Raw genomic sequence first — 72,089 nt, 5'->3', positions numbered from 1 at the left:
CTTCTGAGGGTCAAGGTACACCTGTTTTCAGTATTTCAGCATTTTAGCCTTAATCATTAAAGGGCGACAAGGGACACATGATACTTGGAGGAAAAGGCTTTGCTCTCTGTGTGTTTGTATGCATATATTAGCAGGCATGCACCTCTGCATGCCTGGGGGGTAGTATGTTTAATAATGTAGTTTGCTATTTAAAACTGAGTTTAATCCAAAACAAAATGATTTTTTTTTAATTTCCAGATAGCATACGCATTTGAAAGTGTTAATGAAAAACAATGCATGAAAAATGTTCTTGAAAGATGCATAGAGAAAGAGGCAACTTGGCAGAACAGGTATCATATACAAGAAGTGCATTAGCACTTAACAGCACACAAACATGCTTTTCTGTATGGGAAACAGCATGATCAAGTGCACGTCTACTATGTTAAAGGATTAGGAGAAATGGGAAGAAAATAATAATTCTGAATGTAAAAATATTCTGGGTTTTTAAAAGGTGTCTCCTGAAGCAACTATATTATGAGATACAATACCACAAAATCATCTAGATTTTGCACTATAGAGACTATTAATGATTATGACTTCTTAATTTCTCCAAAGCATGCAAGAAAGCCATATCCTGGCATGTAGGAGGTTTGTAGAATGTCCATTTAGTCAAGAATAATATGCAGCCAGAGGCACTGAAAGTGACTATTTTGTTGATAAAAACATACCAAGCATTTTATTCCCAGCTATGAAGTATGGAATGAACTTTTGATGATCAGTGCTGACTTCTACTGGAAAGTTGTGCTTGATATACACCAAGCTAATGTGTATGCATTGTAAGTTATAGAGTTATTATTATCATACAGATCATTGCTTGCAAACAGGAAGCTTAGAAGGCTGTGAATATAATTTCTCATGACAATTATTATGTACAGTAGGTGTAGAAATTGTTTGCCTGTGACCCTCAGTAATTGTTAGTGAGACATGCCTGCACATCTATCAGAGAGAAAACAAGGACTCTTCATTTACAGAAATAGGATGGTTTTACTGAAACATATACACTAGAGCATTCCTGAAGTTCTCTCTCACAGCGCTGCTGCAGTATGACCCTAAACAGCAGAGCAGAAGATTTTGGTTCTATGTTACAGAAAATGGTGATTGACCCACTATAGGCAAGCATCAAGGAATAGTGGTTTTAATCTGTTTGATATAAAATGGAGACAGCAGTACAACCCATAGCTGTGGGTTTCAATTAACCCTACCTGAATTTCATGGGTGATTTTCAATAACAAAGAAAATGGTACTAAAAATTTCCTTTGGTGGCACTAGATCAACTTCCACTATCAGTAACTTCCACCTGGGGCCCTTTTTAAAAATTCTACCATATAGCTGTACTGTTTTCACTAAACTTATGGGACACTTCTGCTTGCAAAAGGACTTCCTGTTAAAGCCAACAACCAGTTGGAATTAAACATCTGATATTGCTCTAACAAAGCAGAAAGAAGTTCACTGTAGAGATGACTGAAATGGGAATAATTTCTTGTGCTTTTTTCTTGGTTTGTCTGCAGCTTTCTTTCTGGTGCTCTCTGTCACTTTTTCTTTATTTTTCCCACTTATGAAATGGAAGGAAATGATCAAGCTCATCAAGCATACATGTACTGAGGGGGCTGCTGAACTTGACCCAGTACTGCCTATCTGACTGAACTATTAAGGAGGCAAATGTGTCCATATTTGTAAAGTGCTATAATGTATGAATTTTCATTTAAGTTAAAAATGATATTTTTATAAGCCAAAGCAGAATAGGCTGTATTCCCTGAAGGGTCTGGATAGTTTTCTGTCTACCTTCCTTTCCACACAGGTGAAATACAGCATCTAAAAAAGTCTAGGCTAGCGGGGTTATTTGGGTTTGTAGATAGGATAAAACACAGCAGCCCAATTTATTGTGGAAGTCACTTTCTTCACAGCCTGCATAGAATCTTAGAATAGTAAAGGTTGGAAAGGACCTTAAGATCATCTAGTTGCAACCCCACAGCCATGGGCAGGGACACCTCCCACTAAACCATGTCACCCAAAGCTTTGTCCAACCTGGCTTTGAACACCGCCAGGGATGGAGCATTCACATCTTCCCTGGGCAACCCTTTCCAGTGCCTCACCACCCTCACAGTAAAGAACTTACTCCTTATATATAATCTAAACTTTCCCTGTTTAAGTTTTAACCTGTTACTCCCTGTCTTATCACTACAGTCGCTAATGAAGAGTCCCTCCCCAGCATCCCTATAGGCCACCTTCAGATACTGGAAGGCTGCTATGAGGTCTTCACGCAGCCTTCTCTTCTCCAGGCTGAACACCCCCAACTTTCTTATCTTATCTTCATACGGGAGGTGCTCCAGTCCCCTGATCATCCTTGTGGCCCTCCTCTGGACTTGTTCCAACAGTTCCATGTCCTTTTCATGTGGAGGACACCAGAACTGCACACAATACTCCAAGTGAGGTCTCACAAGAGCAGAGTAGAGGGGTAGGATCACCTCCTTCGACCTGCTGGTCACGCTCCTCTTGATGCAGCCCAGGATACCATTGGCTTTCTGGGCTGTAAGCCCACATTGAAGCTGGCTCATGTTCATTTTCCCATCGAGCAACACCCCCAAGTCCTTCTCCACAGGGCTGCTCTGAATCTCTTCTCTGCCCAGCCTGTAGCTGTGCCTGGGATTGCTCCAACCCAGGTGTAGGACCTTGCACTTGTCATGGTTAAACTTCATGAGGCTGACATCAGCCCACCTCACAAGTGTGTTGAGGTCCCTCTGGATGGCATTCCTTCCCTCCAGCACATCTGTTCTTTTTACATTTATTGTAGACAATTAAATAGACAATTAAATGGGGGTGCTTTGGTATAAAATGAGTCTACAACATTTTCTTTGCCTTCAAATCTACCAAATTTCTGTGTCACAAATGACAGTGTGAGTCAGGTGAACTAAAAACCTCTTTAAGCTGTAGAGTTCTTTTTCTTTTTCCTTACCCATTTTAACTACAGAACATAAAGCAACATTTTTTTTTACTTTTTTTTTCCTGCTAGAGGCTGGATTCCTTCCTTTTCCTGTCTATCTCCAAACACCAGCTCTGTGTTTTCTACCGCTTTTATTTGGCCTCAGGCACTTTTCCCCCTTTTTTTGCAGCTCTAGACACTTCCACCTTTTTCTGAGACTGGCAATATTATTTCTTAAGAGACAGGGCAAATAAGACACCAGATTCCTGTGGTCACTTCTCTCATCCTTTTCTCTCCCTTTCCTTTCCCACTGGTCTTGGACATGCTGTGACATTTCTGTGGCTGGCATAGAAAGTGCCGTTAAACAAAGCAACTCTCCTTTCTTTAATGCACTGTGTATACCCCCAGACCTGAACAGATTCTTGCCGTGAAAGACAGACCTATACGATTATACACAGCCAATTGCCAGGTGTTCAGGAGCGTTGTTTAACATTAAATGAATTTGATGAGACTGAAAAGCTACTTTCCTTTTATTTTACAATATATTGCATATTTTGAGAATATTCAGTTGCTACACTGATGATTTTTTTTGTTTTAATTAGTGATTTAATGTATTGTATCATTCAAAGAACAGATGCAGTTGGACACACTCTCTGCGTAGGTGAAATAGAAAGAATGATGGTCTGGTTCTTGGAATTTTAGGTATGCATTAGTTGCAAAGTAAAAGTAAAACTTGTAAACAAACGTTCTTAGTTTTAGCTTTGAAAGGGCCATTTCCTTGATGGGACTGACATGATTAAATTTGTGTACAAGACCGGGTACTTGTGCTTTGAACATATTTCTCTGTTAAGGGAAAGGATTGTAAACTGTAGTCCTGCTAGTAATAAGGATTAGACACTTGGATTTCATTGTTGTAAGCAGCAAAGAGACTATAATATTGTAAACTCAAAGATGTGAGTGACTGTCTACCAGCTGGAGCCCTGGCGTATATGGGTTTTTCTAGTCTAAGACCATTTCTGTCTTCCTGTGTTGCTTCCAGCTCTGAATTTTTTGACTTGACTACAGCTTCTCCATGGTAAATTATCAATATAAATAACCTAATCAATACATAGACTAGCTACTCTGCAATCTCAGTACAACCTTTTCAGTGTGCTAAGTGTCCTGGGTTCAGTTGTAAGAGTTATTTTTTTCCTTAGCAGCTGGTACAGTGTTGTGTTTTGGCTTTAGTCTGACAACAATGCTGGTAACACACCAATGTTTTAGTTGTTGGGACTGTTCTTATGTCAACCCATGGGATTTACATTCTTTTGATTCTCCTCCCCATCCTACCGGGAGTGAGGGGAAAGAAGGGGAGGACTGAGCTAGCGGCTGTGTGGTTCTGAGTTACAGGCTGGGCTTAAGCCACAAGACTAAGTTAGCCTCAGCTGGAGCCTATGCTGTTGTTGTGTTTCTGGCACTCCTCAACATATTCTGGAGGAGAGATCTGATGCTTTTACAGCTGATGTAGTGGTTTCAGTGCAAGTACAGAAACTCCTGCCTTTGAGTGTTTTTTCATACAGCCTATGGTTTATCTAAACCATTCAGGATCTTAAGAATGGTTTCTCCCATAGCCAGCTTCATCTCAGGTCAGGAAGTACTAAATTGGTTTCATTATCCTTGGGACATACATAGGATTTGTGTGTAACAGATGGGGAACAGGTCATCTTCAAACCCCTGCAAGAATGAATGAACTGTACAGCTTGGAGAAAACCTTGTGACTCTTATAAAACAAACAGCTGAGTCAAAACAGAAAGGAAACACACCTGTATTCATCTTACTCTTTTTTCGCCTATAGAAATGCCACCCAGATATTGGCACCCTATTCCGTGGACTACTTGACAGATAGGTTCATATGTTATTGCTAAAGGGTGCTTAGTGGCTCACAGGGGTGAGTGTTGTCTCCATCCACTCTTGTGCAGCAGCACGTGACTGCCAGATACTATTCCCAGATCTATATATAATCTTGCATATATCATAGATGATGCAAAAACTCATCAAAACTGAGTCTGTCCTTATATATGTGAGACTTCACTTTAGCGGGAACTTTCAGCTGAGATCAATAGGAGAATCAGGCCATAAGAAAAAAGCTGAAAAGCCCTATTGATTATTTTCAACACTAGGAATGCAAAAAATGCAGATTTTGAATGATGCCTGCTATTCTTAAAAATACATCCTGATAAAACAGTTGTCTGATGCCTTCAAATTAAGTGTTTTCTCTGGTAGTCTGAGCATTTACCTAAGGCTTCTAAATTTATTTCCTAGTCTGACTAGCCAAGTGACCTTTCTGAGGTTATTTATATTGTCTTTTTATTTCTATTAAATTACTCAGCATAAATCAGAATGAGAATTCAAGGCCTCTATCTTCTTCATCTTTATTAGTATGCAATGAGCCTGATCCAAAGTCTGCTGAAGGCAGCAAATGGGGCCTCACTGATATTAGCTGACTTTGACTGGGACCATCATATACACCTCACCAAACACTAGGACCCTGCATAATACATCCCAGTTCAACCAAGTGGCAAGTCATATGGGTTTCATATCACCCTATACAAGGGAAAAAAAAATTTGGAGGTCTCTCCACATCCTTACTTTGAAAAATAAAAGGCTGCTTTTGGTATTTAAAAAAAGAAACAAATGTTCTGCTAACAGTTTAATTAAAGGATACTGGTTTCTTACAGATGTATATGTTACCTGGTTTATCCACTGCAAAAAATTCAGATACCCTTTGGGCTTCCTATAACACCTCCTGCAGCGGTAGCTTTAGCTCTCATGCGATCCCTATCACTTCTTTGGTTCATTTCTGATCTTTTTTTGACCTGTGAGATGACCAGAGCTACAGGAGAAATTTTCTTCATGAAGAATTTATGTTCAGGTGCTGAATTAAAAAAAACTTATGAAATCTAATTAGTTCTGGGACTTGTAACCTGAACTGGGATGCAACAGATATGTCAGAGTGGTAAGAACATCATCACTGAAGGCTCAAAGCTCAGTGGGTGATGTAGGCAAAGAAACTGGTCACCAGACTCAAAGCTGTTATGAGGAAAAGCATGGTAAATAAACAGTATGATTGCTTAAGTCTGATTTCTGCTAAATATTTTAATTCTCTGTGCCAACTGTGGGCCAGGTGATTATTGGCCCTGTCATGATGGATGAATACTGAACATCTTAACATTTTTTACTTTTTTTTTTTATTTTTTGTCTTGTTCTTTGTTAATCCTCATGAAGGTGTGGAAAGCAATTTGTAATGCTGCTATGCTGTTCTGCTTTAGGAAGGGTGGCGCAAATTCAATGTCTTCATGTTTTCTTTATCCTTTTGTGAAAAGCCTTCAGAGAGTTAGATATGGTGCGCTGACTCTTTGTGCTCTTTTGGCAAATACCACCCCAGAATGGACAGGAAGATTTCTTTTTAATACGTGGGTAACTTTTCCCATTGGAGTCTGTAACTTAACATCATAGGCTGTTCCCTGTCTGCGGTGCTTATGTCATCAGTTCTCTGTATAAAACCTTCATGTTTTAACTGGGGTAGAATGCACTAAGGATTTTTACATGATTAATAACAGCTATTGGGATTAATGAAGACTGGCTTCAGCCATGGGATCACAGATGAATTTTCTGACTCTGATTCTTAAGTTCAACAGACCTAGCAGGGAAAACCTATATTCAGCACTTGCCTATGTCTCTCAAAGCCTTAACTCATTGTGTATTTTTGTACTGCAGTGTATGAAGCCTGATGAATACAGTGTAAAATGCTCAGTTTGTTAGCTCAAGTTTGTTAAACCACGCTTTTGTGCAATTTAATATATTCTTATCTTTTTTCTGAGTACACAACCTAAGGAAGAAATATGTCATCAGCCATGCTAAAACCATTGAAATATCTGGGAAAGGAAGCATTCTCAAGTCTCAACAAATCATCTTTTTACAACATTGCGTGTTAAGAATTCATTTAAGAAATGATCCCCAAGAGGCCACATATGAGCACTGTGCTATCCTAATCTATCTTTTCCTGACTATTAGGTTGATAATGGGGGTTCCTTTGCACAGTCATTATGTATTGTTGTCAGTCTTGAGCCAGTTTTATGACCTATGTCCAAGATGTACCCTCATTCTCATTAAAGGCTTTAAATGACCCATTAATCTCCTGCTTTGTTTCTCCATTTTTTCTGGCTTCTTATACAACTTCAGAATGTTGGGAGTTTTTCAGATAGCAGGAAAGCAGCACAGCTAGCACCACGATCCATTCTTGATTCAACAACCAGAGATTTTCCTCTATTGTGAGTACCAACTTTCAACAAACAAATCCACACAGTTTAGTTGCCAAATGACTGTGTTGAATACCAGCAATAGCACTGATGGACCACAGTAACAAAATCTTTCCTGTGGCATAATTAATGTATGTATGTAGAGTACACCCATGCAGCTTTGTTATTGTTACCTGTTATAATATGCAGCCAGTGTCTATGTAAATATTTCAAATAATTTCTAGAATGTAGAGAAAGTATGGTCCCCTTTAAAGTTTGCAAGAGAGATTTCTTGGTTTGAGCTTATAGTATGGGCTGGACATTGAAGGTTTTAAAATAACAGCTTCCTCCTGCCTGACTTAAAGATCTCTTTATCAGAAAATGAAAGTCAGTCAGTCTTCATTTAAAAAATTACTTTTGATGCATAACACACTGAAAAAAGTATGCAGTAATCATTTATTCATAGGTAAAATGTATTAATGATCCAACATCATTACACTGTGTTTTATAAGTGCTTGTTTTAATGAACTTTGTAAGAGACAGACTATTCAAGAAAGCACAGTCTGTATAAGAACACAGAGAAGGGAGAAATGTCCAGGCAAATGACCTCTGTTACTAGTTCATATTCCCCTATCCTAGAAATCTGGGTAAATGCAGGTAGATTCTCAACCTTCATCTTTTCTTGACTGACTGCTAGGAATAACCTGCTGGTGTTGGAATTAGAAACTGTCTGTGCACTCTTTTCTCTATTTAGCTGACAAAGTACTAACAGAGCAAATTGTAGGTTATTTCACTTTTCAATGTGGGCTGTCACCCCGTAAGTTTGCTGATAGGGTGGCACTGGTCTGTATTGTCTCTATTAGAGTTTTTAAAATAAATAGGGTGAATGTGCATGGGTAGGCTCTTTGCAGGTCTTGAGTCAGCTGTGTACTGATAGTTCTCCACTTACGTATGTTGCCTGATCATTAGTTTATCACTACCTAATGCCTGGTCATTCTTCCTGTGGAGCTTGTTGGTTTATTAAACTGCTTCACTAGTATTGTGAGTCTCTAAAGCTAGGTTGTTTTCTCTTAAGAAAAGAAAAAAAGAGCAGAGATACCCCTACCCTAGCAGAAATTGTACTCTCCTTGGTAAACTTCTGCCCTCGTGTACATACTAATTAATAAAGTTGTGATACCTGATGAAATGACTTACACACAGCTATGTTTGTTTATACATATTGCCATCAGTTTACATGTTAATAGGCAAGGTGAGTGTTTATGGCAATCGTATTTAATCCTACTCTCAATGGATCAGATGTGAACTGTCAGAGGTTGGCCCACTGTCACTGTTTCTGCTTTCCACCAATGTTTGGAAATACACCAACTTTGCTGAAAAAAAAAAAAAAATCCCCTTACAATATACTGCATACTTCCAGGCACCAGCTGTCTCCTAAAACACATCACCTGTGGATTGATGCCATATGACCTTGTTGCTCATCTATTAACCTATTTTTGTCTCTCTGTCTCAAGTATTTTTAATCACCGCAGTTTCTCATGTTCCTTAATTCTCAGCTCTTAACTGTTTAGCAAGCCTAGTTTTTAATTCATGTGTTTGATTCAATCTTCCTTGTTTTCAGACCCCCAATGAAGGCAGTGGAAGCATTTCTGTGCATTTTATATGATATTGGATCACTTTGTTAGACCATGCAGTGAATTACTGTCAGTTTTAACTATTTTGGGTTGTATTTAAGAGGCATCAAGAACAAAATTGCCTGATATGATCTCAGTAAATGATATTCCAAATTTTTTGAAAGTGGTTTTGCTATGACTTTTCTGTGGACAAAACACTGCGTATTTATTGTGACTTTTCTTCACTTGATTTGCCATCGATGGACACGATGATTTGCAATCCTGATTCATCTCTTCATTCTGTATTTGATAGCATTGCTGTCCATCTTAGATTCTTTAACAGAAGTTTGATATTTACTGAACATTTTAAATGTGTGGGATTATTGATGGCATAGTTTCTGTACACAGATTGGATGTACTATATTTGTCCAGATCCTAGTCTGTTTCAGAACCTAGCATGGCTGGGACTTTAGGTGCTATTGAATTAATAAATAACACCCACTCCCATTTTTGTTGGTAGTGAAAGACGGATACCTGTGTTATGAAATGCACCTGTATTATGACACTATTTTGACTATGGTGGTCCCAATGGTTTTAAAGCTAAAAAGAATCTAACTTAAAACTGTAACTTAATAAAATGAAATCAATTAATATCCAGTTTAGTTTAAATATACAGAAGGTCCACTTTTGGCTCAACACCTTTGAGAAATTGGATCTGTTTAGATTTGAGGAGCAGATGGGAAGAGCTGGCATTTATCAAACTTACAATTTTTTATTACAAACAATGCTAGATACGTGTACGGTGACATTCTCAAGAACACTGACGTGCCACTCACTGTCATAGGCCTATTCTTACAGCTTCTTGAGAGTGAAATGTTGTGAAATTTTGCACTTCAAAGGGCTATTCTCATTTCTGTGGCAATTTTAGTGGCATTACTATCATCTAAAGTTCTCAACTCATATGACTGTCTTATAGTCAACAAGATGTTCTGGAAAAATATTTATTTTGTGTTTCAATGTGGTTTTCTCTGCAAAAATGAAGACTAGAATTGCCATTAAAGAAACAAAAAAGCCCATTTGAACAAAGGTTAGTTAGGTTTATATGTTACACTCCTCTTGAATTTGTCATCTAGAACTGAAATGAAAGCACTGATAAGAAAAGTCTTGAATAAAATGAAGAGTAGTTAGGAGTTCAGTATTAGTAATGGACTGTGAAAAATCACTTCAGTAGCACTGTATTCACTTCTCGCATGATCGTGAAAAAGTTCTTATAAAATTCTGACCCCATCCTCTCCTGAAGTCAGAAAAAATTTTGAAGGTGGGTTTGCTGGAGCCAAGTTTTCCAGCTTTATATTTAGGATCTATGAAGCCTATGAAGACCAGCTGAAAGAGTTGGGGTTATTTAGTCTGGAGAAGAGAAGGCTTCTGGGACACCTTAGAGCAGCCTTCCAGTACCTAAGGGGGGCCTACAAGAAATCTGGAGAAGAACATGTTATAAGGCCACAGGAGTAGGGGGAATGGCTTTAAACTGAAAGAGGTTAGATTTAGATTACATATAAAGAAGGAATTCTTTACTGTGAAGGTGATGAGGTACTGAAAGAGTTTTCCCAAAGAAATTGTGGGTGCATCACCCCTGGCAGTGTTGGCCAGGTTGGATGGGGCTTTGGGCAACCCGGTCTAGTAAAAGATGTCCCTGCCCATGGCAGGGGGGCTGGAACTAGATGATTCTGTGATTCTAGAATCTGGTTTTTTGGGAGTTAGTTTGGTTGATCTGGAGCACATTTACCAGACAAGTTACTTGTGTTGATTAAGGAGTAGGCAGAAGTGTAACACGTGTTACACAGGTAGGTTCCTCAGTTCCTTCTGCTGCAGCTCTTGTACCACCATAATACTTTCCTTGAACCTGCGATACCAGGACTGAGCCCTGGGTCCTGGGGTATACCGTCAATGAAGCTCTTATGGTTACAGTGCAATGCCAAAAGTAGTGGTGCCTCAAGGTAGTGATGCTTCGCCTATACTGTGGATCTATCTTCCTAACTGATTAGATGACACATATCAGATACAAAGTAGCCTCTTAATTTTTTAACAGAAGACTCACACTGGATTTTCTTCCTTTTCTTCTCTCCTTGTATAGACTGATAAATGTCCTCTTTCTATGTCTGGAAAGCTCATGAGATACACGAAATAAGAAAAATGTATAAATATATTTTTTTTAAATATATTTATGTTGTTGCTGAATACTTGTTAGCCTGCACCACCACCAATTCAGATGCTAGGGTAAGTAAATTGGATTACCATTTCGTCCATCAATATCTGGCAAGTTTCTGAATACTTATCTACAAAGATATTCCTCAATATGGCAACTCCATATGTTCCCTTAGGTGCTGACTTACGAGTTTAGATATTTACTACACTATTATGAAAGCTGTATGCAATGATCAGTCATTGACATTTTTGATTAGAATACTTTCAATACCTACTAATCTTTATCAGCATGTAAGTTAACAGAAAAATAACAGGTGACTCCTCTTTGGATAGAGGTACTGTTCCCTCAAGCATGTAATATTTTTCAATTCCTTTTTAGTTACATACTACAAGGGAAAGAAAATACAATATGAATTTGAATCAATGTAATGGTACGTGTAAAAAGAACCCAACACAACAGTGATCACTATCTTTTGTTGCTGGTCTGGAATCTCCTAATTTTTTGATAGCATATAATGTAGGTGCATTAAGAAAGAATTAAGAAATTAAAGTTTGTTATATAATAACAGGAATTAAACTGATTTTCTTATATAAATAGGTAAAAATAACAGATTTTCTGAATCTTTTGAGTAGGACTTTGCTTGACATTTACAGAAAGAGATTTTTTTCTTCATACATTTTGTAGCAAAAAATACAGTTACAGATTGAGCTATTTCCTTAAGAGTAGATTCATGACCCAAACCCCTTAATTTCAGATGTAAAGTACCTTAGCCGCATTCATAAACAGAGCTGTGAATTCTTTTCCATCTGAACTTATGTTCTTTGATTTTCACTGAATGACTGACCATTTCAGCACGCTCTCCTGATCGTATATAATTCAGTCCTTGACCATGACAAACCAATCATTCACAACTGACCCTTGAAATTAATTAATGCCAATCATTGCTATCAGTCAAGAGGCATTCTGAGGGATTTAAAAAAGAAGAGATTGATGTTACATGGTGCTAAAGGTAGACGTAGAAAATGCATTCAGTCAGTGAACTTAAATTACATTTATAGATTACTAAAATCCTTTCTAGTACATGTAGTTACAAGATGGTAGTCTTCAATGTATACTAAAGCTGGAACAAGTGCTCAGTGTGAAAATGCTAATTTTCAGATACTTATATCTTGAAAACCATAGGTGGTCTTGGCATGGAAAATAACATGCTACCTCCAAATTTGAATCTCTAAAGCATAGCAGGAGGCAGATCTAGCCAGCACTGTGACCATATGTGTTTGGGATTTCATACACAATAATTAATTTCCATTCTGTAAAAATGAATAATTTAATACAACATCCCACATCAAGATGCAAACACAAACTGATACATAAAAAAATGCCATTGAATAAACTATTTTCCTAATCAAAAGCAACTTAAAATGTTATGAATATGAACAAAATGAAAACTATTTAACTGCTTTTATTTCTCAACATAAGAATCTGATGAAGACTGTCTCTTGCAGTTGAAGGATATTTAAAAAATAAGTAATCTGCAAATGGATGCTGTCTGTATATGTACCTTACATCCATGTTCTTTTTTAACTGTCCTAATTATGGCTATGTTTCCTCTTTCGTGTTTGATTTGCATGTGAAGATGAACCATCGTTAAAGTACTCAATATTTTTGCCTAAACTCAATAAACCTGAGACACCTGCAGGCCATGTCTCCTCCTTGAAACAGTGATAACCAATAGGCTTTAATGTCATTCTCTGACACAGGTCAGCTCAATAAAAGTCTCTGGAAATTATCATTCTAGTGTCAGATGATCAACAATATCAGTGCTGTTATATCATCTGGGGGGTTACTTTCCCAATGAAATGAGAGCTAAAGCATGCACTCTTCATCTGCTGAGAGCATATTCACACCAAACTATCCAACACGTGGTACTTTTATAAAACATGTTGTGCCAAATCTCTCAAGTGATACTTGAAATTTCTAAAAAAAAAAAAAAAAGTCTGTGTAAGCTAATGCATTTGTCTCCAGCTACCAAGGAGAAAAATGACTGCTACTGCTGAACCCAGGACATTATCACGTTCAGCTGCCACTCCTGCCCAAAACCCAAACTAGCCTTTTTATTTTCCAAATTTAAAAAAATAAAAAAATAATTGAGAGACAAGAAACAAGAACTGAATCTTTAGATTTGAATAGTTCCACTAGTGGGAGATTGACTACAAATCAAAACATGTGCCAGCCTGGAAGTTTTTAGTCACCAAAAACTGTCCATCGGCGCTGAACAGTTTCAGAAATTGTGTTAGGCTCCTAGGTACATTTCAAAACCCATTAGATGCCAATCTGACTACATTATCTCAGACAAAAATGTGGTCCTTGTGAATGGCCTCTAATGTCTAATACCTGTTGGATCTTGATCCAAGCAGCAGAATTAAGCCTTGACCCAGGTCCTACTGTGCAGCCAAAGCTCCCCATATCTGTGAATGACTGAGTAATCTTTATTGTGGAATGGTGGAGGCTTCTGAGAGATATGCCTGCATTTTTCGGTTCCTTGCATACGGTGTATCACAGAACTAATGGATGCCAGTCAAGATAGTCCTCCACCCTTCTCTGATTTCTGTGTCAGGATTACACTATATTACAAAAGAACACCTATCAGCAGCAAAGAAGAGCACTCACTACTTCATGAGTAGAAAAAGTGTTTGTTTGAGTGGATTTTTATGAGTGAGAGAATAGCTGATTTTTATCTTTTCAGAGCAGCATAGTTAGAAAGGCAATCACAGACCAGACTTCCAAAGTCCAAAGAGAGATAGGGTCTAGCTGTGCTATGCCACTCCTGATGTCCTGGTAGATCAGATCCGTTTGCAGTGGGTTCAAGACTGTCAAGTGGAACAATGTTATTACATTACTCCCATTACAAAGCATTTGCTTTTCTTAAACAATGCTTAAAAACTTGTTTCCTCTGCTATTTGTGGTATCATCACTAACATCTGTTCTTTTTAGGTTGCAGCACAGTCTTGCCAGATCTTCAGTCCACCAGAAATACTAGTTAGAATTTATTTACATACATCTATATATATGTAATTACATATATAATTATATATATATAAAATTTTTCTTCTAAAAAAGCTGATTCTGCAAAGAATTAGCAGTGTAGTGATCTTTGGCAAAATTTTCAGTGAGGTGGTTTCTTAGGTTGAAAGTTGACTATTTTAAAAAATAAAGTAGCTTGAAATGTTACCGTGCCAAATCTCTGGCTTGATGAGCCTCTTAGAGATGATTATGTGAGAATGATAGAGATTTCCCCCCAGGTATTTCTGTTCATCTCTCAGAGTATATCTACATACTAGAAAGCAGTGTAAAGTACCGTTCCTGCTACTTTTCAGCTAACTTAGGTATGAGACGTTCTAGTTTACCAGACTGCTGCCTAGCCACAGTTGTATATTCCTCAGTGGCCAGATCTGTTTTTTGAACACTGAGCTCACTAACATCCGGATTACACTGCCAGGAGGACCTGAAGAGGTTTGCATGTCCTTTCACTACAGTAAACTTGTCACTGTGTGTGACTTCAGTGAAAATGTAATCTTATCTCACTGGTGCCTAGTGCTAGCTGCCTGAGTTGAAGTGGCTCTGAGACAGCAAAGTGGGAAGGATAACTAATGGGTTTAAGTAATGCCTTTCAAGACAGTATATATTAGCTGAAGGTCTGTTGTCCTTCTGTAACTACTGCTTTTTGCTGCTCTGACTGTTGTTAATGAAGCTGCAGCTCTCTTCTGTCTACCCCTGGTTTCCGGTGTCTGGATTGGTTTGAGGTTGAGAGTGGTTTCCTGTTTCTGTGCAGCTTTTGGGTAGTTTAATTGAAACGACATGTCAGCAAATATGTGTCCAGTGGGGCTAGAGAAAGAGCCAAGGTCCGGTTTTCTGCAGTAAAATGACTGAATATAGAAATCTTTATAGAAATAGAAGAAAAGTCAATAATCTGATGTTTGATGCGAACAGCAAAATTTGTCTCCTGGAAAGGCTGGGCAAGTGCATGAAGGGAAGGCTGGGACGTCTACAAGGACAAGAACCATAAGTGACAGGAGAAAGTCTGTTCAGTAATTCTCCTCTTGATTTCTTCCAACTTGCCTCTGCACATATGAATAAATAGACCTCAATGAGGAAAACCACTAAATCTGTATAGCAAGTCCTCAAGAATGACTCCATTGGAAAAAGCTTCAAGTTTGTACAATAAGCAAAGAAAATATTACCAAAAAAAAAAAAAAAAAAAGGGTGATTCCAAGTATTTCTCTGTGTTATGAAGTAGATTTTTTGGATAGTTAAGGAAACTATGGCCATTGTGTAAAGAATGTATCCATTCATATTATTTGGTTGAATTTCCACCACTATTACTTTGCAGCTACTAGTCTCTTGGATGCAGTATCTTCTTTTTGACATATTTTAGGAATCCCAACAAATAGTAGGAATTCTTTGTTTCCTGCAAAATGCATACATAAAAGCAAATGTTGGACTTGATCCAAAAGGACTAACAGTCTAAAATGTAGATTTTGCATCCAATTAGTTGGAAACATAAGACTACTCATGCTTTCTCATACACAGAGTATGCTCTTTCAAGCAACTTTGTATCAGCATGTGAAACCAGAGCTGTGCCTAAGTCTTGGCAGAGCATACATCTAAACATGCAAAACTGTGGCAATGTTACTGAAAATTTACTCTTCCATTTTTACTGACAGAGAAGTGAAGCACACAGTTGCACTGCTGCATCTCTCCAGTTCAAATCCCAGTTGCCCACAGTCTGGTGTGGTCCTGGGTACTAAATAGTACCTTCTTCCCTGGAGAGAGAAGTGTGGGGAGCGTATTGGTGCACTGAAGAGGGGCTGAGATATGTCTTGGGCTGCCATAATATGGTCTGTCCTTGGCCCTGAGGTATGTGCTATTGCTGTTCAGCTGGATTTAGAAGTTCACCTCAACAAGCTTGATCTGAGTGAACAGTGTGCTGATCTGGCAAGGAAAGTCAACAGGATGCTGTGTTCCCCGTTTCTTTTCCTGTACGGTAAAAGTTGAGAGGGTTCAAGAGAGACAGGACAAGTTTATGTAAGAGAAATCCTTTGAAGATCACTGAATATGTATAAACCACATCCAACTCTGGAAGTACCCATACTGAAAACAGTTGGTGTCTGGGAAATTATTAGCTGGAAGTATCATGTATGCTCGTTTGCTCTACATCTTCCTTACATCTGGTAATGACCAGACCTTTTAATTTGGTTTGGAGCTTGTTTGGTTTTTTTGAAGTTGAGATTGTGGAGTGCTTCAGATGCCCTTTCCCTTTCGTTACAGATAAAGTCACATTCCTTTTCTTGCCATAAAAGAGATGTTTTTTTATTTCATTCTGGATTCTCCCTTTTCACACCAGAAGGCTGCACAGGAATTTATTCTTCATAAAATCCCATCTTGAAGGTGGTGAATATTGTCTCAGATTTCCTTTGATTCTGCCACAGATTTGAGATTCACCAGCCCTGAAGGAGGAGGTCCAACCCCTACAATAGTTTTTTAATCTTGTGCTCTACTAGGAAAAGCCCTTGTTCCTAGTTCAGTGCCATCAGGTTTCTTAAGCTTCTTGCTTACAACACACAAGCCAATGTCTTTGCTGACTTGATCCCTGGTAAGCAGGGGGACAGTTTGGGGGGGGGGGGGGAATAACTAAGAGATGGGGATCAAATAAATGAATATAATACAACTTTTTGTTGTAGCAGGAATAAAATAGGAAGAAAGAGGAAATATTTAAAAGCCTTTATTGATAAAGTTGTGGAAATGAGCTTTATTTGCAAATCCACTCTTAACTAAAACACAGGTTTTTCTTTTTGTTTTAGCAAATGGAATTTTGATCACTTTCTCAGCCTATCCTCACTTGTTTTCTAATGGGCTTGGGATTTTTTTTTTTTTTTCAAATGTCTGGAAGATCCATCACCCCAAATAAGCAGACTTTAAAGGTCAAGAGAGCTCTTATCCTTTTAGTTCCTTTCATGAGAGCTCTGAGCAGCAGGCACAGCAATCTCAGCATGGACTCAATGATATTTCCTCACAATGTAGCCAGAAACTGCATGCCTGCAGGGTAAAACAAAATTACCAGTGTTCCCCCATGAATGTCCTACACCTTGAGAGGCCACAGCCAGCTACAGAGCAGTTAGCTGCATGGCTGAGCACTAGCTGTAAATGCTTACTTCAATTGTGGCAACTGCCACTCAGAAGGGATGCATTTAATCTTGAAGGATAGATGTCTCAAGACATCTCCCCTAGGTGACACAAAGTCTCTGGATGTAAGAAGGAGTGCTGAGGGGTTCTGTATGTGGACAGTTTCTCTCCAAAAGTATGATAAGTGCAGAGAATTTGGACAGCTGCTAATAAATTAGCTTTAATATTAATCTAGTCCTTACTAGATTCTAGTTTGATGAAAATGGCTAATGAAAGTCCATGGAAAAAGTGAAGCCCAGCAACATAGAAGAATGTCAATAATAATGATAAAGGAAACTCGTTTTTCTTGTTTTGCTTGTTATTATTGATGGCAATGTACAAATTTTTGCAGATTTACTTAGAAACTATTTTGATTAAGCCATGCAATACAACTGATGAGAACCCAGACTTCAGAACCTACAGAAATTTCCTTTGGGACTAACACTCCTAAAAGAGGTGGTCTAGAGGGCAGGAGAGTGAGTGAATTGCTGCTGCCTATGGACCCCAGTGAAGACTTCTGGACACCATCATTCTCCCTGCCCAATACAGTCAGAACTTTTTGCTCATCATTACTAAGCAATCTGTAAGAAAATGGCAATAGCATTGAGATTTCTTGGAAGATAAGCAGCAATTAAGGTGAAGTATGAGTAAAATGGGGCCAGTTTTTCAACAGCACCAAAGAGTTTAGGGGTCACTATAACGATTTAGACTGCAAACTCATCTAGAGAATTTTGAACACTGTGGGAGAATTCTTACAAGGTTTTTAAAACCTTTGCTGCTGTTGGTTACTTTGTGAATTTTAAAATATAACCTGGAGGTGTAATAAATACTGTGCAACATGATCTGAAGGGAACTTTAGGTAACTTACTGTAAGTGCACATATACATACATGATTCTTTCTAAATATATTGGCCTATTTACTGAGCTAGTTACCTGTTTAAGACTTGCAGTTATATTAGTGTGGCTGGGCTAATACATTTTCAGAGAGCCTATTTGTTTTACTGAAGAATTTATTGCAGCAGTAATAACTGTCAGAGTGAAAGTGTGGTTAAAGTGCTAGAGACAGGACCAACTGCAAAGGGTATCTATCAAAGTATCGACTTCCTGCCAGCAGTGTTGTGAACTCTTTTGTCATAAACTCAAGCACCCAGAGCTGAAACCTCAATCAATGAAAGGGGAATCTGGTATCCAGCTCCTTTAGAGAGGGCATCTCTTCTGTTTGACCTATTAGGACACAAATAACAGTTTTTATATAGTGCATGTTTGATTTACAGCAAGCCTTCAGGTTAGCTACTGACATTTATATTTTAAACTCTGTGGACAACACTTACCATCTGAAAGAGTTAAATGCAGAGCTCCCAGTTGCACTCCAATGAAAAGTTTTAGCTTTTTAATCCACAAATAGAAATTTCATTACACCGTGTGGTTATTTGCCATGCAGAATTTTATTTCTTCCCTCCCTTCCACCTTTCCCCCTCCGCTTTGATTTCATTTAACTTTTAAGATCCTGGTACCATAGAGAGTATGGCTGCATTTGAAAATGCTGCTGACTGCTGTTCCCTCAGCATTTCCAAAGGTAACATGCTTGGCAGTATGCCTCTGTCCTTTATGGATATAATTCATCTATTCACTATCCAAAGACCCTCTGTCTCTCAGAGATTCTATTTCACTTGTGTCCATAAGCCTGTTTAAAAATTATACAATATTACGATCAGATCTGTATTTCTAACCTATTCCTAATGTATTATAAAGTAGCACAATGTGGATACAAGCTGTGACACACATGACATTTCATTCTTGGCATATATGTATAGCAGACAGTCACAGAATCATAATATTATTTGGGTTGGAAGGGACCTTTAAAAGTCATCTAGTCCAACCTTCATGTCATGGGCAGGGACACCTTCCACTAGACCAGGTTGCTCAAAGCCCAGTCCAGCCTGGCCTAGAACACTACCAGGGATGGGGCATTCACAACTTCTCTATGCAACCTGTTCCAGTGTCTCACTGCTCTCATCATTAAAGTTATTTATATTTTATTATATAACGCATGCTTATAAGTTACAAAAGTTATAGCATTAATTATGGCTATTTGTGACTAAACGTCATATGTTATAACCTGGTGTGAGAGAGATTAAATAAGAACCATGTTAAATGTGTGGACTGAGTCTCTTGATATCTAGGGCTTTTTTCAAATATGGACAGCAGAAGGACTCAGACTCAGCTCTGATTCTTTTCAAAGATATGCTTGCCAACCGGAGGCAGCTGGGTTTCACTTTGCTTGCTTCTGGGGGATTCCAGTGGGGATCTGACTTTCAGATCAGTGCATCTGGTTGCTGGGCATGCAAATCTCCTTAGATGTCTTCTCCTCACTTTTGTTGAGCTCAGACTCGCTTGATGGGGTTGGTCAAGTTGTGGACATGTCCTTTTTTCATGTTCTGATGGATGTCCTCTGTATGTCTATTCCATGAATGGGATGACAACAGGAAATGCTATCCAGGGTAATTCATTGTTAAACTGTGTGCTTCTCAGTGTAGCAGTGTGAACTCTGCATCCAGTGCTGGCCTGCTGCTTCATGTACATTACTAACTTTTAACATGATTCTGATTCATATGAAGAAATTTGTGTATAATTGTTTTTCTTATTAGAGCTCCTGTAGGAATGAGGGATAGACGTCTGCTTGGTTTGTCATTGCTTGCTGTAGTCAATTTATGTTTTGGGGTTTGGGGGAGGTGCTCATTTGTATTATGCCTTTCATATGTGTTTCCTCTTTTTACAAGAGGAAACTTTCATTGAAATTTGAGTTCTGCAGTGCCATTTGCTTTATCATTACAGTATCATTTCAGTATGTTTAGCTTCAGTGCTAGTTTTCACAAATATGTTTCATTCTCACACCAGCTAAAAAAGTGTCCTAGTTAGATTATTGCTGGGTGTGTACAACAACAGACTTCTACCTCAAAGGAGGAACTTTTCTCCTTTGTCAGAAACAGAGGTTTTCCCTTGGTAGATGTGATTTGTCTGAAGACAGGTAATATATTGCAACACAGGGATGAAACAAAATGTTAGTGCACGCTGGATGCTACACAAACTACATTGCCACTTTCTATCTTTGCATAAGCCCTTTTTCCTGAAAGCCATAGTTGTTCCTTTTTTTAATTAAAAAGAGTGCCTTCAGATATTGATACTATTTTTGAAATTTAGATGTATGTTCCACTTATGTGCTATGTAACATCCTCACATGAAGTGGTTGATAACACAATTAGGTGTCTGCTTTAAAGGTGTGTACTGGAGAAAGTGATTCCTGCTTTAATTTTAGTAGTTTTACACAGAGTAATGTATGAAATTTTATCAGCAGATCTTGAATTGTCCTGCTGTGCATTAGGCCAGTTTATCTGCTGCAGTCAGAATCTAATTTGCTCAGCCTCAGTCATATGATTTTCATCTCTGAGTGAGTACTCCATACGCTCAAATACAGTGCTGCTTGGTTTACACACTGAAAATGTTGTGCTCCTGCAAAATTATGTTCTACAATAACTATTGTTGTAATGAAGATAAGAAGATCTGTCTCTTTTTTGTGTTATTCTGTCATAAGCATAAACAAAAAAATGTATTTTGCATAAATAGCAACATTTAAGTGAATTGTTACATTGAAACATATAGGACAATTTGAGTAAATCATAGGATTTTTTATTTCGAAGCAGTGTTTAGTGCAACACTGACTCCCTCACTGAGAAGAAACATGTTGTGGGGAGGCTTTCCTTCATGTTTCTGTTACCACAGTTCAGATCCATATGAACCACAACTGGATTCTTCTTCCAGCAAATCCAGATTTTTAACATTTGAGGATAGTGTGGTTCAGATGTATTATTCACTCAAATACATCATCTCTGAACAACACCTTTTCAGGCCCCCATGCCACTAGCACAGTATTTTTGTTTTAATTAGAATGAGTGATACGCTGCTAGTAGCCATACATATCATTTTTCTTTCTGTAGTCTTGAGGCTTTTATGGTTTGGCTTTTAAATTTACTCTGTTTACAATCAATAAAGTGTGCTACAGGCTCAGTAAGACTAAAATTAACTTAACACAATTAACTATAATTCAAACTTTCTGCAAAGGTGGTGCTTTGTTCACCCTTTGCATTAAATTGCTAGAAAATTACTACAAGGTAGGCCAGAATCAGGTCAGACTCTTTAAATCCAACTGGTACTTTTTTGCCTTCCTCTGAATGGTTTCTGATAGTTCTGTGTACTGAGAAATAGGACAAGAAATAAATAAAAAGAGAGACATCACTTCTTGGTCTGTGCCCTGTAAGGATCTTAACCTTGGGGGCCTAATCTGAGACTCCTGGTTACAGTCCTGCTATGGCTACAGTTCATACCTGTGCTTCCTGACTTGGGAACCTCGGGGACCGGCTCTGAAGTGCGGAGAGGTATTTTAGGGTAAGGCAGGGCAGAACATACAGCAAATTTTCAGACAGATCAGCTTCAGTGGGCACTGAGGATACACGCCCAGCTGGAGGGTTGGGATGCCAAGTGCAGTGCTACTGAGGAATATGCCTCTGCCCCAGGATGCACCTCAACAGCTCAAGAGTGGGTGCAGAGCAAGAGCCATGGTCTGGGCAGCTTATTCAGAAGCTGAACAAGCATCTGTGCTTGCATTAACAAGTCTTTAAAAATTGACTTTCTTCTTTCTTTAACTAAATGATTTCATTGCCTTGGCCAGCACTGACAAACTGTATTGAGAACTGAGTGAGAGTAAGCAGTATGAGTGATGTTTATTGGTATTCTCAAATAATGATAGCAATTTTTAAAATGATTCTTCACCTAAATGGTGCTTATCTAAAATCATGTAGGAGTTCAGGCTGATATTAAGACCTAAATTGATACCAAGGGAGTTGTGATTTGGAACAGATATCATATATTTTATTTCTAAACCCACATTATTTCTAGAACTCAGTGAGTATGTAGAAGATTGTCATTGTTAACATTTACTCACATTCAATTTTGTAGATGCTTAACAAGTCTTTTTTAACTAATGACTTTCAAATTGAAGGGAAATATGTAAATAAGGAAGAGTCACAATAAACATTACAGATTAAGGATAATTAAACTACATTTGTCCATGTATCTTTAAAAAAAAACAACAACTCTTTAGTTTTATAAACAGAAACCAAAGTTAATGAAGCAGTTAAAGAATCACACTTCCTTCTGATAATTATGGTCACAGTATCCAGAAATTTTAAAGCCCTTGTATCAGAGTTTCATCTGACAGAAATTAAGAAAATATGCATGGATGAAGTGTTTCAAATGCTAAATTAAATGGTGACATGTTAGAAAGCAGTGTATATATTTCCAGCCTGGAGGTCCCAGAGCTATTGTGCAAAATTCCACATTAATATCTTACTCAGTTTCCGTGATTATATCCTTTATATCAGTGAATGTCATGGCTGCCAGGTAAAATAAAACCATTCTATGTGTCCTCTTAGAATTACGCCAAACCTAATATGTGTGAGAGTTGGTCTGGATTTCTCCGGAGCCAGTAGTGCCAGCCCATCCTCGCAGACTAATGTGTAATCTTCCACCGGCCACCAGAGCCCTAGTCAAGCATGAAGAGACACCAGTCAATAAATCACGGCCGGAGGTCACTGCCACGGCAGCTCGGCGCCCCCGGGTTGTGCAGCTTTGCTCAGACCTGGCTGTGACTCTCTGGGCTGCCTGGCAGCCACGGGTCAGCGCGAGGTCAGGTTTATGCCCAGCAGGGTATTGGCCTCTCAGATGCTGTTTTCCTGTTTCTGACACTGACCATTAATTCTCCCCTGTCATCATGTTTAACCCTTCCCCACCTGCACCTACACAGCCTCATCTGGGGCCCAGGCTTGCTCTGGAAGGATGCCTTCTCCTGAATCGAGTCCTGTAGAAGTCCTGTTTTGACGTTACTGTTTCTCTGCCAGATTTTAGCTTTTTCTTAGTCAAGAGAAAATGGGAGGCATTGGTAAATATTCCTAAAGTCAGTAGGGGCTGCAAATGCTCATGAAAGTCAAGTTTGGGATGTCTAGTCTGACATCCAAAATGATCCAAATAAGTGAGTTCACTTCACAGGTGTCAGGAATGATGTTTGCCTACAGGTATAATGCCTTTGCAGCTACAGGCTTGGAAAATGAAGAGCTATATCAAAGGTCCTTGAGGATAACTTAATTTTTTGGTCTTGTTCTTCAACAATTTAAATAAATATATGACCTCAGAATCTCAAGGACTCATCTTAAAGTCACAGTGAAATAAATATAGCATCTTGAAGAATCCTTGCACCACTCTTATCATCCTCAAGTGAGCAGGAAGTACTTATCAAATCACTGGGAAGCTTTGCTCTCATAAGATCTGTAAAATTTTAAACCTCATTCGTGGGCCATAAAATTCTGTACAAGCTCAGATATGCAATATATATTTGACCTGCTGAGTACATTGCTACAGGAGGTAGACAAGTAGAATAATTTGACTTGAGTAAGAAGGAGCAGGTACTTTCATGATCACTAATAACATTTTTATTGCTATGAAAGCCAAGATAATAAGGTAATCATCTAATAGGTTTCAGGACATAAGCAGATTATAGTACCAGCAATGGCCAGGAAAGAATTTTACCTTTCATCACAAAAAAAAAAAAAAAAAAAAAAAATCACAGTGACTAAAATTATATTTTATTTTAAAAGAGCATAATCATCTTAAAGTTGGCCACTAAAAAGTGTGTCACAATGGTCCAGGCAGGGCTGAAGGCTACTCTGGTATGAAAAAAACCTTTACTTTCTACATTCTGGTATCTAAAAATACCCCTACAGCTTAGATTTGTTTATCAGCCTATCTCTCTGCCTTCCCTCTCACCTCATAATACCATGCCTCACACCTCATTCGCTCATATTTCTCTGTTTCTGTGCATTATAACTCTCATTCCTACAGCATTACTGTTTTTTTTCTCATTAACCAAGATTTTACTCTTTCATCATTTAAAGCTAAGCTGTTTCTTTTCTAAAACCTAAGAAGGACCACATTGCATACTTTCTAGTGTGAGGTCTTCTCCAATTTGCGTACCCTGTAGTAGATGGGAATACCTTCAGAGGCTCACCCACAGGATCCATAGGATCCAGGCAGGAGATGGACCATCACAGCAACAGGTCTTGCAGGTCATGCGTCCTGCTTCGACCTTGGAAACTCAGTGACCTCTCCAAGGAGTAGCACAGTTTTGCAGCCCCCTTATTCATCCCATTACTGGGCGCAACAATGTAGCACCATATAAATGAAAACTAACATTTATGGTTATGGAAAGTACTAACCTGCAGCACCATCTTTCAACAGGAATAATAATGTCTTTTTTCTTAGTGTGCAAGTCTGGAAAGAAATATTTGCACTGTTAATTTGTATATGCAAATAGCTTTTGAGAGAGATGCTGTTTCTTGCAGTCACTGTTTGTTCTTTTCCCTATTATTTCAAACTATTTGCAGAAAAACTTCTAGGGAACTGTGTGTGGATAGACAGAATGAGGTTTCAGGACAACTGTGTGTTTTCTGCAATATCTAGAGGAGATGCGTGAGTTATATTTGAAGTACTACTTTATCAGTGAAAAGTTAGCTATCATCTTCTGGACTCTCTCAGTCAGTGGAGAGCCTGTCAGTTGCAAAACAAAGTTCACTTAACCAATCTCTGCACATAGCACCTTACAGGACGACAAATTTTCCCCTTCTCTCTCATCAGCTACATTAGAGAGTGGACAGCCAGACCACAGTAAACTGTAGCATCGCAGAATTGAAGTTAGGTGAGAGGAATCAGAGTATTAGGGTATACACACCTTTTCTGGAGTCCTTCTTATCTATACTTTGAAGCACGTGGAAGTAGTTTATGATTAAGATGTAGTTATGGAGACTGCAAGAAGAAAGAGTTCTTGAGAAGCCACCCTAACACTGAGAGTAGGCTGGCATAAAAAAGCCCACAAGCTAAAAACAACCAATGAGAATCTGCATTCAAAACTTAATCAGACTAGATATTCAAAGATTGACAGAAAGGCTGTTGATGAGATAAAAGTTTCAGCAGCAGGAATAGAGGTGGCTGGCCTGACACCTTAAGATGAATGAGAGTGGCATGTCATATGCATCTTTCCAGTGCCTTTAAATTTATTTGTGGAAGCAAATATTATTACATGCAACAGATTATTTTTTTCTGTGTCTCCTATTATACGGTAAGAACAATTTTCCCCTACTCTGCTGCTTCCCTCCTCAAGAAAGTCATTAGAAAAGCAGAGGTAAATTCCAATCTTGAAAAGTTTTGGTGGATGTTATCTCCAGCTGAACAACACCCACTGTTATACTGAATTAGTTTGTTAGGCTCAGATGGTGTGGGTGAAGCAGTCTTTATAAAAAGCATAAGTATGAATTGTACATTTGGTATTCAGGCAAGATTATTTACAAATGCTGGTGCCAGCGATGGCTTTTGTTAGGCAATGGAAAAGAACTGTACGTAAGCATGTATAGGAAAGAAGGGATGTCTTTTGATCCTTGAGGAAAAAAAGAAGTCTAATGAAGGCTTTTTCTACATCAATTCCAGAATTACAATGGGAGTAACTGAATATACAAAGGAATTGAAATAGCAGGTCCCATTGGTCTTCAGTGCTCTGATATCCGACCTAACACCCATTGCTTGAAATAAACTAAGCTGCTCAGTGGCAAGTGGACCCATCTGGTAGTACAATTCACTCATCATCTTTAGGTACTTGAAATGTTGCTATATTTTGCCTGGATTTCCTGTTTCCATGTATATTTCTGGACACTTAACAAAATTTGGCTCTACCAAACCAGAGCACTTTATAATGATATGCAGTCATTGCTTCATTATTTTTTTTTCTGTTAATATAAATATCCTGAATAATATGATAGATGTTGTATTAGAACTCAGAAATGACTAAGAGTTCTGTAATAAAGGAAGTTCTGATGTTTCAAAATGAGTTTATGTTAGTAAGCTTGCACAAATGCTAATGAATTAATCTGAAGTGATGTATGAGATTTGTTGGTGGGTTTGAGGCTGTGGATTAAAATTAGAAGGAAAATTGGTACACGAAAAAAAGAGGCATGAAAGAAAAAAATGCGGTGGGGAAAATCAGGGCAGGAACAAGGAAGGCATGCTTATCTTAGACATGGGTTCACTGCTGAGGAAGCAGGAGAAGTCCTAGAGAGAAGATGCATATGAGAAGTTCCTAAAACTATGCTAGAAGTCTGCTTGCCTGTAGGGCTAAGATAAAACAGGGTACAAAGACTTGCATAGAAATTGCTTTTTTTTTTTTTTTTTTTTTTTCCCTCCCCAGAGGAAGACGAGGACACAGAAACATGAATGTTTAGAAGGTCTGGAACTAATGTGGAGAGGATACCTGGCATAGCAGGGACTAGGATAAAGAAGGGCCACAGGAACTGGAAAAGAGAGAGAGAGAAATAGTACAGTAAAGCACAGCTAGAAGTGAAGTTGGAATACATGGTAGAGACTGCTGTTTGAAAGAGTGATCTGATAAAAAACTGTAATGAGGGATGCTAAAATTGATATGAAATTTGTGATGACACTGGTGGTTTAGGAATAAATATGGTGCAGCAAACACTGAAGCTTCTACTGTAATTTGGAGGAAATTAATTACTGGCAGATACGTTGAATGAAGAATATTTTTGGTTAACACAGAGAGGTTAGAAGTGGCAGAACACTGCAATGCTAAGGGTCCTTCACACTCAGCTTCAGCAAAACCATCACACAGCAAAATCAGCAGATAACCCAGAAACAGGAGGTAAAACACAAGTCAGACTAGTCAAATTCCAGTGGAAGGGAGCTGTATTAATAGCAGAGGTAGTAGTAGTAATGCAAGTAAATAACATCAGTAACATACACAATACAACAATTGATTTTAGATTTCTCATAGAGAAAAAGAAGAGTTTAATCTGGATTTTGAAATGTGGAAATGACTTATGGAAAAAATGTTTTAAGGTTAAAAAGCTACGCTGGAGGCAGTCTATTAATATATGATTAAACAACCAACATAGAACTCTCATATGAATAAAAACTGTAAGAAGAAAATTTTGTGACAGTGATATAATAAAGACATACCTCACAATATTTTTTAGTTCAAAGCACAACAGATTCTAGCTGATCAGATAGAGGCATATAGGCTGCAAAGCATTTTGTGTGCTGCAGATTGAGAAGTCTGTTCAGATATTGAAGAAAGCTTGTATCCCAAAAAATGAACAGTAAAAAAATTAGATACCCAGACATAGTTAGAAGTAACTCCATGATGGAAGAACAGAGGAGAAGCAATACTACAGCAGTGTTACTTACCATCAGCCCTAATTAGGTAAGGTTACTGCTTTTCCATAATCCTTTCGAATATGTTTCTGCAAGGTAGAAAAGGTTGGCAGAGAATTGTCTCCATACCTAATCCTTTTCAGTCCCAATTCTTACTCATTCTCAATCCTGGATGAGTAATGTGTTGGTAAACTCTCTATCACAACTTTGCAAAAAAACAAACCCTACATCCCTAAATTTCTGACTGCTCCCCCCCCCCCCCCCCGCCAGTGTAAAAGAAACAAAAGTGAAATATTAAGAGAATTACTGGGAAAAAAAAAAAAAAGAAAATTTGTATGTTAGCTACAGCCCCCTGAAATACGGAATTACCTGAGTTTGGATTTGCAGTATAGCCACATTTCTTGCTGTTACTGAAGAGCTGTGAATTATAAACACTGCTGCTCCTGAACCCTTCAACTCTATGAGACGACTAACCTTCCATGAGGTTTTTTAGTATGCTGTTATCTTTAGAAAGGCCCAGAGTAGATACAATAAAGTGAGGTAAATGAATAGAGAAAGCATTAACAATGGATTTCATCTTAGTATTTAATTAGCTAGAGGCCATGTAGGAATAGACGAAATATCAGCACAAGGTTCTTGATTACAATCTTAGAACAGATGGGCATATTTATCTTGAAAGGATGACCAGCTTATCTGTAGTTTTCCAGCTATCATGACTGATCTATATCTTCTTCATCTAGGCTAATCAAGTCTAGAAAGTTTATTAAGATAGCACTGAAAGTTATCACCAGTTATGCTCTCTAATCTTGATAGTTTTTCTGTGTACTGTGTTTCAAAAGGTCTGTCAGACAAGAAAGGCTAAAGTTTGAGGGGTATCATTTACAGGTCTACAATGATTTTTTTTTCTTTTCCCCTCAAAACCAAGCAACCTAAAATAATGCTTAAATTGATGGCAAAAGGTTATTGTCATGACAACTCCAACAGTTTAAACACAGGCTCGGAAAACAGGGTAAAAGGTAGAAATCTTCCCCCAGGACAAGCAGGTTCCTGGGTCTCCCCGTGACTCTAGTTTACTAACATTGCCCAATAAACTACCTTCTACAAACATGGTAGAAGAGATTCAGCTGATAAAAATTGCAGTAGTTCCCGTATCAGAATCTGTGACAAATGATGTAGACAGAATGATACACACGGACAGTGTATGTGTATGCCTAAGAGTACTGGATGATGGGTAGGTAAAGTAGTGTTTGCTTTTTTAATGCTTATACATTGTAAAATTGTCAAAAAAAGTCCTGTTTTTTGTTTTTAAGAAATCTAGTTTTAAGACTAAAAAATATTCCCCAAGAGATTTTAAATTTGGATTTATTTTTAAACCAAATTATGTGTTGAGACATGCCCTCCACCCCTTTAGGATTACTGTAATTTTGCATATTCAAGAAGAATAGCTTGATTTTGAGTAAATTTTGCGTCAATACAGCACTGTGGTAATGATTAGGTTACTACATGATACTTCAAGAGGAGAGATAGTTCCTAATGCAGGTGCAGAGTTTTAGCAGTCTGAAAATCTTTTTGTGTTTTAAAACTTATCCCCCCCACACTTCCAAAAATCAGAGGCATACATTCTGTTGCTACTTGAATACTAGAACCCCATCTTGCTTTTGAAGGTTTCGCCTGAAGAAATGTCTTGATGTCTGTACAATCATCTATATGTGTGTAGAATGAATGCACTCTGTATTAGTTTTTGTGGCATTTCTTGCCTGGCCTTGACAAGTCAGAAATTCTTGAAGAGATTGGCTATGGGGCTTTTGACTGAGAGATCAATGCTTAAATAAAATCTATGTGCTGATTACACATCTCCTCCACATTCAATCAATGTGCCACTGCAATTCCATAACAAGCTAAGTATTGATGACCACAAAGCAAATGTGTACAATTGCACTTCCCTGTTTTTTTTTTTCCTTTGTCCTCCTAATTTCACCTGGCCTTAATAAATATGAGATTGTTACTGCCAGTCATACTATGTGTAACCAGTTATTGTGTTGTAAAGTGCTACCACTTCTGTTATTGATCTTACCTATCTTTTTAATTATTGAAGTGACCTGATGCTCGGTTTGGTCAGCCGTACAGGTCATTCTTCCACCTTAATGATGTGAAATGTTATTGTCAGGGTGAGGGAATCAGAGTACCTATAGTTTAATGCTCTTTTACATGCCAATTATTCTCCAGACTATAGAACAGCTGCAGTCAATTAAATATCAAATCTGGAGGTCATCTGTCTTTTTCTTGACCTCTCTGTGACTGAAACATAACAATAGATATCTTTGATAATCTTGCCTTTCCTGTGAAAGAAATTGCATACTAAAATTTCCATATGGTGCATCAAAAAGCCAGGTCATTTTCTGCTAGGCACAAATCTGGTAACAGCCACTCCTTCCCAGTGTCTGATGCTTTACCAGCCAATGTAGCTCTTAATTCCTGTAAAACAGAAACTGAAGAAGATATTTGATTCAGAATTTTGGTATCTGCTTAAACATGGCTTTTCAGTTGTGGTGTCCTTGAAGGCAGCAAGTCCGTGGTTAGTGCACTTCATTGGCATTAGTCCTCAGAGCTCTAGTGGCCTAGAATTTGCCTATTTGAGAGATTTTCTCTCTTCAGCTGAGAGAACAGTGGGCAACAAATCACCCTGGGTGTGATCCAAAGCCCATTATAAGTCAATGGAGACATTTGTGGAAGGGAGGTTAGCAGGACAATCTTTAGTAATGATTTCTCCAGAGATTTCTCTTAAGGTTGGTTTACCATTGATCTGATATTTTAACCTTTGTTGCAAGCTGAAAACCCCACTTCTGTATTTCTACTCTACTGAGAAAAGCTGAGGTGAGAGCTGGAAGGATGTTTTGTTTATTTTCTTGACATCAGGCTACTGAGCATTTACCTGTCATCAGAGAAGCTGTATTTCTTATTTTTTTTAATATATTTTGGAGGGATGCAGCATAAGATAGTTGGTTTTGTAAATATAAACAAATAATCTATATTATAAATGGCTATAACAATCCCCTCTCCTACCTTCCCTGAGCCATTTCTTTCTTTGTACTTTCTACTGCAAGAATAACTACTTGAAACAAATGTGCTTCGCAGTATTGCACTGGGGCACTATGGATTTTTTATAAGTACCTTTTTTGCGATATGTAAGAAAAAATCTTGGCTGATTACAACTTGTTAGCTTTACTGCTGCTCTAGTTCCGTTTAGGAAAAAAAAAAAAAAGGCTTTATATTCCCTCCCACTGATTTTCAACTAAAACAGAACTTAGTTGCCTGCTGATCCTGCTGGTTTTTTTAAATGAAAAACTTATTCTTCTTAAACTACTGGAAAATTATGTTTAAAAATCAGCATAATTTCATTGCCTTTTATTTCTGCCTGTCATTAAAGCTGCTAGGCTGCTTTCTGGAACAGCCCAATGTAATATAATGCATAAATTTAGTTATAGTTATGAATATACTGACTGAAAAATACTTTAATAATCCAAAGATATTAGTCACTCTACAGTCAAATTGACTGTGTGCATACATTGAAAAAAAAATCTGTGCCTATAGGTGCCTCTATCTTCATAACAATTGTTGCATAAGATTGAGAGTTGGCAGGTTCAGTAGGGAGTGACTTTGCCTAATCAATGTACTAGATGTGGTTCAGCCATTTAAATTACAGACATAGAAATTAATTCAGAATTATGACATCACACACCGTTGGGGTTTTTTTTAAGAATAATAAAGACAGTCAGGAGAACAGGGAATAAAACACTTCAGCCAAATATCGACAGAAAACGACAATATTTCTGATTATAGAGCCAAAAGGTTGATTTTCAGTTTCCCGTATCTCTTCAGGGGGGTAATGTAAATTGGAAAAGCCACCAATGGTGACAAGTTTAAATCTTACGGAGGTCAAAACTCACATACAATCGTAGAATAGTTTGGATTGAAAAGGACCTTAAGATCAGCTACTTCCAACACCCCTGCCATGCTGTGCTGTTCTATATCTTTTATGAAAATTTTGAGTGTTTTGTAAAACTACCCCTTTTTTGTGAAGTTCCAACCATTCTGTTTTCATTTATTCCTCTTGGAGTAACTTTTTACAGGTCCTTTTCAGTTCTGATACTTTGTAGAAAATAACTGTCCGTAAGACAGGAGAGAAAGGTTTGAGTGATATTACATACACAGCCTGGTAAATCTCAGTGTACCCTCTAGCAAGTAGTTCAGTGTCAAGACAAGGCATGGGCTGCAAGACAAGAATAACTGCAAAGACCTTACATAAGTTCTCCTTACAGAGAACTTCACTGGAGAGATTATTCTGCATCAAACCTTTTTCTTTTTTTTTTTTTTTTTGACTAAGTGGGAGGCAGGGGAAACACTGACTACACTGATGGAAGAAGTTCATATGATAGAAAATTTGCTCCATCTCCCAGTTTCCAATGGTTAGTTACATTCACCGTTCAAACCATGTGCCTGGCTTTGGTTGAAAAGATCATAAATATTCGGACTGTACAGCTTGCATATTTTAAATTCAGCCAACTGACAACCAGCTTAATGGAAGGTTCAAAGAAAATTAGTACTCAATATCGGAGGCTTGTGGTTCTATGAGAAACCTTTTAGCATCTTTACTTTCTCTCCTTGTGTATGCTACTACTATAGGAAAGGTATCACACAGTTCTAGTTTGGCAGTTCTTAGTCAGTGTTTGAACAAAAAAATCAGCTGTGGAAGCAAGTGATGGACATGTTTTTCTGTCTTTGAGTAATACAATTTTGTCACTCAATTTTGGCCTATGGTGCATGACCAGCATTGCAGGAGCCTGTCAAATGCCTGAAAATGAGAGAAAGGTACTTCTATCCAATTACTCTTTGACTATGAAGGAATTCAGCTTACTCTGTGTTCCTAAGTTTCTACTAAAAGATTGCTGTTGGCTCATTTAGAACCTGAACATATTGCAGTGACTGTCTTATGAAGAAGCCTTCTAATCATCTGGAGTAAAGTAACTGACATAACAAATCAGAGTAGCGACCCAACAATCCTGGTGTTCTGTCTTTAACATCACCTGGGATTGGATGTTTCAGAAAAAAAGAGTAAAAAGTATTCCTACTGAAACTGTATCAGTTGGCTTATTTGCACAGTCATTTTCTACTAGTAACATGATATTCGTACTTAGAGTGGTGGGAAGTCTCTTCCGCCAACTCAGACTCGATCTGTTTCTTCAGCAGTGGCCTCTGAGCACGTCAAGGAAGTAGACACAGTCTTGTAAAGTTCACCCTGCTGCTGCCTCTACTCCTCAAAGACTGTTTCTCACTCATTACTGCAAGTGGGCGAGTGCCTTTTTCAAGCCCTGTAAAACTGGAAAATCTAACAGATGGTAGAGATGGCCTATATGCCTGAAGTCCTTTCATATCACTCTGTCGTGTTTCCACATCTACTTTCCAATGTGTTTTCCCTTGAAAGTCATTGGAATATTCCTGTTGGGCTGAATTATTACATTTCCCTTTCCCATTGTTTTTTTATTTTTCCCAGGTGTAATTTAGAAAAATTAAGATGCTTTGTCATCATGTAAACATACATCTATATTAGATTATGAAGGAAAAATAATTGTTCAGGCTAAGACTCATACCTCCTGCAGCATGTTTCAGTGAACTATAAATCACTTCCAGTGGGATCCATGTTTATATCAAACCTACTGCTTCCATTACTTTGCATGGGCTATCACCACAAAGTTTAGCTTGTTTTTCCTCATGTTATGTATTTTCACACTGTGGTGTATTGTCATCAGTGTAGACCTCTGAGTAGTCTAACATAATCACTACAAACATCACCATTACCTAGTGGTGATAATCGGAGGGGTTTCTTTTGCATGATTGGGTCAAAAAAAAAAAAAAAAATAATGCTGGGATATTTGGCATATAGGGCATAAAAAAGAGTCATAGAAAGGAGAGTTTCTCAACTCATTTTGCACCTATTTGCATGAGTTTGGGTCTCCCAGTGATTTGAGCACTCTGTCATCTCTCTCTTACACTGATCGTTGTTATATAATATAGACATTAAGCCTAAGCAGGATTTATGAAGCTGGAGATGGGTCCTCTCTGCATTCAGTATTATTTGCTGCATCATTTCAATAGGTGTTCACCCAGGTTTTAGGTTACCCTCAACGAGATGAATTTTCTACCTGTCTTACAGGACCACAACTGGTCCCTTTTGTACAAGCCAATAGCACAAAGATTCTTCATAAAAATAGCCCTTTAAATTTTTAACACACTGCTTTCTGTTATTACCAAGGAAAAAATTATCTTCCTCATGGTTAGTAGGTAATAAAAAAATGATGCTGGTGACATCTACACGCCTTTCTGCAAAATGTACGTATCTACAATGGTCCTCATGTCAGTAACATTCAAATATTTTAAAACAGGTGTGGAGGGATCACACAGAAGTAACAGGGAAGGTCAGGTGGTGAATTTTAGACCAGATTCTGTAGTAAGTAGCATCACTAACTGTACTGCAATATCAGGCCACCTTCCATCATAGGTGTCTATTGAACTCAATGTCAGAATTACTGTTGACTTCAAAGGGGATGGAACTGGGTCCAGCAGTGCTTGCAATGCATGCTTGTTGTTTGCAAATAGGCTGAAAATGTCAAGACTGGAACTTCAAAGACAGTACTGGAAGGAATGGTTAACAAACTCTGCCTGCACTCCAAAAATAACCCAAGGTCACTGAGAAGGTGCTGAGCCTTTGTGACAAGCACTGAGATTTAAAATAGTAAAAAAACCAGGCTGTAAATTTCATACTGATACAAATCTGTGATCTACCTTGTGAGTTTTCCATTATCCTCTTTGCATATTATGACACCTTACAATACCTGTGTGTGAGTGCACATGTATGCTTTTGTGGGCATGTAAATGTTCTTCTCTGCTCTGGACTGAATTGCTCAACTGCAGCTGAATTCCAGAGACTGGAACACAGCTAGCAAATAGTGTTAGCAACCAAATTCAAAATTAAATTATCAGTAATATTTTTTTAATAAATTTACAATTTAATTTTAATATTACATTAAACACAAAAATTCAGTTCTTAATGACCGTTTTGCATTTTAAAGTTATAATAAGTTATTTAAAGTACCTGAAGTTCTGTCACAATATGACAAGAAATACAAAGGTATTTCTGTTAGCATTTGAGACAACATGGAGAATGCTACCTCTCTGGAATCTGCATGTTTGGACTATTCATGGGAAAACTGGTTTGTGTCAAATGAGTAGAGCCTTGCTCTCTTCAGTCAAACGGGTCAGAAATTCAACAAGAAACGAACATATACTGACCTTGAAAAACTTTTATAGGAAGTGTCTATTTTCCTTTCTGTCAAAGCAGGCTTAATAATCTTGAAACAGATATCAATATTCCCATCACAGAAGGTCAAGAATTTTTATGACAATTTTTGCTGGAAGCTATGGACTATTTGTTGAAGACATTAATTTTTGTGAAATTCCTAATTAAAAATAAATTACTTTCTCCCCTCCCACACACACAGAGGTGAGAGTATTTATTTACATTTGAAATCACCTTTCAGCTTCCAAGAGGGAATTTGAAACAAAGCGATGCAAAATAATTTCAGAATCCCAGGTTTCTCACTCATGCTTCCTTTGTCCTTTATTTTTCTTGAGTGCTCCACCCCTGGCAGTGTTCAAGGCCAGGCTGAGCCTTGAGAGACATGGTTTAGTGCGAGGTGTCCCTGCCCATGTCAAGGGGGCTGGAACTAGATGATCTTAAGGACCTTTCCAACCCTAACTCTTCTATGGTTCTATGATTTTTCATCAGTTCACAAAAATTTTTGAAATTTTGATGTGTTCTGATATAGAAGGAGAAAAAAATCAGGAGAAAAATTCCCACAGGACAAGAAAGGTGCTACCTTAATGTACACCTAAGTTGTCTCTTCAGCATGCAAGGACACTTCTTGTGCTGGAGAATAGAGTATTATCAGTCAGCTGAATACCAGTCCACTTCCCAGGAGGTTGGGTGTTCATGGTCTGCTGTGGAGTATATATTTTTACTCTCAGTGATGGATTTCTACAAATTCATCTCCTTCCTTGTGAGACAGTATTTTCTTACAGCTTCTTAGAGCTGTATTCTGCTAGCAAGATGGCTGGATGGCTTATGCTGCAGCTATCAGGCCTACATATGTGTACTATAAAAGTACATTATCTTTGCTTCAGGGATCACCACTGCCTGTCTTTATTTATACTCCACTACTGTACCCTCCAGCTCTGTCATTTCAATAGTATTCTTGAAGAGAGCTTGATCCAAAGCACATTACAGGATTGCAAACTCTCTAAGAGTTTTGTGGCAATGTGGCAAAAATGTTTATAACTTTTGAAATGCTGCGGAAATGTTAGCTGGAAGCCAATGAATTTCTTTGCAAATATGTCACAAACAAGTGGAAGTGAATAGAAAAACTGGGAAATTATGAAAATTTTTGCAGAAGTGACAAAAAGAACCCAACCAACCAAACAAAAATAACTCTACAAAAAAAAAAAAAAAAAAAAAAAAAACCCCAAACACAGAAAAGCCATCCCAACCCCCCTAACAGGTTTCGTCTTGCCTAGCTTTAATCAGTTCTTTATGATGTCCTCATTAGTCCAGGTTTCAAGGTAAATGTATTGAGTCTTTTATCTGGAGAGGACCTTTGAAAGGAAATGTCACTATACGCACTGCTTGTATGGATCAAATATGCACGTGTTAGATTTACAGACTGGTGTCAGTGTTGCATTTATTTCTCTGGGACAGTGGTGGTGCTGTGTAAGCCATTTTGCTCCAAGAGAACAATGCACTGGGATTTTTTTTAAGCATTAAATTCTGGTTTACTCAGGGCCTTCTCCACCCACTTTAGATGAGGGAGGAAAAAATCTTGGCAAGCGGATGCTCTGAGGGGGCACATGGAGGCGTGTGCAATCATCTTGCCAGTTTAATTAACAGTGCTTTTGACTGATATGTGTTAATGAGGATAATGTACAGTATGGAGGGAAAGAACCCTGTGTGCTATATTAAAGGGACAGGTGCTGGGCATACTGGAAAGTCCATGTTACTAAAAAGAAATAAAACATTTGAAATTACTCAGAAAATGAAGGAGAGAAAACATTTCTGTGAGTTCTTGAAAGGGAGTAAATCTGTGTGCCCAATTCACATGCCTTCAAAGCAGATCATGGTGGAAAACGAGGGACTGGAGAAAATCTGCCTGTTGGCAGTACAGTTCTGCAAGGACAGGCAAGGGCTTCTGACTCCCTGTGCCAGGAAAACCTCACCAAATCAGCTCACCTGTGTAAATGTTTTGCTGTGCATAAATGTTTGCAAGAGTGAGACTAAAGTGTAATGCATTTGACATTCTGTACTACTTCCTCTGAAATGACACCATTTATAGTTAAGAGCAATCAATGAAAGATTTCCTTCTGCATAAGGGCCTGATCGTCTGATGTTCCAAGAGCCTCCTGCGAGGTGCTGAGTGCCCTCAACATTAAGTGAAATCAATAGGATTGGGCACTAGCATTTTTAATTGTTCTTATTTATGGGATATTTTTATTCACTTTCCTATGCTTTGACAGCAGAACTAACTTTACAGGATTCATTACCAGCCTGAAAAGAAAGGTAAGAGTTCAGTGTGTCAAGCTTATTCATCTTGGAAATATCCTTAGAGGCTGGCAGGGTCCTACCAGGGGCTTCAAACATATATAAAATTAATGCCTTCCAACACATTTTACCCCCAAAAAGTTGGATATGAGAGTTTCCGACAAGAAATCTTCACTTACAGGAAACAATGGCATTGGTGGTCCAAGAAAGCTAAGTTCTTAGTGAGTGCCTCAAGCTGCCTTGTGGTATTATTTTTTACTCTTTTTTTTTTTTTTTTTGTGAAATGCAGATGCTCTAGTTTTACTATAATTTTCCGGGTTTAATGTTTAAACTCTTTAATGCTTTCTATTCATTTTTTTTCAGTCTTCATCTTTCTACAAGATTTATATATTTTCAATCAAACCCTAAAATGTGAGCTACAATTAGAGATATTTATAATACTTTATTTCTTTGAATACCTCAAATATTTATTATGTGTGTTTGTTGTCTTAAACAAAAATCTGAGATAACTACATATGTAGTGTATTGGAATTTATCTGTATCTGTAAGTATAATATGTATGTTACTGTAGCCAAAAGAAAGATGACCATGTGTAGATAGCCTACTCTGTCTCTTTGAAAAGAAGAAACCGGAAAATATTTCCCCTTCTGTCATGTCTGTACTTGTTTTCTGTGAACCTTTTGCCAAGTCTAAAAATGGGAGAAGAGATGTACAGGCTTGGGATAGGACCTATAAAAGGAGAAGATGTTTGTATTACCTTCCTCGAAAGAAAAAAGAACTCAAAAAACTCTGGAAAAAATCAATCCTCACTTTTGCTGGGTAAAATCTGTTACATGACTAGTTCAATGATAGGAAGAAAACAATGTTTGCCCTCATAGAACAATGGCTTTTGTGCAAATAGCCTTAAATTGGTGCATTCCAGAAACCTTGAGGATTTTAGAAGCTCGTTTCTGGACTTTTCTGCCTGTGAGAAAAAAAGGGTACCCCAGAGAGGGGTGATTTAACCAGTAGCTATTCAAAATAACTGTTAAGCAGGGCTTAAAGAAAGAAAATGACAGTTACCTCTTGGTTCAGGTGTGATTCATTCTAGATATATAGTTTTAGTTGTTTTCTTATTCAGGAGGGTCCAAACTTGTAAATCTGTTTCTCAAGAGAAAAGTAAAAATATGATTGTTTTAGATTTCAGTGGCTTCTACCAAAAGTGACTAAATGTGCCCAAAAATCAGGATGTGGAAGTGTATTTTATTGTCTAAATTTTAACAGTGTCAGGAGTGCAGATTTTCACCAGTGTAATCGCTTTTTCTCCTGTGTTTCTTCAACTAGAGAGGGGTTAAAATCCAAGACAATGTTGGCATAAGATCAAATGGGTATAAACTGGTTATAAACACATCTAGGACAGAAATGAGAAGATTTATAACTAACAGAGGACTAAAGCTCTGGAACAGTTTTCAAATAGAAAAAAATCTAATGTGCTTAAACAATGAGTTTGATAAATTTATTAACAGAATTATATGACCTGGTTGCTTCCATTAGCCATAGGCTGGACCTGATTGCACAGGAATTCCCTTCTAATGCTGTTTTCCAAAAGTAATTATGCAAGCACCAGTATCTGATGATCTTAAGGTCCTTTCCAACCCTAACTATTCTATTATTCTATGATTTGTGCTACACAAATGCAACATATTGGAAAAAAATCCCTAAATAAACAGAAAACAAAGCAATCTGGAATCAGCTCTCACCTGTAGTAAATGGACATCAATAACCTTCAGACAAAAGTCATAAATTGGAAATAATACCCACATGCAGGCCCCCCAGTTTAACCTTCTTTACTTCTTTTCCAAATATGTCAGATTTCAGACATTAATCTTATTATTTGTATTCAAAACAGACATGAGCAGAAACATCGTCTGGCTTTACTGTTACTCATTTTAGGGTCAGTATCTTATCTTCCTGGACAGCTTTATAATAAAAGAACTAACATCCAGCAGAGTTGAAAGCCTTGTATAGATCAAGGATCAGGCTCACAATTTTAGGATCTGTGCCTCAGCAGAGCATCTGTTTAACCCTACTTATGCACTTCATTCCAATTGAAGCATATGCCTAAATATTTAGATGACTGCAGAAAGCCTTCTGCGCATGCTTAAAGTTAAGATTACGTCCAAATGCTTTATCAAACTGAAACCCTGCTTAACCCACAGGAAGAACATGCTATTAACTGGTTATGCTATTTGAATAATCATCAGTACAATACTTTCTATTATTCTGATTCATGTATTAAAGCTTCCATTCAAAACAAGCATCTCAAAAATATTGGATTATAAATTATTTACATTAATAAAGTTAATGGTACAAATATTAAGCCATTCACATACAAATAAGAGTAAAAGAAGAAACAATGAGGAAGAGGAATACAAGATCAGATAGCTTTAAACATCACTATCATGTCCACTATAGCCCAGTAGATATTAAACTGTACCAGATTACCTGTCTTTTTGCCACTTAAATAATGAATAAAAATTAAAGTACAACATTAATCACATTGATCTTACCCATTATTATGTAATGATGTTCCATTCTTTTTCATTCAAGCATTTCTGGTATTGCTTGTTTAACCATCTCTCTATCAGCTGTATCCCTGTTATTCTTGTTCTTCCTACAGACAGTTTGTTACAGGATTTAACTGATACTATTTCCTCTGCTACTAGAGCTTTCTTTTTTTTTTTAACTTCTGTTTACCATTATAAATTATAGCATTATAAATTTCATTATACTAATTTAAATGCACCTAACATTTTCTCTTCAGATTACTGATAACTGTTTTGACTGATATTACTTCCTAAGAAGAACATTTTTTTTTGTCTTTTTTTCCCCCGACATTATTGTAGTCTGAGTCTTTTTCTTCTCCTCTGTATTATCTGATATATATCCTGAAACATTTGTTATCAAGTTTTGAAACAGCAGGTGTCAAATTCTCAGACCGAGTATAATAATCACAATGATTTGAAGGAAAACACTGAGCTCCATGGAGGTGACAATAAAGTCAGAGAACTAAATGTGTCATTTTTTGAGGGATGATGCTATTTACAAATAAATGCTTAATAAACCCGGATCTTGCATTTTTCTTTTCCATGACATAATGTTTCATATACAAATACAATAATTTTATTTCCAATGTAACTTTTCTACTTTAACAGCATACAGTCCATCAACAAACAACAAAAGTATGCATTACCTTAAAGTTATAAAAATAAGTCCTTTTAAACACCCATTGCAATAACTTTTGCATTTACCTCTAACATTTTTAATAAACAGAAATAATTATCAATCGAAAATACTGTCTGTTGAGGGTTATGGCTTAATTATGTGCATATATTTTAATTTTGAAAATGGATTTTGCTGTTTAAAATAACATTAGTGTCTCTGTTAGAGAAAATTTATAATTAGGCAAATACTGTACCATAAAATACTCATCACCATAGCAATGGTTTTTCATAGGGCATAACGAAGTTGATAACAGAGGCAATACATTCACTACAGAGACTATTGTGGTTGAATAATGTAAAGTTATAACTTCTAGTAAAGCACCTACTAACATAAGAAATCATGGCACAGTCACACTACATATTGACATTAAGAGTCATTTTAATGAAATACATTAATATTTTATATAACATCTTTCATACAAAGCATAATAACACTGCAATGTCTTACATCGTAGTGTCTCATATACTGCCTCTCATCTTGAAGAGTCATGTGCTTGTGTGTGTGCAACCGTTCCCGAAACTCCTTTATTTATTTATATGTATTGTTCTAAAAGTATCCATTGAAGTATCTGAATGGCCATGGACCTATCCCTGGAGAGCAGAACAATTGTTTAAAAGCTGATTGAGTCCCTAAACATTTGAATTCTGGCAGCAAAAAAAAAGGGTTAGTCTGTCCAACTGAACTCCAAAGCAGAAATTCAAGTAGGCAGAATGCAATTATCCCAATTTGAAATCAGGCATAACACTGGGGATGCTACTGTGAAAATTATTGAGGACTTTAATGGAGGTAAATAGCAAAAAGCTTTACTTTTAATTCTCCTTTTGACATTTCCTATAGCACAGCAAACTCCAAGTGCCCAGAAGAAACACAACTTTGTTGCTCACTTGAAATTGTGGTGCCGTTCACTAAGCTGTAGACTGGCTGCCTTTCTCCAGGTGGCTCTCCCATCTGAGGACTGATATACTTCTGCTTTGCTGAGCTTGCGATAACTTCTGATAACTGACTCTCTGGGAGGGGAAGACGAACAAGGCAATAACAACTTGCTTTGTACAGGTACACTTCAGATTTATCAGGGCTAGAGAGCAAAGAGGGTTAATGTATGTGGGAATTTGTGAAGGGCACAAATGAGGACAGTAGATGCCCTCCCACTGAGCAGAAAAGTCAATCACAAGCTAAAATAGACAGGCCAGCATCCTAAAATACTGGCAAGCAGAAATAACGGCAGCTCCAGTACAATAGTCCCTCACAAATTTAATGGATAGGAGTTCTCCCGCTAAAGTCAATGGGACTTAAATACTTATGGACATATGACTTAGAAATGGATTCAGGCATAGCCAATAACAAAAACAGAATACTTGTGTAAGTGAGAAGTTCTATTTCAGTGGGATCTTAGTGTCTAAATAAGTACTGCATGTAATTGTAACAAGGCCTAGTAGTTATTTTCTACGCAACAACTGAATTAGGCCTCTGGCATTTTTCCTCTCTCTTTCTTTTTTCATTTTTTACCTTTTTTTTTTTTCTTTTCCTTTAATTTTTTTTCATTTGGTGGTTACTGGAATATATTTGTTAGCAATCACCGAGTCTTCATGTAATGCAATCAATGGCATGTTTTGGAGAATACAAAGAGTGAGGCTTGCTATACTGGTAAAACAAAGTTCTATAGGATTATACAATCTCCCAAAGATCATAGAATCAGAGAATAGTTTGGGTTGGAAGAGACTTAAAAGATTGTATAGTTCCAACCCCTATGCCATGTGGAGGAATACCTTCCAATAGACAAGGTTGCTCAAAGCCTCATCTAACCTGGCCTTAATGGTACGGGGCAGGGGCATCCACAACTTCTCTGGGCAACTCGTTCCAGTGTCTCACCACCCCCACAATAAAGAACCTCTTCCTAATATCTAATCTAAATCTACACTCTTAGTTTAAAACCATTCACTCTTGTTATATTCCTGCAGAACCTTGCAAAAAGTCCCTCTCCAACTTTCTTTTATGCTCTCCTTGGGGTACTGGAAAACTGCAACAAAGTACCCCTGGAGCCTTCTCTTCTCCAGGCTGAACAAGCCTAACTCTTTGATTATACCTTCATTAGGAGAGGTGCTCCAGCCCTCTGATCATCTTTGTGACCTTTTTCTGGACTCCCTTCAATAGGTTCATGACCTTCTTGTGTTGGGGGCCCCAGAGCTGAATGCTGTACTCCAAGTGGGATCTCACAAGAGCAACATAGAGGATCATCTCCATCAGCCTGATGGTCACACTCTTTTTAACGCATTCCAGGATACAGTTAGCTTTCTGGGCTTCAAGTACACACTTCCAACTCATGCTGGACTTCTTATCACCCAACATCCCCAAGTACTCCACAAAATTACTCTCAACCTGTTCACTGCCCAGCCTGTATTTGCGCTTGGGATTTCCCCAACCCAGGTGCAGGACTTTGCACTTGGTCTTGTTGATGTTTATGAGTTTCACATGGGCCCAGCTCTCAAGCCTGACAAAGTCCCTCTGGATGGCATCCCTTCCCTCCAGTGTGTCAATCACAGCTCAGTCACCACATCTCTGTAATGCCATTAAGACTGTAGCCCTGCAGGCATGCATATTTCTCTAACTCACCTTGTTTATTCCCCATGTTATGTACATTTGCAAAGAGGCATTTAAGCTGCCCTCCCAGTGAAGCTAACGTGCTGGTTGAAGTGGCTGCAGTTCCTTTGTGCTGCTCTTCAGGTGCTCTCCTGCTGACCTGTGACCCCCTTTCCAGGCTCTGGCTACTGGTATGTGTGGGATGAATTGAGGTTCCCCTCCCCTGATAACTTGAGTTCGTAAGTCTATAAAGCTCACTTGTTCTCTGCAATTGCCATATCTCACTTTTTCATTTGAGTAATTTTATTTATTTATTTTCTAAAATGTTACTGAAAATAAACAGAGCTCTGAGATTTGACAGAAATGCTCTGATAGCAGGAGCTGTCTTTTTCTTTTCAAGGTATTTCATCTTTAGTGACCTGACCAAGTAATAACATGATCTCTCTTCTGAGACTGAAATCACTGACAACTGAGGTTACTTGGTAACAGGTCAGAATGAACTTTCCATTTTTCAGATCTTCTGAGAGCATAGTTTGAGTATGCATTTGAAAATTATTTTTTACCCATTGTTTGTGTTGTAGGTGCACAAGAACTTAAAACTATGGAGCATTCCTTCCTTTGAAATTATCTCCAAGGAATCTGTAAGTCACTGTGTTTTAGTTTCACTTAAGCAAGTTTAAATTTTTTATAGCATGAGAAGTTTGAAGCTTCTGTAGTATCACTGTTAGGAACTCACTTGTGAAATATCATCAAGAAAGGAGGGGACTTGTTATGAAAGGAGAGAACTGGTTGTGGATTATATTTCTCTTGCGGTGCTTCTAAACACATGATATTTAAAATGAGACAAAAGAATAGGCCCATTTCTACTATGGTTGTTTTAATATTGGCAAAACAGTATCAGATACATACTGGATTCTTGGAGCAGAATCCACATGAAGAAACTGTAATCTAGGGCTAAGACGGTCAATATATTTTTTTTAAAAGAAAAGTGTTGATATAAATTACCCTGATAATTCTATATGTATTCTATTTAGAAGGCAGGAAACCTCTTAACATTTTTTACAGCATCCTGCATAACCAGGTTGACATTCTAAAAAAGACGATGGTTTGTTTCAGTCCTGTGCCTTTTTATTATCACATCTTATTACATTGTGGTTTGAGATAAAAATCACACCTTGGGCAGTTGAATACACTCAGTTTCACCTCCTCCCTCACAGGTGTCCCTCAAGGTACATTGTTATGTTACAGTATCACAATCCTTGTCATATCTTATATCTTACTTGCAGACTGTGGTAATATTTTGAATCCTGACAGAGTGGGCACAGCCTCTGAGCATCAGCACCAGTCTGCACTAATGTAATGCGCTACTGCACCAGTCCTAAAGACAGCAAAAACAAAAATGTACTGAAGACGTATCTGGGAAATGCGCGTTGCCCACTCTTCATTACCTACCATCTATTTTAGGTATGAGTGCAAGAGCAACCTGCCTGTCACATTGGTGCTACTGCCAAGAAAACAATATAGACTGCATGAAAAACTTTAGGGTTCATTGGCTTTTAGCGTGCAATGCTCTCACTGATAGACATTGAGTCTTGACCACTTTGCTGCATGGTGCCAGGGCCAGAGGAGCAGCAATGGTGCGAGCTGGAAAAGGGGTGAGCTACATCTGTAGATGTTCCATGTGCAGCATGAGGAAAATCAAAGCTGAAAACTAAGTTTTCTCTTCAGTGAATGAGGGGGAAGAGGCAATTTCTTTTTCTCACTGTGAAGACTAGATAAAGGACTGAAGGGGCGGCATTGTGAAGGTGGTGGTGGAGAATGTTGCTTATTGTTGATCAGTAGGTTTGAAGAGGTGAGATTTCAGAAGGAAATTAAAGATTTGGGATGTGAAAAACTGTACAGGAAAAAGAGAAAACAATGTCTCGTTTACTCCAGGTATTTTATGCCAAGTGAAAAGACATAATGATGCCTGCAGAAAGGTCAGAAGAGTGTAAAGGGAAACAAAGTCAGAATTTACTACTGGACAAATGACAGAAGTCAATCTTAAAGACTCCTCCTTGGAAATGGCTATAGCAGGTGTTGAAACACTGGAAAGTAGAAGTAGGGCTGCATGTAATGTGGGAAGAATGGCAGCAGATCCTTGGGGGGTACATCTGGGGTGTGCCCTTCATGCTAGCACTCACTTGTGGACAACAGCCACAAAGCAATCAGTACTGAGCAGCAAGAAATGTCCTGGGGACCTTCAGGAGCTGTCCCGATGTCTCTGGCCAGTAGGAGCCATAAGATTTGGGATAGCAAAGTCAAATTCAGGTTGTTCCTTTCAAGGTTTTGTCTTAGGCAAGTGTAACATAGCCACACTGACCCATGTGATAGCCTGGACATGTAGAAGCATGCAATTTAGAAGGTACTGAGGGTTGCTGAAGTGATTTTAAGGGTCTCTTCATCCTCTGAAACAGCCTAGGAACAGGAAGATTGCAGAAGTGCTTAAAATGTCATAGAGTCATAACCAAGTCCTTCCGATGGACTCAAATATGTAAGTGTTGGCAGCAGCAGGGCCTGTGTGACGGAAAAGATCCCCTCAAATGGCCAACTTAGGAACATGAAAAAGCAGCTTCTCTGGGGCAGGAGTGGGGAAAGAAAAGCTTTAAAAAAAAAAAAAAATTCTGTCAAATCATAAGTCCATTAACGTGCTTTAGAGATATTAAACAAAATCAAGTTTTGAGAGTGGTCCAAATTTACACACATATTTTTAATTCAAAAATTTCAAGCTACTCTAATGAATAAAAATGAGACTGCCAAAGTCAACAAACCTGAGCTGTTCAAACTTTAGCTGAAGTCTCTAATGCAGCTTCTTAAAAGGATGGTTGATTGAAGTGACCGCATAACTGGAACATGTGTGTTTTTTTCTTCTTTTGAACACTTTACAAATTGATTTCTACTTTTGATTCTACTTAATTGCAGCTGTTAGAAGACCCACTGATGAATGAACTATTGCAGAAAAGGGTATAGTCTGGGGCATACAGTGTAGTACAGATTTAGCTATATATAACCCCCAATTCATGCCGAAAGAGTTGTTCACTTGGCTCTCCTGGGACGGCAGGTGTAAAAACAAGAAAAATCATACTGTATATAGAAGGACTTGCTTTTGTCTGACTTCACAAACATACCCACATTTATTTTGAGTCTAATTCTGCTATGTTTATCTTTGCTATGTAGTATGTCTTTTTTTTTCATAATCAATATGATTTAAATATGTATATTTTAATTTGGTTCTGGTTTGATTTGTTTAGAAATAAATTTGGTATGCTTCGACCGTCCTGGTTATGCTCCAGAGAGGAGGCTGTGCCAGTGAAGACTTCTCATGAAGGCACTTAATTAGATGTTGGAGACTCTGTAACTATCTCAGCCACAGGTTTTTACTGAAAACTCTGAGAGTTGGGGCATGTGCATTTTCCTCTGTATTCAGTAAAAGATCACGTGCTTTTCTTATTAGTAATGAAACAAAGTTCATATCCTTATATTGATTGCTGTTTTTCAGCTACTGCTGTTTTGTAACCTCCCTTCATAGACATGCAAGAGAGTTTAGAGTCCAACAGATTTAGGGCAGCTTTAGGGTATTGCATAGCTTCAGAGTAAGGGTAATGTTATCTAAAGATTTCCCGGCTGTTAACCTCAGCCAGCTTTATCCATTCTAGCATGGAAAACACCATGCGTGCTACAGTTGTGTATTTTGTTCTGGATTTAAACACTGTTGATGAGCATGCAAATGGCAAGCACCTAATGCCTCTCAAATGATCAGAGAGCATGACCTTGCCCAGACTCTGGGAGGAATAGGCAGGTAGGCGGCTCAACAGATGTGAGAGTTGTGGGACTTCACACATCATGCACAGCTCCTCTGCCATTAACCAGAAGGTAGAAATAAGCACGGCCCCACAAAGTTTTGTTCCTGCTTGGCAACACTGCTTGAGTCAGGAACAAAAGTTTAGCCATACTGCTGGGATCTGCCTTGACACTATTATGCACTTCCAAGTGTGGGAGGTCTTATGAGTCCATCTGAAAAGGAGGGAAAGCTGGCTCAGACCATGCCCAGCAGAAAAAGCAAAGATGCAGTCATTGCAGAAGCCACTTTTTTCTTTATTTTCTGTTTTTCCTCCCTTTCACTCATACGCTTCCTCCCCCACCCCTCCACCCCCTCCTCCTTTTTGGGTCACACATGTCTGCAGGCCACAGAGAGTTGAGAAGCAGCCTGGGAGATGAAGAGCTTATGGAAATTAGCTCTCCTCCTCCTCCTTGTGTGGACTGCTAATCCTGATTCAACAAGACTTTTAATTCCCCCTCCGTGGCTGTGCAAACAATTTGCTGATCCCCGAGACTTGCTCCAATCCAAGGCTGGAGTAACTCTCAGGTGCAGTTGTAGAACAGGATTTTGGTTGAAGTCAAGTTAATAAATATTTGCCTAATAAACTAGACTCTTTAAGTGCCAAATATGACAAGCCCAGCCTGGGAGGGGGTTTGGGGGGGAGTGGAGGAGGGGGAGGAAGAGAGGGCAGGAAGAGGCAGAAGGAGGGAGAGAAAAACACCCCAAAGTTTTTAAACTCTCATTTAAATACTTTTCAGTACTGCTGATATTTTATGTAACACTAGCCTTATTTGTGTATTTATGTTTTTTGCTTTGATGGGGGATTATTTTTCTCACTGCAGTCTTTTTTTGATTGATGCAGTGTGCCTGCTCACTTTCAGATATGGCTGGAGAAGAAGCAGCATAAGTTGGGTGACTGTATTTAAAACGGGTAATACAGAATGGTTTTAAACTTTAATATTTCACATAGACATTAAGTTTTACAAGTAATTTATTTTGTGAGATACAAGTTTCTGCCTGGACAGTAGTGATTTTGAATAACTTGATATTCATTTTCCACCTCTTAATATTATTTGGACTGTGTGGTTTCCAAATACCTTATCACTGTTGGATTCTTTAATAACCATGAAGAATATAAAGTGAACTCCTTTATATCAAGACATCTTTTTTTTTCTTGTGATGACTTTAACCTATATATTCTTCAACAAGAAAACCAGAAGCATCTACTACATGAGACATCACTGCTATTCATGAAAAATTTTAGACATAAGACTTAATAATTTGTAAAATCTTTATTGTTTCCCAGCTAAAGTAGATACAGCTTGGGTCAGATTCACAGCTGACAAAAATGAACATTCCTCCATCAACTTTAAGTCAACTTTGCTAACGCACACCCACTGAGAATCCTGCTCCACCCTGATGTTATTTCTTTTTTTAAATTGGCAAAGATAAAGTCTCATTTTAAAAGTCAGATGACTCTGAAATTTAGAATCTTGGTAAAAAGGAAAACAATCAAACAAAAAATCCCCACTTCAAGTCCTTGAAGAGAGCTGACATCTTCTCTCTTTGATTGCAATATGTGTAATTGAACTTCTAAGTGATTCTTCAGAAAAGAACAGACCAAATGTACTTAGATTTCTCAGAGTTGTTTCTATTTGAAGGCAGATCTCAGCAGGTTTTAAAACAGGACAGAAAAAGATATGTTTAATTTAATGATGCTTATTTTCCTGATTTTTTTTTTTTCAAATAGGGATGCATGCACTACATACCTGTAGGGGAATGTGACTGTGAATCAAATGTGTCCAGGACTTTATTCATCAATTTTATGCCACCAAACAGATGTATTTACTAAAAGTTTTATTTATTACAGGAGTGCTGGGAGATGAAAAATATGCTTGCACCACTTATACCTGGTATATTTAAACCTTGTTTATGCATGCTTACTATTTCCGGTTCTTCTGAGATTAAACTTCAAATATGCTTAGATATAGAAATAATTGTAACATGTCAGCAGTCTCAACATGGACTGGATCAGTAATGGTACTTTGCATGCATAACATTTCTTAATGGAAATTATAATTATTTTATTAGATCTGAAGGTATTAAATGCCATAAATGTTAGTCAACATCTCACACTTTTTTTAAATAGAGGCAATATTTTTCTTTTATTAAAAAAATAAAAACAGTATTGATGATTAAACTTTAATTGTGGTTTGAGCTTGGTATCTTAGGAAAAGAAAGTGAGTCTGGGACCTGATCTAGCAGTGAAAAGTAGTTTCCATGGAAATCTGAGTAAAGAGGATTTAGATTACATCTGTCTAATTTCTGCCATGACTTCTAGGACTTGGTAAAAGCTCTAGGTTAATGTAAGGTTGTGTTCATATTTTTCAACATTACAAACCTGATCTGTAATATTTCAATGGTCATATGGTTCTCTGAGAGTATCTTCACTTGTATTAATATTGCTGCTTTCATGGAATAAAATTATATGAAAAAGTAAAGCACCACACTTACATAAAACTAACCCAACTCATGAGTGTAAGTGGTAAAATGTATGACAGACAATTGTAGAAATCATGGAATCATAGAATGGTTTGGGTTGGAAAGGACCTTAAAAATCATCTAGTTCGAATCACTTTTCCATAGGGAAGGATGCCTTTCAATAGACAAGGCTGCTCAAAGCCCTGTCCAGCCTGGCCTTGAACACTGCCAGGGATGGGGCATCCACAATTTCTTTGGGAAACCTATTCCAGTGTTTCACCACCCTCACAGTAAATACTTTCTTCTTTATATCTAATCTAAATCTACTCTTTTTCAGTTTAAAGCCATTCCCCCTTGTTCTATTCCTGCATGCCCTTACAAAAAGTCCCTCTCCAGATTTCTTGTAGGCTCCCCTTAGGGTATTGGAAGGCTGATATAAGGTCCCGCTGGAGCCTTCTCTTCTCCAGGCTGAACAAGCCCAAGTCTCCCAGTCTGTCTTCATAGCAGAGGTGCTTCAACCCTCTGATCATCTTTGTGACCATTTTCTGGACATGCACAAATAGATCCATGTTTCTGTTGTGTTGGGGTGCCCAGAGCTGAATGCTGTAGTCCAAGTGGGGTCTCACAAGAGCAGAGGGATAGAATCACCTCTCTTAACCTGCTGGCCATAATGACTGCTAAATCAAATGAGTGAAATGAATGGGACTTGGCCTTTCATTAATGGAAGATGTCACATTAAGTAATGTAAAATATGTGTCAGGGACATTGAAATTCATGAGACAGTATGGAACAATGAACACATTGCAAATATCTCTTCCCAGGTTCCTGCTTTGATTCTGATTCTGTAGCTTTTTATAATCTGGATCACCACATCAGTTCTGGATAAGGGAAAAGAAAGCCTCTGCAATCACTTGCACCAGTCTCACACTCTATTGACCTTCATCCAGAAGAACCTGGCAACCCTGGTTCTCCTCTCTGGAGGTTTGTATTTCAGCTGTGAAGTTGGTGCTTCATAGCTCATGTCCTGCTGAAGACACCACCAGCATATTAGATAATTGTTGCCATATGATCCTAATTGTTGAGTGTGGAGGTTACCCCTTTCACCTGCTCCTGATAATAGCTCTGGACAAGAAACTTCAATGATTGTTTTGGTCAAGAAAGTGGTCTTTGGGATCCCTGATAATTCATTAATCTCTGCAGAACTAAGTGCATTTTAAGTACTCTAAAATACAAAGAAGAAAAAAAGGAACCAAAACCAAAACCAGACAGTGGCATCCTTATGTATTCTGTGGCTTTGGAAATCAGGGCACTTATTTAACTGCTAACCGTAAGCACCCACATTTGAAGACACAGGTCATAACTTGATAAGAAAAGTGACACAAATCTCTTTTGCTAGAGTTATGTGCTAGGCAAGCAGTACACCTCCAAATTAAGCCATCTGCTTAAATAATCCCTCCATGGACTGTCTCTCTACACATGCTTGTGTGATCCCACTGAGGGCAATGAGCTTTCATAGGTGTCACAAATCAGTGTTTGTCCCTGTGAGCCACCCAAATTTAAAAGCTCTCTGTCCTGGCCTGCATTCTGGTTCACAACAATAGTAGAGTTTCCTGATGTTCTGGGACTTGTTAGATGTTGTTGTCATTTTCTCCTCATTTTGTTACTTTCTGAGGAAATGCATTACAAATAAAGCTACAAATAATATTCAGGTTGTGGCACCTTGGAGAGAGCTTTCACAAAGCATCACGGAGGAAATAAACACACGCAAAACCTGTGAAGAAAATACAGTAGGTTGTACATACACTTCTCCCACTCATTGTTTGCAAATTGCGCCATTTGTGTCAGTGCTTGTAGGCAGCCCTAGAAAACAAGGCACTGCTTCGCTGTGAAACCTAGCCTTGGGACCGAAGCTACCGAAGAGCTTGTGACTCTACTTCCTCTCCTTGGCTTTACTTATAAACCCCTCCTTGTTGGAGAGTGCAATTCTACCACCATCCACTTAACCTAGGCCTTCACAACAGTTTTATGCAAACTTTCCTGACTATCCATGTAGAAAATCTTCCAGCCTGCTCCAGGAAATGCTTTTATCAGCTCACACACCTACAATGGCTTGCACACTAAGTGCTAGCCTATCACAGCCCCCAGTGTGAAGCCCTTGCTTGTAGTAGGAATGTAGCCCAAATCTCTACACTCCAGTTCAGGCAGAACTGTGATGTGAACTTGGGTGTCCCACCTTTCAAACGAGTGTCCTCTCTCTCCCTCTGCTGTTGACAAGACAATAGTGAAAAATATTCCCATTCAGTTCTCATGATGAGAGGGCTCTTCAGTTCTACAGACCAAGCTATAATTAAATATAAAGCTTAAAACCAAACAAGTTCAGATGAAAACTTTCAATGGTACACATTTTGAGGAAACATTTGTTTGCTGTTTGGATAGGGAGAGTAATTATGATTCTCTGCAGCGAATTCTCCAAAAATAAAACCTTTTTTGTTGTTTTTTTTTTTTAAGTATTAAATTTAAGAAAGACCTAAGTTGTGCAGTATGTCTTAGATGACCACAATAGCCCTTTCTGACCTTGACATCCAAAGTCCTGATTGAGGACCATGCAACTGCTGACCTGGAGCAAGACCTCCTCTTTTATCTTCTCCAATCAATCTCTTGCTGAATGCACCCTGCCCACATACCAGAGCATATTTGCTTTCATTTGACACTTTTGCAAATTACAGAGTTGCCACCTCAACTCACAGGCTTTTGACAGCAACTGCAAGAGTGAAAAAAACCTTATCTCAATTGCATATGTAATTTTTTTTATCAATCTTGCCTTAGGTGTGCAGGGATCTTATGCTCATCAAGTGTATTCAAGTATGCATTTTAGAACTGGCACTTTACAGAGCTAATTTTCCTTGTCAAAGCAAGCAAAAGCAATTACATAATGTAAACATTTGATTCACTTTCATTGTGTGGACTGTATTTTTGTTAACCCCACATTCTTAAAAGCACCTTAATTTCAATGGAAAGTATATGCATTTGTGTAAAGACTGTGAGGTCAGTTCTCTCCATTGGTGCAGTCTTGTTGCTCCCAGTGCCACTAATGGAAGTTAAACATATGCATCAAGGGGCTAATATTGAATTGATGGTTGATCTCACAAATTGTTCCATAAGTCCCTATCCCTGCAGTCAGCTTCTCCTGTATGTCTGTGTAGTGTGAAGAGGTTTTTAATTGAAAAACATACTTCCACCGTTCAGTACTCAACTCTGTACTTCAATCTAATGCGTTATGTAAAGAGATTTATTTATGGTGCAGATGCTCTCTGCTGGTAGCTAAAAAACAGTCTTAAACTAACCTTATCCTGGTTCATATTACAGAAACCATTAACTTGTATTATCACTGGTTTGTTGTGAAAAGGCTCTGGGGCATTACAAGTATTCTCCATGCTCCCCCTGTCCCTCTGTGTCTTTTTGACATTGTGCCACCCCATTGTTTAGAAATTAAAATATACAGTGTTGCCTGCACAGCATGCAAACAAATGAATATTCATGCAACCCATACGAAATAATGGTGTTGACCTTGTCAATAGAGAGATACCCTCCATCTAAGACTAGCTTCTTACTCCAGTGGAGAGCTACTAAATGCCTGTCTTATAGATATATAAAAGAAGAATAATTTAGGTGAACTTCTCTAGCAAAAACTGTATTTCAGCCTACTGAAGAGATAGCAGACTCTTCCTGTCTATAGATAAATGCTTTATCATGCCATCATTTCTGTTTGCATCCTGTATTTGTACAGAAAGAGATTCAGAAAAACTAATACCTATTGCTGAAAAACAGACTTTGGGATCCTGTTTTGAGGCACATCAAAACAGTCACCCCTGTGCACTCTGCCTGTTACATCCCATCAGTGTCAAAGTGACATTTCTGCTTTAAGAAAGATCAGATTGTAGGTTCCTGCTTGGAGATATCTTGCTCTCTTGCTTGCCTGGACTTTTTCAAACAATAAGGGTTCTTCATGGACAGAGAAAAGTCTGTGTGCACTAAACACGCTGCAAGGGTGCAGCTATGAAGGACTGTATAGAAGGGTTATTTTGCTTCCAACAGTCTCTCTTCCTCACAGGACTGTAATCTGGACTGTAATCTGGGTAATAGCATTTTTTCCTCAGCTACCAGTTCTTATTTTGGGTGGAATTCAGGCCAGTGCAAAGGCCTCAAGAACTTAATTGGTGCACAGGCCCTTTCATAAGGCTCTTCAAATAGTGCTGGATTTCACCCTTAATGAAGTATTGAGTAGGCTGCCTAGGAGTCTCAGGGGAAAATGTATTGGAGAGCTCTGGCACTATTGCTCCCCCTTTATGTAAACCCACTCCAGCTTGCTCCATGCTTCTGGCTCAGAGCCTAGCTTTGCAGACAAATGTCAACCTGCCAAATATCTTCCATTTGCACTCCAGTCCATTTCAGAGACCATCCAAACTAAACAAAAAAATAAAAAAAAAAAAAAAAAAAAAGGGAGAGGCAGTGACTTGTTGAATTTCCTTCCTTGATCCCTTAGGGAAAGGAGTTATCATTGAGTGTTGTTGCACAAGCATCATCGTGAAGAATACATGAATGGGAGGGTGGGAAAGACGCAGAAAAAAATGCCTTTAAAACATAGAACTGTCAGTAAGCTTGAAAACATAGAGCAACATTTCAGTGTCAAAGCTGATAATTTAGGAACTGTTGTACATACTGTGGCTTCCAAGGAACTTATTCAAAGGCTATACTTTTTTCTTTTTGCATTCACCAGGTAGCAGGCATATTTTCTGGTGGACAAATTAATAGATTCATAGGAAAGTTTATTTCTTAATATATGAACTCATGAAAGTGTGTAGAGTATTAATCTCTGAATATAAAAGGGGTTTAAAGCACTGTTATGGGCCTTGTAAGCTGGTAGCTGTAGCGTTCCTGGATGAGGGAGGCTCTTTAAAGGGTAATTCTCAGGAGAAACTAATTCACAGGCTCTGAATAGTCCTCTTGAGCAGCTCTACTGACTAGATAAGGAATTGAGGGAGACCAGTTTCCTAACTGAGATAGCTAGAGTTTACCACTTGGGAAATGAGCCTAAGAGCTTTACTCATCTTTTCAGTCGAAGGAGGAATAAATGTTACTGCGGGTCCATGGCTGCATACATTATGTGTGACAACTAAAGGCAAATGAGAGACGTTTGTTAGGGTTTGGAGATGGCACAGAGCACCATGCTGGGTATTTTTGAATCAAACAAACTGAAGAATCAGACAGCTGTGGGGGAGAACATGTTTTAGTTGTCTTCGTGGCTGGGCATTTGATAAGAAATGGAGCAGCTAACTCATGCAATGACCCTGTGCTCCTGGCCTGCACATACAGGGAGCTGGTGGTTGCATGCAGGAGGGTGAACTTGTGTTGTCTTGTGAAGCTCTAGCAGGCAGCAAGGCTCCCTGCAGTACATCCCATTGGCATTTTCAGATTCCTAAACACCAGTTCTTACTAGGCCCTTTTATTGTTGAGCTGATGGGATGGGGATCCAGTTCAAGGCCCTTTATGTTTCTGAAAACACAGTGATAGACAGAAAAGAAAGTCCTGGGTGGATTTCATGAATTCTTGTTACTGCCTTTTAATACACCATCTGAAAAGCTTCAGAACATCTTCTGAAGCACAGCACAACTGTGCCTCACAGACAGCAGCTGGGGGCTTGTGCAAATTTACCAGTTACCCTCTACCCATGTGAAGCTGTTCCTTGTCAGTCACTGCCCTTTCTCCAACTTTACTCTGGTAATTAAAATAATAGCATTGGGAACAGGCTTCATCACCTCAGACCACTGCAAGTAAAGATGATTATGTTATAAACCAACATCACAGAAGCTGAACAAAAGCCACATGCCAACAACTAAACAAAGTGACTTCCTACTTAAAAGCACCATAACACATGCATAATTAGCTAATTAAGCTACAAAATAAATAATTATCCAGTGTAAGAATGAGAGGAAGAAAGAGAAAAAGAGTTAAAAGGTTACACACAGACACATTGTTTTCCTCTGGAAAGATAACTAAATCACTCCACCAGGAACTCACCAGTTTTATTTGTGCTTTTCATTCAGGACTGTCTACTGAATGGTTGCTAATTACATGTATCCATTAGAAATGGCAATGGCTGTTAGCTCTGATCTTCCTGGATGATGAACAGTCTGCCTTGTCCACCCTCCCTACACAATTTTTTTTTCCTTGAGAAATTGCATAGGAGTGCTTAAGAGTAAGAGGTGCCAGGCTGACAAGGCTGGGGCTGTGCCTTAGGAGATGGCTATTCAGGTCTCGCTCCTCTCCAGGCTCCCTGTGTGGTCTCTGGCAGGTGACCTGGGGCTAGATTCCGGCAAGGACCAGATGCTCATCAGTCCCAGCAAAGCCTCCTTCCAGCCCCCACTCACCTGCCACTTCCCCAGAGTTCATCACATCTGGATAGAGAGATCCCCCAGTGCCTCCAGCTTCTGCTGCTGGGCACAACACCAAGTGTCTTAGTCCTCAGTAGCTCAGCACCTAATTCATGCTGTTTGGATGTGGATCTACAGATGAGGTATTATTCTGTGTGTGTGGTCCCCCTCAGGGTTTTAGTCTGGTGAGTGATCTCTGAGCACGCACAGCCACTGGAGGAGCAGGACCACTGCTCCTGCTGCGAACCCGCGTCTCAGGACAAGGAGAACTTGGCTGTTTCCTGCTCTGTCTGAGAGCCTTTGAACCCACCTCTCCAAAAACAGGGGAAAGGTGCTCTCTCTGTCTTTGCTGTGGAAGTTGTTCCACCTTGTTCATCAAATAATTACAGATTCATTAGAGAGAGATAAGGCGATAGGGAGATAGCAAGACGGAGCATGACTCTCTAACGTTCTGGGGCCCTCACCTGGAAGGGGAGGGGGCAGACTCAGGCTGCTATCCCTGCTTCAATGACTATTTAAGTATTTTATCCAATGGTTGTTTAATATCAACCACACAAACACTCATTGAAACAAGAGACTGGAGCCCAGGTCTCCTCCCTTCCAGGTGAGTGCCCTAACCAGAAGGATAGAGATTCATGCTTGGTCTTGCTTTCTCTCTTTGGCCAAACAAATCCCTAAATGTTTCTTGCAAAATGAAACAGATTCAGCAGGAGGAACTGAGAGCTCCTGCAACAGCTGGGAGTGGCTGGCATGCAGAGCTCCTCCAAACAGAGGAGCATCTCCCAGCTCCAGTGTGGGTGCTGTGACCCTAGCTTGCATAGGGATGGGCAGGCTGGGAAAGAAAATAGTGTGGGGAATCCCTAACCTCTCTCTCTGCCCTCTGAAGGAAGGGTGCCTAACCCTGGGGGAAAGGTTGACTTTGACCCCACTTGAGCCATTGCAAGCCCCTCAGAGTGTGGATCCCTGCTCCTACTGCTGTTGTCCCACATGGGAACTTCTTAAGAATGTTACATCATGGGTCAGGCGTTAAAGAAATTCACCCTTGTGCCACTAGATGCTGCAAAGCTGATTTTTAACTTACACGGGCACCCCTTCATGTCCTTGTGCCTCAGTCTCTCCTGAACATATTTTTCCCGAACATATTTCTCCCACAGACATACAGCCTGTTTATTTTGGTGACTACCCCTCTTACAGTGAAGGTGTACAGCTCCCAGTAGTGCAAAATGTTCATTTATATCAAAGCTTTCTAGGTATTCTCAGACTTGATAATAATTAGTAAAAAAGAATCCTCTCCTCTAAGAAAAATCCTTAGAAATTTGGAAATAGGGCATGAGAGCATGTTTGGGCATTTTGTTTCAATACAGGGTAGTACTCAGGCTCAAGCTAGATTTAGCAACAGACCTGACCCTAAAGATTTGTTCAATGAGCCATAATCACCATCCTGAGATTGCTAGCCTAAATTATCTTCCTACAGCACTTATTTTGATTTGGCCTAAATGAATTGACTCTATGGTAAATAGATGAATATGGAGACATAGGTTTCTCTTAATAACATAGGGTTCTAAAATATTATGGCAAAATGTTTATCTGGGTAGTGAGATCATACACTTGCCTAAATTCATTCACTTGAGTACTGAATATTTTCTCAAATATCCCCTAGTGCATACCTGGCAAGATCTCAAAACGTTCTTAACACAAATTGTCTTTAGTCAATAAATATCAGACCAGAAGTGTCTGGGAGAAGATTTATGATACGAGCAATACAAACACACGCATAAATCAGGACAGGAACACTTTCAGGTAGCACAGTCGGCGTTTATGTAAATCACAGTAAAGACAAAAATACATGTATAGGATTTTTAACCAATGACTTACCTTTCACCAGCTCACATTAACTAAACAGAATCTCAGAATTTGCTTAAGAAGCAGATGGACATGATGTCAGGTACCTCAACTGTATTGTTTTATCTGTAGATAATGTATTTTCTTGTTCCTTAATTTCTCTGAGCTAGTGAATTGAATGCTTCAGGTTTTTAATTATATTATCAACAAAATTACAAGGAATTGCTGTCTTCATTTATCACAAGTCTGTGTTTTTTTCAGAAGACGCTAAACTATTAATATTGACAGCAAGTTTCCTGTTGCCCCCTTTCTTTTTCCCCTGGATTGCCTTAGCTCTCCCAGTCTGGCATGTATTTTTGGGGCAGTGCAGGCAGCATGACCAGAAGGAGTGCGTGGGGTAGGTAAACAGCAAAGTTATTGCAAAGAGAAGGATTTTTATCTAAGAAACAGTCACTTAAGTGCTGCAAGGGAAACAAGGCAGCATACAAAGTGGGTAGCATTTGGGCTGACTGTGATGATAAAAACAGCACAATAACACCAATCAAAGCTCAGCAGCCATTAGGACATCATAAGGGAGATTAAAGCAGGTGTACATATTAATGGGGGGCACATGCAGTCAAAAGAGCTAGACAACTTGTTTTGCCGTCCCAGCATCTCTCATAGTCCCCTCATTTTTATGTTATCATCATGTGATGCATAGTTTCAAAGCAGAACATAGTCACATGGCAGCCCTCAATTTTACTGCTTGTGAGTAATTTTCCTGTCCTGTCAGAATCAAGTAACTTTCTCTTTACTATCAATGTGTGGTCTAATGCATATATCATGTCAGTGCTGTACCAGGCTGACATACGCATTAGATGCACTGACAGTAAACAGGAAGCAATCCAAAGTTATGAGGCAGGAAAAATAAAACGAAACCTGTAAGCTCTTATACTGCAAAGCTATCAGCATCTCAGAGATTTTTTCCTTGTGTTTCTTGATGTTGGGGACTGAAAACATACATATTAAAAAGCTTTGTTTTCATAATCTGTAAAAGCAGAAATAGATATGGATCCCCATGCTGAAAAGAGTAAGACCCTAGGTGAATTCTCATTTCACTGAAGGTGATGTTAGAACACTCACTGGCTACCTTAAATCTGCCCCCAATTAATAACTTTACCAGCTCCAGAATCATAGAATCAGAATCATAGAAAAAGATTGGAATATCTTTTTTCTTTATTGGCCTACAAATTCTCTTGTAGGCCCCTATATCTTCCATGTCTGGTAACTTTTCACAGTTGGAAACTGCATTGTAACTCTAAAATTGGTTAGAATTTTTTACTATATAACTTATGCTTGTTTATATGTTATCAACTATTTTTCTTCTCTTTCAGACCACTATATAACTACAATTTTCAACAATTGTTGCTTGAAGGTGCTCCAGCCATGTAAATATCAAGTTGCCTGAAAATTTCTCTCTGTACCTCCTCCAGAATTGTGTAAATAAGTCTTTAACTTAGGGAAAGTTGATCCTGAGAAACATTTGTGAGAGCCATTGTGGCAAGGTAAGGGTCAATAAGTCCTATGTCATTTGAAGGAAGAAAGGTGACATGAGGAAAAGCAGTAATCTTCAGGTAAAGAAAACGGAGATTTGGTCTTCCCTGTAGGCACTTTGGTGTGGCCTGTTACCTCAGTATCTTTCAAAAGGTAAAGAAAAAGGATGGAAAATCTCCACTTTTATTCAGGAATACTAAGTTTAAGAGAGATTATTGCACTATATCTTGTTAAGGGCAGGAAAATAATGAAGAAAGTTGGATTTTAACTTTGTCAACACCGATATTCAGCAGTGCCAAATATCATATCACATTTTAGACAAGCTAAGGGGGTTTTGTAAGACGAATCACTTTCTTGGGGTCTTGATACCTTTGGAATCTGTCAGTACAACTGTAAGACAGGACAACATAAAACGAAGTAAACAAACAGCTTAGAAATGAGGAAACATAGCCCATATTTTCCAAAGTCCTAAATATCCATATTCCCTTATGTTACCCAAAATTCCTTCCAAAATTATTATCGAAGCCAGCCTTCCCTGGTCTCAGGTTTGGAAGTCCACTGGATGCTTATTAAAGACACATTTTTACACTGAAAACTCTCTGTGAGTAAAAAGGTGTAGGTGTACATTTTGTGCTTGCACAGTTGAGACCTGGACTGAAAGATAGTCATACACTGCCAGCACTCTACGTGACTTAGGTCAGATTTTAATCTCTTTGTACAAGGACCATGTTTTTCATCTGGTAGTACCTACTTCACTTTTAATAGTGGGGTAAGTAATCGTATAGGGCATTTTAATCTGTGATCTAATGCATGAGCGTTTAGGATATTTTCCATATTAACAGCTTTAGTAAAGGTCCCTTTTTCTCTTTGGAACCACTGAAACCTGTCTCTTACCATTCACACCATGTCTGCAAGAGAGATTGGGGTATGGGGTATGGAAAGGCTATCTGAAACTTGTAATGATGGTTGTGAATTTCAGGCAGCCTGGGCAGCAACCCAGTCAAAAATACAAGAATATTAAATCAGACTAAAACTTATTTCCATCCTAAACTTGGGCAAAGCACATTGCCCGTGGCTGAGCTGAGTATCTTTCCCAAGGATACCTTACGTGCTTTGGGATGTCTGAAGTGATTGTGGAAAACACATGGAGCAAGGGCAAATTTTAGTACCTTCCCTAATGCTATGGTGGGGCTCACCACTTAGAGGTGAATCTGAGTATTAATTCTAGAGATATGAAATGGGTGTCATCTTATCTGAAGTTCAGCCAAATTATGAGGAGCTGGAAATTCCAGTGACTTTAAGACCTCACAGTATTCCTGCTGTGTTTTACCACAGTGGATTACTTCAAATAAAACCAAAATATCTCAACCATTTTCAAATCCCACTGAACTTTAATAGAGAGGAGGACTGAGTGGGTAACAACGCTTTGGGTTACTTTTGAGCTAAGGCATGCTATGATTCTTATTATAGTTAGGTCTAGGTAAACTGCTTCAAGTAAATGATCTTCTTGCTGCTTCCAGCTTTTCAAGCTCTTGAATATATTTCCACTTTTTCTTTTCCTAAATCTAGTAAAAAAAAAAAAAAAAACAAGAAGAAGAAGAAGAAAAAAGAAAAAGCTGTGCTCCTGGCTGCAGATACCTTCATGCCAACTTTCACCCTGGAGCAAATTTTTCATGCCTGAGTTATAAAAACCTCAGAAAAATAGGTGGTGATATGTAAGGTAAACATCAGAGGACCTTGAACTACAGTTCCACAAAGGGTGTTGTGAACCTGACAGGACAAAATATTAACCAGACAAAAGCCTCTCTGCATAGCTGTTCATCTTAGCAGGAGCATGGTGTCTTTTGGTGAATAGGGTACAGACACAGGAGACAGAACACCTCACACCTGCTCATGTTTCAGCTTGTTGAGTGACCTTTAGCAAAGAGAGTATCTGTAAAGGAGAATAACAACCCTTTTTACAAAGATCCTTAGATAAAAAATGCTGTGTAGACCCATTCCCTTTTCAGACTTTTATACTGTAGAATTTAATTTTATGCAAAACCATAAAATATGTTTGGTTTTCCTGTGTACTCCCTTTCTGCCTTTCTTAGCTCTGATAAACTTTCTAAAAATATGCTGAGAGTTTAACTCATCCTCTATATAATTCCAGAGATGAAGCTTCTTAGGAAGCAATTTTGTAGAAACATAAGGTGAGTTCTGGATATCATGAGTCTGGCGACAGTAAGGAATTTTTTTGAAGGACTTATCTCTCATTGGGTTCCTCTGTTTTTCCTGGCTGACACCTGAAGTAGAGACACAGTGGCTAATGCAGATGGCATCTATTATATGTCCAGAATAGTAACTGTTATGGTCATACTTTGAAGGATTTCTCAGAAAAGCAGTGTTTCAATCTCTAATAATGTCAGTGGAAAATCAAGAACAGACAATATGTTTGTAAACTGAAAGCAATAGGGTTTGTACAGCTGCAGCTTTCCAGGGGACTGCAATATTGCATAAGCATACTATACAAAAGAGAAGTTGAATGAAAATGCCTAACCTGTAAGGATCCTTTCTTCACTTTTCATTCTGTTTATGGACTGTCACATCTGTTTAAATGCTGCATGGAAACGTTATTTTTAAATAATTTGAGGCCACAAACCCAAGGAGTTAAAAGACTCCTGGCCTTGGTTTTTATTACATAAAATGGTCCCGCTATTCACCAAACTGAACAACCCATGTGCTCATTTTAGAATAGTGAAAGAGAGATTCAGCCCCTAAGAATAAAGGAGAGATGTATCCACATCTGCTTTGTTTCATTTACAACTATTAAGGATTGTAATAGTGACTGATTTATTGTAAACATCAGTCTGCAGCTTATTAACACTAAATTAAATTACTTTTCTTTCCTTTGATTATTTTTCACCCCAAAGAGAGAAATGTAGTTAGATGATTCAATGATTCATATTGATACTTTATAACAAAAATAAAGGAAAATGCACAGATTAAGTAAAATGCATTTAACAACATTCAGAGCACAAAGAATAAAACTAAAAGTACAGTTGGTTAAGTAAACTAATTAACCATTTTCTGAGTATACTTAAATAATGAGCCATCATTCACATGAAACAATTGGCTTCTCTGTAATTAACCAGAACACTCAGAGTGTTCTTAGTGTGTGGGTTAACCACCATGTTTGTTACTTCCTCCTCCCCTGCACACCATGTTATTCTTTCTCACTGAGGCAATTCAAACATATATATGTATATATTTTATGACTCTCTTACTGTTTCTTTCTCTAAAACACAACTTTGCAGCACTGAAAATATTTCCTCTTTTTCAGCACCTGATGCAGAGATAACAAGGCATTGGAGTATTACTACTAATTCCAACCAAACTCATCATGTTTTAGCAGCATGATGAAATACAGTGAGATGCAATCATTTACGGGAAAATGAAGCGGTATTTGGAGATTGATATAACCTTGGTAACATTTATAATTTGGTGGGTTTTGGGATAATTACTCCTAAACTTATACCACTGTTTTTCAAAGAAAATTTAATTTTTAAATGCACAGTCCCTTTCCAGCTTGTTCAGGTCTAGTAATATAACATTTCCTGTTATCTAGATCAGTAAGGGAAGATGAGAACAAGGGAGTAGTGCCAGCAGTTTAGAACATTAATGTCAGAACAGGCTGAAATCCTACCCTGAGACTTTACAGTTTCTTTTGTAAAACTGGAACCTCAAGTTTGTGAGATGGCAAGGGCATAGGCAGAAGATATTTTCCATACTCTTCTTAAGTGTCTTAGATCAGACAATTATTTCTTTATATTTCCAAGTTTAAGCTAATTCAAACTTGCCTCTTTCTCTGGTGTTTTTGCCTCAGCCTACTTGTTAATTAGAATTCTTCAAGTCATAGTCTGAATGGAACCAAATAGTCTTTAAAATTATTTTCAGTCACAGACCTATCAAGCATTTCTGAGTGCATGAAAAAGAACTTCTGGTATTAGCCATACGAGATTTTAGCTGATTAAGCCAGGGCATTTCTTCTAATCACAGATTTCTTTCATATTGCCTCTTGTTGGCTGGATTGTGGCTTGTAAATGCCGCTAATCCAATGAACACTGGCAGTTCTCCATTTTTTACATTTCCAAAGCTCTTTCTCCAACTTCTGTGACATTTTGATGTCTGTAATGCTATCCTGTCAACATTTTTAAATCAACACATAATGTTAACATTATTCAAATTCACTGCCTTCACTGGGCTTCCATCAGGGGTGAAGTTGGCCCATGAACTTGAACAAAGGCTTGTATTAGTAAATTCTTAAGAACTAATTTCAATTATATGTTGCAGTACCAAGCAGTATTATGCAGCTGCCATTGCATGAATGCAAGGATGACATGAAACCCATAGCTATTCAACTTTGGTAGTTATTCTGAAATTCATGAAAAGTGAATAAATTGGAGAAATTATTCAGAAACAAATATATTATTTAGAAACATTTCTGTTGTATTCCATCTGATTGCCTACTGTACTGGTGATGCAAAAACTTCAATGGGTTTTAATGCACCCAACAAATACAAAGACAAATTTTTCTCCCACCCGTGAAGTGCCAAGTTTTGCAGAAAAACATTGTTAAATGCAACACCTTATTGTTAGTTTTCTAATTGTTCTTCTGTATAGCACATTAGCTCCTTCCATCATAGTCTGTGAGACGAAACATACTGCTATGATATCTAACCACAGGGACTCTAATAAAGCACGCTATATTAACAATAGACACCTCTCACATTTCTGTACACTTCCATTATTTTATTGTTAAAAGAAATTATGCTTGAACAAAAGCTTGATATCATAATTCTTTCTTTTTGGGCATCTGACACAAGTCATGTCACAATACTCTCAACAAATGGAATTTTACAACATTCTTCTGGATATTTTGCTTTATACACCAAATAACCAACCAGGTCATTTGTTACAGAGAGTGTCTTAAGTGCAGATTTCCTAAATTAATGGACAACATTGAGAATACATGATCTTTCTGTTCAATTGATGTAGTGATTCTAAAAAAAGCATTCATACTGGACCAGGGGTTCAACAACACAGTATCCTTTCTCAAACAGTAGCTGCAAGTACAAGAGCATACAAGCTGAAGACACAGTAAATGCATATAATCTTCCCCTGTCATTCTCCTTAAGCATCCTCTTACTTTCAGCTTAAAGGGCTTTCTAAGGTTAATATTTTTTTCTGTTTGGTAATCTGCAGATCTTTCTTCCATCACTGAAACCCACGTAAATGCTCCCCATCCTTCTCCTTTAGCAAGGTGTTCCACTGGACTGCTATCTGCTGCATAAAGAAATACCTCCTTTTATTTGTTTAGAGTCTGGTTTCTTTAAAGGACCTTGGTACTTGAGCTGGAAGATAGGAAGGAGTAGCTGGGCTCCAGGATGCTTGAGACTTTGTAGATCTCTACAGCATCCTTGCTACATTGCCTCTTTTGAGGGCAGAATAGTTTTTGCCTCTTCATCCATTTCCCTAGATAAGCTATTCCACACTGACATCCTTCTGGCCTGTGTCTTGAGTTTTTCCCCATTCTAGCATATCATTTTTATGGGATGGGATCTGAACACTACATAGTCATAGAATGGCTAATAGTGGATTTGTACTGCCGTATGATGAGGTTTTCGTTTTTGTTAACCAAAATTCATTTACTTTTGTGATGACCCCTGAGCTGACATTTTTCATGGAATTATCTTTAATATTTTAGAGACAAACTTTCTCCACTGAATAGTAATGGTGTGAATGTAAGACAATTTTTCTCAATGTGCTTCCCTTTATATGTACCTACATCTATCACATTTCATCACCCTAGCATTTACTCCATGTCACCTATGAATGTGTTGAGCAGTGCTGTTTTCTCCAGAATTTCACAGGTGATCTTCATTGCAAGAATAGATCATTTGCTCTTTACTTCTGCTTTTTACCCATTTCAATATGTAGTCCAAATATATGTTGTGGTTTCTGGACTACTGAGGAATCTAAGGAAAAGACATTTATTGTGCATAAACTTAAATTCCCAGGAAGGGGCGGGAGGGGTGTTCATTTATTTTGGAGTACTTGTGGGGGGTTCTTAAATCAAACTCAAAGCCGTTGATTCAGGCCATTTTGATAAGGAGTATTTTGTAAAATCTCAGTGAAGTGTTCGGCCTTTGCATCTGCTAAGCAACCAAAATGGGTTTTAACAAGCTCAACTCCCACGTAGGCGCTTAAATAAAGAGCAGATTTTCAAAGGTACTTAGTTTGCTGCAGTTTCTGACGATAACACTCAGGGCCAGTTTTTCAAATAACTATAACATCTTTTAACAATCTTCTATTTATTTACTAATAGAATAAAAAAGGAATGGTGTTTAAATCCTATAATTTTTTTTTTTTATGCTACACCCTTGGAATTATGCCCTTGATATGTTTTTGAGATGTGCAGCCTCTAATGTTTTAATTGACCTCAAAATGAAAAAAAAAAGAAAAAAGAAAAAATAAGTCACTCTGAATTTATGTTTGGAAGGTCCTTATTTCTTTCAATGATTTTCAGATTAAAGTGGCTCATTTCACAGAGGCATTGGTCTTTCGGTCAAGGTTTTGACTCTTTGTCTCTCTATAAAAGGTTTAACAGTGTTTTGAGTACTGAGATGGTTGGATTAATCATGGAGTGTAAGCAAACAGATAGGTTCTCAAATCATTCATTCTGCCAACTCAGGCAGGCATTTTGAAAGTAAAACTGTTCTTTTTTGTCTTCTCCTTTCTTCTCCTCCCTCAAGGGTAGTAAGTTTTTATATTACATGTTATTAAAGTAATTATTTGGAAAGAAAAGTATTACTCTGGGGTGTAGAGGCCACATCCCTAGTACATTTTGTGAATATTTTATTGTCATTTTTGTCAGGTTTGCTGGTTTGTTGTTTTGTTTTGTTTTTTTCTTTAGAGCTTATCTCAACTTGTCCTATACTATTTTAATAAATAGATAAGAAAGAACTGCCCATTAAAAATTTTTGCAATCAGAATTTCACATTTTTGCTGAAGAGTCAGAACAATCTCTGGCTTGATCGGTTTACTGGCTCCACTTACTGAGTGACATTTCTATCCATAATCACACAAGCCTTATGAGTTTCAGAACAAAATGGCAAATTGGATCATATAATCAAAAACTTCAACAAGACCCTGAAGTAATGGATGACTCACTTGGGTTACTGGACATTTTCTTTAAATTCCTAGTCTTCTTGAGACCTAGAAGCTTGGGGAAAGACCATACAGACCATTGATTTGCATACATTTTCTAAATAATGCAGTAATGTTAACTTGTGTACAGTGAGTTACACTGCTGCTGGTGGAAGTGTGGAAGAGAAATTCTCTATTAGGAAAATAGGAGAGTTCTTCCTTCGATTGCTTCTTCTGTGCAGGATAAAACTATTTGAAGCCAATACATATATCCTGACTTCCAGACTTGTTCATCTTTAGAGAGCCACAATGAAAATAAGGTTCTCCCTCTTACTCTCTTTCTTCTCCTTCCCATAGCTCTATTCATATCTTTGTTGGAGAGTATTGCATTCACTTCTGTTGTAATAGAGATCATCATTCCAGTGACAACACTGTATTTGTGTCAAAGACCCTTAGTTTGTCTAGAAGAAAGAAGCTCAAATACGCATATCCCACTTTCAAATTACTCAAAGGAGATTGATCCTGAAAAGCTACAGGAAAAGTGGAGATTACAAGTGTATGATATTAACATGACAGACATCAAGAAGAGAACAACCATTCTTTATAATCCAAATTTTGCTGTCACTATTTTAAATGTAAATACGAAGAATGGCTGCATTTTCAGAAAGCAGAGGAGTTCAACCTTCTTCATTCAAAGACTTGTTTCATCATGTACTTTAGAGAGCTGTTCAAGTTAGTATCAACAGCAACCAGCTGCTGTGAACAGTAAAATCTTGCATACAGAAATAGAGCTGGGCATGGGGGATCAAGGGAGGAGCCAACTGAGCCCTTAAAGCTGTTGCCTGTGCTAGCCACTTCAGAGATCTCTTCTGAATCCATAGCACAGTTGCTGCTTCAGTACTCATTTTTCATCTGCTTTGCATCCGCAGTTGACAGTGCAGCCTTCAATATGTTCTGTTTAAATTCTCACTGAATCTCCATGGGTTCCTCTGTCTCTTCACACTAAGAGAGACGAGAGAGAGAAAACAGCAAAGTGGTTAGAAATCTTCTGCCAAACACAGATGGTAGCCTGATTGCTCTTACAGCCTACCTGTGTCTGTCTGTAGAACTGTAGATGTTGTGGACATGTGTGTAAACAATTTCCAATGCTCTCAGAGCATTCACCCAGAGGATCATTTCCATCTGAGTGTTAATATTCTCTGCATTAGACAGCCTTGAGAAAGAAATATGGCTATGTAGGATCTATCTCTGTAAAAGTGTGTTTGTGCGTGAATGTGTTTATAAGAAGAGAGAAGCAAAGAGGAAGAACAAGAAGACTCCAAAATTACACAGCAGCCTGCTGTTAAAAAGTACTGACAAAACCACTTGCTTGCACAGTGTAGGCAGCCTGTGAAAATCCGAAAAGATGTGGATAAAAACCCACACTGGCTTTACCTCACGGCATCTTAGCATGATCAGCTATTTGTCCCTCTCCTCCCCAGGATAGAGGCACAGTATGGGATACGATTATATTACAGCAGTTCAAGAAATTAGTGGCTGTCAGCTGACTTGCTGTAACCAACTGTGTATGCTTTCTTCATCTGCCCCATTTGCAAGATAAAATGTATTAGCTTAAATTCACATACAGTAGATTTCCCTTCTGAGCCAGACCTCTAAATAGTTTTTGGCATACCTGGCACAGCAAGCTGGTATATTCTTCTAAGCACAGGAAATACCTAGCAAAGGGAAACCTTCCTCTTTGCAAAGAAATAAATCAACCTACCAAAAGTGCACTTAGCACATGGAGGAAAAATTCTTTCTCAGCTCCTGTAGAGTGAAGCATGAGATTTGATTATCCTTATTATCTTAGTTCAGATAGCTTCAAATGTTGCTAGTTGTCATGAAACATACAGCCCTTTAAAAAATCTAGTTATGGTATTTGACTTACTGACCTATTCTGGCATTAAATTGCACAGTATGCCAATGCACTGTGAAAATTCAAGTCCTTTTTTTTTTTGGTTCTATGCATATAGAAACTTTAGTTCAATGGCAGGAGCTTTGGATCTCTTTCTTTTTTTGTAAGGCAAAAGAAAGAGAAGGGTTACTTTTCACTAATACTCTTCACACAGCATAATTTTTCAGCCTTGTTGAGGGGGTTTGGGTCTTGTTAGCCATTTCTCACTGCACATCCTTAGTAGGCATGTTCTAAGTGCTTGAATCTGGACCTTGCTGTAAAGTCAATACAAGTGATAGCAAGAGGCACGTCTCATGGTACCATGCAAAGTTTCCTTTTGCTTTTGTCACTGTAGATCAGAGCAGAATAAAAGGAAAATAAACTATGTTCTTTTCTGCACCTTGGTCATGGCTGGCATGTTCCTGTATTGCTAACTAGCAGACCAGTTAATTCAGACTTCTGCTGGGGAAATTACACAGATGTAAAATAACAGGTAAAAAGTTCTAGATCGCCTAATCTTACAATGCTTCTTGTTTCTTTTCTCATCTGTTCCTACCCTCCTTCAGTGTCATGCATTTCTTTATGACAAGGAGGGTCTATGATCCTGTGTGTCCATGTTTTCACACACCTTTTATTCATTGATTCATTACATTCTTTTTTTATCCAATTGAGATCTTTAGTGAACAGTTGTCACAGCTGCAGTTCTTGCTCTGCAGCATTTAAATGCATGCTAAACAAAAGTCTCTGTCTTGCCCATCACAAATATAGTCAAGTTAGTTGATAAAAAGCATTATGCCACCCCAGGGTGTGATTATACTTTGAGATAGCACCACCCGTAGGACGGGTGAAGGCCCTTTGATTTTGGCTCTGTGTCTAATAATGCGTTTTAACTCTTTCCAAGCTCTGGGTTTCTGTTGGTTTCAGCAATTCTGTACATGTTACAACTGATATGGTTACTGATATACTTGATAATGTAGCTGGCATGAATGAAGGAAACCATTTGGTTGGGCTAGACAGAACTGCACCAAGACTGCAGTCATCATTCAGTTAATATGCCAGATTATTGGCAAACTTTTCCACTGCCTCCTTCTGTTGTTTTCTGCAAAGCATTAGTGTGGCTGAGACCCATGATGATCTGATCCGCTGGTTTTGGTTTTTGCTGACCTTAACACTCTTGGTTCCACCTGGACATGTTCTCATCAGTTTTCCTGTGCCCTCCGTGCCTTGCAGCAGGAGACCTGTAATGTTGCCTTGTAATCTTTCCATTTTTCTGGGGCAATTTTTACGGATCCCTAGTGTTGCTCCTCAACACTTCCTGGAGAGTTTCAGGGACTTTGGTAAGTGGGCAAGTCTCTATTTTACCCACTGCTTTTACTTGTGTCAGCTTAGGTACTGAAAATTTATTTTAATATAAGAATGAGAGAACTTAACAAAATTATGCTGTTGATTCATGACAATAACATGGTAAAGCTTGCACTTGCAGTTTTTATGCTTCCCAACTATGCTAATATACGCTTACACAAGACTGACAGAGGAAAATTTCCTAATGTAAATTACATTTGCATTGGCTTTAAGTCAGCTTTATACTATCAGAAAAAAATTCCAAAGTGTTTACAACCATGAATACTCCCAGAAAGTAACTAGTCCTGATTTCCTTATATTTGAACTAGTATAAAGCAAGAATAAGTTCATTAAAGTGGTTTGGATTATTTTAATTTATACTGTAGCTTTATTATACTGCTCTGAAGCACTTTATATTTAAGCTGCCACTGCAGAGTGAAAGGGGCCATAGACTGAGGTCCAAAGGCCCTATATGGGTGCAAGAGAGAGAGGAGACTGAAGCACACTGGGACTATATCCAGCAGTTATTGTCTGCAGGACTGGGTTCTTTGATCGTAAAATAAGAAAACATATTTTCCTGGAATCCTGCCTAGCTGTATCTTTGTATAATATTCACTTAAAAATAAGCCAAACAAGCTACAAAATCTTTAACTGAAACATAGACCTGCCACTTTTAGTACTCACTCATTTCCTTAGCCTGTAAGCTTTGGGTTCGCAAAGTTATAAGTGTTTGATGCTTACATGCTTTTACATGTTAAAAACACCACTTGCAGATGCATTCTGGTTGCAACCTATTCTGGTTGTATAATATGAATGCCTAAGAGTCTGGCTGTTTAAAAAGGACTAATTTTCTAGGCATGGGGGGAAAAAGCTCCTAAAGATGTTCCCACAGATATCTAAATGGGAAGGAAGTTGTGGTCCCTTTACCCCATTTGCTTTCAGTGAATGCAACAGAAAGGGATTTACTAGCTGGGAGCAAGGTGTAGGTTTAGGATGTAAGGAAATCCTGGAGAGTATTCACAGAGAATGAAATGTTATTTATAAAAGTGTCATTATTACATCTTAATTATTTATGTTTTAAGAAATGAATAATATATTTTCTGAGTGCTTGCTAATTATTAAATGACAGAAGCAACTCCACATTTCAATTAGCTTGCTTTTCCTGGCAACAACTTCAAACAAGAAAAACCCAAACAAAACTCCAGCACATTGCCCTAGACTTCAGAGAGCTGTAGTTTTCATAATAGCTTGGTTAGGAGAATGACTCTCAAACAGGAAAATGAAAATTCCATGTTATTTGGGACCAAAAAGGCACTCTAGGGCACTGGGTCATTTAGGGTGAACACCCTGCTACCTGTCCCTTTTATTTTCTCTAAGTGCAAACACTATCAGTGAAACTGAAGACACCCATTTTACTTACATAAGTAACAGTAATGTTGTTCTTTACACCTGCACTGTTTCAGACACAGAAAAACATATGCCCCCTCTTAAAGGTCTTGTACTCAGAACCAATGTTTTCACAATGTTTCACAATGACACCAACTTCAGGAGTTTTGGCCAGCCAATGCTTGCAGCTCCCATCTTCAACATGAAGGGAAATATCCATATTGCAGCTAGGAGAGATTGAAAATGATCAGAACTAATTGTTGTAATAAATCACATTTTCAGCATTTGAAAAGGAAAAGAAGCAGAGTCTGCCAGCTAATTTTCATGCTATGAATTCTGACTCAGCTCCTGTTCTCTGAGAAAGGAGGTTTACTCTCCTGTGGACTGTATCCTCCAGTGTCTCCTGATTTAAAAAAAATCCTTATTCAAGTATAATTTTCCATGATTGGCTTAGGTCTGAGTATGATTCTTTATGAAAGTGATGTAACAAATGACAGCAGCTTTTTTTTTTGTGAAAATTTTGACAAATTTTGCAAAAAAAGTTAATTGGTTTTACCAGTGACATAAGTTTGTTTCCTTCCTCCAGACACAAAAGTGAGGCTTACTGGCCATGGGGGGTAGCCACAAAATCCTTATCAAAGTTTCTGTTTATCAGTCTGTGTAGGCAGCCAGGAAAGGTGCAGAGCTCAGGGAGACCTCCTGGTTGTCTTTCCAACTACACAGATGATTAAAGCTGAGAAGTATTTGGGTTTGCTGTAGATTGAGAGAACAGCCAAGCCAAGCCTAGAGGCTTCTTTCTCTGCCTGGAGTTTATCAATTAACTTGGAACTTTTTATGTTGCAGTTCTAGCTGGAAGCTTCATTTGAACTTCCTCCGCAGATTTTAATTTCTATTTGATCTTAGAGAGACACCATCAAATAGCTTGGGTTCTATAAAGCTGAGAGATAACTTTATTGCTGTGTTTCATACCAGACCTGAAGAAAACATTCAGTGATTGCTGAAACATGATATTCA

At 38.3% G+C, this 72,089-nt stretch overlaps 1 long non-coding RNA gene across 2 annotated transcripts; it reads left to right on the top strand.

The window, feature by feature from the left end:
* Positions 1-43,117: 43,117 nt before the first annotated feature.
* Positions 43,118-51,457, top strand: LOC133209927 (uncharacterized). 2 transcript variants are annotated; one of them, XR_009724808.1, is made up of 3 exons: positions 43,118-43,272; positions 43,482-43,570; positions 50,243-51,457. It is a non-coding gene; the product is annotated as an uncharacterized LOC133209927 (long non-coding RNA). The 2 variants fall into 2 exon arrangements; XR_009724809.1 differs by lacking the exon at positions 50,243-51,457 and adding an exon at positions 44,642-44,774.
* The last annotated feature ends 20,632 nt before the right edge of the window (positions 51,458-72,089 follow it).

This window comes from Neopsephotus bourkii, unplaced genomic scaffold (assembly GCF_033783945.1).
Source record: "Neopsephotus bourkii isolate Nb327-2 ecotype Australia unplaced genomic scaffold, CSIRO-AGI_Nbou_v1 NB_372, whole genome shotgun sequence".
Lineage (NCBI taxonomy): Eukaryota > Metazoa > Chordata > Aves > Psittaciformes > Psittacidae > Neopsephotus > Neopsephotus bourkii.
Note: the sequence above shows the minus strand (reverse complement) of the source record. Positions and strands in the feature narration are given on the sequence as shown.